The sequence below is a fragment of the Cucumis sativus genome, unplaced genomic scaffold (assembly GCF_000004075.3).
Source record: "Cucumis sativus cultivar 9930 unplaced genomic scaffold, Cucumber_9930_V3 scaffold52, whole genome shotgun sequence".
Lineage (NCBI taxonomy): Eukaryota > Viridiplantae > Streptophyta > Magnoliopsida > Cucurbitales > Cucurbitaceae > Cucumis > Cucumis sativus.
The window spans coordinates 1-65,919 of record NW_022279552.1 but is presented as its reverse complement, the minus strand read 5'-3'; the positions used below and the strand labels follow the sequence as shown (position 1 = coordinate 65,919).

Sequence of the window (65,919 nt, the reverse complement as noted above, 5' to 3'; positions counted from 1 at the left end):
CTCTACTTCAAAAATCTCCTAAATTGAGTGTAGTATCAGGAGAAAGGCTACCAGGAAGAAAGGCATTGAAGTGAAGAAAGACTCAAAGGTCATTTTCAGAAAAAAAAAAAAAAAAAAACTTGAACAATGTAGAGTATTTTGGAGCTACATAACTCAATACTTGGAATTTGTAGTGACACTTTGTGGTAAGCTAGTGAAGACATTCTAAGTAAGTTTGTAGAAGGAATCTTATTGATTTAAGCTTCAAAGTCGAGTTAAGTTTCTGGTAGAAAAATCATATTTCTAGGCAAGGCCAAGGGTGGGTTGATTGCCAGAATGACAAGGTGAGATGAGCGTGTGTTTTGAGCGAAAGAGGTTATTTAGGCTTGGGACATGCAAGAAGCATGTCCTGGCATGATCAAGCAGCCTGAGCCACGCATCATTACACACTCTATTATGAAAGTTGAGTATATTGCTACTTGTGAAGCAGCAAAAGAAGCAGTTTTGCTAAGGAAGTTCTTGCATAATTTGGAAGTTGTTCCAAACATGAACATGCCCCATCACTTTATATTGTGATAATAGTGGGGCATATTACTAATCCATTTACAAAGACTCTCATGGCTAAAGTGTTCGAGGGTCTTCTAGAAAGTCTAGATCTGCGAGTTATGTACATTAGGTAATCTAGGAAAAGTGGCAGATGTGTAATGGGTATGAGGATGCGCTAGTTTATTGTATTTGTATATACACATTTTATGTAATACACTTGTACATTTTACCATTTTCAATGTTAGATGATTACTTTATTATGAACATCCCAAAGAGACTAGAGTTTTAGTCCAAGTGGGAGTTTGTTGGAATTTATGTCCTAAAACTCGTAGATTGTAAATATAATCCATTGACCATTGTTAATAAAGTGTTATTATTGTAATATTGTTATTGATTATATTATTAGTTTTGTCTTAATAACTCAAATCCAATAAACTAACATCTAAACTGTTTAATAAGTATTGAATAGTATGTAGAGACATACAGGGATCAATGTTCGAGATCAGCTTAAAGGGTCTATAGTATAGGGATAAGACTGGGTACCTTTATCATGGTAACATTATGAATACGACTCACTTTGTATTTGATACAAATACAATGATCCAATGTGTTCATGTAGTTGACATGCGAGTGAAGGTATCCTATGCAATGAGATTGCAATAGACCAGATCGTGAAATAGTAACCACTTGGTGTTACTACATTAACTAGTTAGGTTTCTATTTCACTAGGATGACCTAGATAACTTAGTCTTAATCTTGAGTGTATTATGAACTCTTGTTACGAGAGATTGTCCTTTGATTTGTACGAGTGAGAGTGGCTAGATCGCCGACTCAATAAGCTTATCATTCACTACTACAAAAACAGATTCTCTTGACGTTTTTAAACTGTCAAGAATCACTATTCTTGACGGTTTTAAAACCGTCGTTGAAGCCAGCGTCAAGAAAGTCAAAGTTCTTGACGGTTAATAAAACGTCAAGAATAGCGATTCTTAATAGTTTATAAACGTCAAGTATACAAATATTCATGACAGTTAAAAATCGTCAAGTGAATGAGTATTCATGACATTTAAAAACTATCAAGAATGTAATTTATGACATTTAAAAACGGTCAAGAACACAATTGTTTATGACGTTTAAAAAACATCAAGAATTTACTTGTTAATGACATTGAAAAACCGTCAAGAATGTATTTGTTTATGACATTTAAAAAACGTCAAGCTTGTTTCATTTTTTTTCTAAATTATAATTTATTTATATTTTTGTTCCTGTATTGTCTCTATAATTCCTGTAGTGTGGCCAACAATCTCATAAATATGCACGAGTACAATTCCAAAACTTTAACATATATTAACATTTAATCATATATGTATGAACATTTCGAAAACTTTACATGTTTGTTCGATATTGTCATATACAAAACACTACTTCAGTGATCTTGGATGAATCTACAAAACCAAAATTACAAAACCAATCCAACTATGCTATTCCAAAAATCACAAGACTACAATTCTAGTTCAAGAAACAAAATCTTAATTAAAGAAGCTTTGAAACTCAATGATCTTGGATGAATTTGACTTCAAATACAAACTTGGATTCCACAACCTAAACCAAAATAAAATAATATATCAAGTTAAGATGGATTCACATAGCAACATTTTATCAAATGGTTGCAATGTTTCAAATAAGCAACAATTAAAATTCACATATCGATTTGGCATCTATAAATATACAAACTAAAAAGTACCTAAATGTCAATTATTTACCCAATAAGGCTAACTAAGTAACCAACCTCTAATATGTTTTGCAATGAAAAAGGTTGCCATATTGTTAATTGGCCATATTGTGAAGGCAACCTCTTAGATTTGTTTGTGAGAAAGGAAAGAAATACCAAAATAAGTATGGACTAAGATAGTATCAAATAAAGTTAAAGTTGAATTTTAAAGCTCTATTTTTTTCAAGATAGAAAATTTCAGCTAAAGAGGAAAACACTAAGGACAACCAAGCAAAAAAGTCTAACAAATATCAAAAGAGAACATGCAGGAAAGAAAGAATGTAAATAAGGTTTTATCCGCACCAAGCAAAAAATTCTAACAAGTATCAAAAGCTTTATAAGTTGTACTAGAATTCAAAGCTCTAAACTCTAAAGAATGTAAATTTCTTTGAAGAAATTTGTGTATAAAGGTCACACAGTTGAAAATTCAATACCTTTTCAAGAATGTTGTTGAGAAGATTATTGTGATGAATCTTTGAATCCAAATTATGGAGACAAGATAAATAAATGAGTTCTGATTCTAACTGACTGAATGGGAGTTAAGAAAATAAGAACATTGGAGTTGAATTATCAGCATTTATTTTAATGAAACTTACGATAGCAAACCAAATTATAGAGAGAGATCAAATGCTAGGATAAAGGAATAGTCTTACATTTGGTGAGTTCCCAAATGTTGTGGTAGTCACAAGAGTTATTCCACTCGAATTGTCTTAGACAAGAGGCTTCCATTCAGCAAGTACTGGTGAGAATTAAAGTGGAATGACAAACTTAAAAACACCTAATCTTTAACAAACTTTTCCGACTTTTTGCAATTATTTTTTAACACAAGATATCAAAACACACTTAAAAACCATAACAACCAATTACCATAAAACGGTGTCCAATAACAATAATTGGGTCAACCCAAACATCATTAAATTCTTGGGAAAGGTTGTGGACTAGACCTTCACCATCTTGCCCCTAAAACAAGTTAAAGCTTAAGGAAAGAACACAATAGAAACAAAAATCATAAACTCATCAGTTAGATAGTATTGGTGGTCAAAACCTCAAGGTCTCACTTCTTCCATTTTATATTACCAAATTTGAAAATGATTTTTAATATATGATCATTACTTGAAACATGTTGGTGTACAAGTGTGAATGAAACTAAATCAAGTTTGTGTTTTATGTTATTGTTTTTGACAGTATATTTATGTGCTATGCAATCCATGAGAGTATATTTATGTGCTATGCAATCCAGAAGGGGGAATGCAACTATACCCAATTCATAATTGTATTTGGAACACTAATGATTTTAGCACAAATTCCATCTTTCCATTCTCTAAGACATATAAACCTTATCTCCCTCACTCTATACCTTGGCTATAGTGCTCTTGCAACATATTAAAATTCTCGTAATTAAAAATTCATACACAATTTAAATTAAATTAAACATCAAGACCCATGACGAAGATGAATCTCTGTTCATTTTTCTTTTTATTAACAAACAAAAGTTTTTAGGTCCACTTCTTTCAACAACCTCCTCAAGGATCCTTAATTATCTCTTTCCAAGTTCATAACCACTCTAGTCATGCAAAGATTAAGGTTCATGGCCAATCAACAATTAATCTGTGATTAAGATATTATGAACGTTATTCACATAAAAACATGAAAAGATGAAGAGCAAATAATCAGATGCATTACAAAGAATAATTCATAAACTTTGTCTACATCTATCCCTAGGATTAAGAGTTTAGCTACCCCATACTTCACAATCTAAAACACAAAACGGAATACAATACCCATAACAAAAATTCAAGGAGAAGAAAAAGAAAACGAAGAAGAAAAGCTAGTGATTCGTATTATTATAATACTGTGTATAACAGTATGTGTTTTTTAATATTCTCTGTTTCCAGCTCCAGTGTACCAAAAATTATCACAAACTCCACAATCCTTCTCTTTCCAATCCCTAAACTAACCAATGAATCATATTTGCACGCTTGGTAGCCTTGTTCAAATATTATATATTACAATTATAATAACTTGTATCCCCCCTTTTCAAGCCTAAAATGCAAAACTTCTTTCCATTCTCTAAGGCACATTTCCTCTTCTTTAATTTTGCATTCCAATTTAAATAACAAATTACAAATTTTAATCACAAAGGAAAAAAAGGAAAATTATTACCTTTAGAAAGGGAAGAAAATGAATGAGTAACCATGAAGGATTTGGAAACGAATAGAGTTTAGCGAAAGTGGAATCAACAGAAGGACGGTGAATGTGTTTACTCATTTTCAAACAAGAGAATGTGTTTACACATTTCGAACGTGAACAGACAGACGCGAAATCAACGAAGGTGAAGGGAACGCAAAGCAGACGAACGGTGACGGACGATGAACGCAAATGAATGAAGGTGAACGCTGATGAACGCAAAGGGAAGTCTTTTTCGGCGATGAACGCAGATGAATGCACAGATGAACGCGAAGGGAAGGTTCGGCGATTAATAGTTTAGTTTAATATTATTTAATTAAATTCGATTTCATTAATTATTAACTAATTGATTAATGTTTAATTAATAAGTAGATTTGAAAATATATATTAATTTTAATTATTGTAAATTAATAGAATCTCATGGTTCTCTTCTACTTCATTTTCTATTCTAGAGAGGAAAGAGAGTTATAAATATCTAGAAGAAAACAATTTCTTAAAAAATGAATTAATAAAAAGAAAAAAATAAGGCTAACGCTATTGCTCTTTGCAAAAGAAAAGAGTTTCTCTCAAATATCTCTAAACTTTTTCCCATCCAATTGGTTCCACAAACCAATCTCATCACAGAGGTACTCTTTGCAATTTTAAGCTCTCTTTGCAATGGACAATCTTCAAAGTTTTTTTTAACGATGTTTTCCAATGCTTTCCTTTCTCTCTCATGTTTAATAAAAACCAATTTCTCTTAAAACCTGTAGGGAGGCTACATCGTATCGAATTTCATACAACTGACGGTGTTCATCGAGTTACAACAAGTGCCGCACAATTGTCTGTTCCGTGTTTGAAAAGTTGTGATTGTGACACGCTGCACTTGAGGTTAGAATGAGACATGGCAAGGCAAGCCCTACGCGCGCTGCCAACTTCTGCCACAATATTTTGTACGCAAGCTAATGTCTTTGGGCTGTTTTTGTGGTTTTGGAAATTTTAAGCAAAGTTTTGATATTTAGATCTGAAGGAGATAGAACAGTTTATAAGCCAAGGGTCCAAGCTACTCTCGATAAGTGACAAAAATGAGTTTAAAGTTGATTTCTAAACATGAATTTACTATCAATGTTTCAAGCATGCTTTGATGTTTGAATATTTGAGGATACTGACTTATAATGTATTTCCAAAGCATGATTTAGAAACATTTTGGTAAAACATGTTTTTATTGATGAATTTACTAATGAAAATTATAAGCAATCATGATTGTGCTAAGTTTTCAAAATGTTTAAGCTTGAAAATAATATTAGCATGTTTTAGTCTATACCTAAAATATTCTAAATATATAGCAACCCTTTCGGGAGAGATTTTTGTGCATAGAGGTCATTTGATTTGATATTCAGTAAATACCTAGCTTTCCATCATTGGTATTAGATAAGAGATGAAGACTTCTAAAGATGCTTAGTTTCCCATCTCAAGAGACGAGAGCCTGTACGAATGCCTAGTTTTCCATCTCATTGTAGTTAAACGAGATAGGGCACAATTGACATGCCTAGAGTTTCATCTCGTAAGTATCGTATCACGGGATAGGGCTTCTATGCCTAGTTTATTGTTTTTCGTCTCGACGATTCAGGTATAGCAACTGAGAGGGAAAGTTTGAGATAAGTTGTTTGAGTTTGATTTCATTTATGTTAAGAGTTAATTGTTAAATACTTGTTATTTCAAAACGATGTTTTATAAAACAATCACTCATTGGGCTAGTTAGCTCACTCTTTGGATAAATATCCCCATATGGATTACGTTGTTTGGAAAATTAAATTGTGCTTTAGTACTTCAAAGAAAACTTCCCTCCCATGTCCTCTCACCTCATGTCTGCCCCATTTGTTTGATAACATGAAAAATATTTAGCACCTTTTAATTGACTATGTCTTTGTATCGAAATGTTGGTTCCGCTTCTCCAAACATTCAATATTTGTTGGGATTTTTTGCTCAATCAAGGCTTATTCTTCTTTGTTCTCGACCTGCTACCTATGATTTATGATTTTGTTTTGGACATATTATTTTATCATTTTGTTTGGTTTTATATTTGTGGCTTTTGTTTTGTTTTTTGTTTTTGTTTTGTTTTTTTTTTTTTTTTTTTTTGAAAAGGAGACAACGTCTTTATTAATATTAAAATAATAATAATAATTAGACAAAGCTCATAGTACAAGAGAGTTATACAAGGAACATGTAACCATGGATCAGGGGTGCACCTTGGCATCTCAACTAGGTTGACACCCCCCATAGCACCCTCATCATATCCAACCAAGCTAAAACCCATAACAAAGGAGTAATGTCCAAAGGCAAAACAAACACAAAAAAAGCCTTCTATTTGTGGCTTTTAGTTTTGATCTTGTGTTGTCGCTTTTTGGATGTGATGAGGGCGCTAAGGGGGTGTCAACCTAGTTGAGATGTCCAGGTGCGTCTGTTGATCCTCCATCCTATTGCTCTTTGTATAATCCTCATGACATTGAACTTTGTCTCTTCATTTTCAATATTAATAATAGTGAGACTCATATCCTTTTTTTAAAAAAAAACAATATGGGTTAATTTGATAAAAGTGTTGCTAGCAGAGATTTGGTTTGAGCACAACAACACATTTCCATGATAACAAAAGGGATTTGCGTGGTGAAAATAGATCTCTTGGAGCCAATAAAAAAGAAATAAGATCTTTATGTGAAAGTCGAACTTTTTTTTATGGAGCCTTGTGAAGAAAGGCCTTTACTTTTGGGCAACATTGGAATTGGGGCATGGTTGTGCACTTATTATCAAAAGGATTCCCCTAACGATCAAACTTGTTCACTGTTGTGAAATGGTGGGTTAGTTTAGGACATGTAATGCCCCAAAGGTATGTATATATATATTTTGTTTTTAATTTTATATATATATATATTTTTATACTTAATTTAAATAAAAAGAAAAGAAAAAGAAATTTACCTCTCTCTCTCTCGCGCGCACACAACCCCTCTCTCATTTTTTTTTCTTCCTTCCGGTACCCTAGCAGCCGCCCACCCATTTTCCCTATTCTTCTTCCCGTCCTGCCGCAGCCAACCGCAGTCAGCCGCCCCATCCGTTCGCACAGCAACTGCCGTCGGCCATCTCCATCTTCTCTTTTCCTCTCCGTTCCGTCCAAACCCAGCCGGACGTCGCTGCAACCGTCGGCCGCCATCTCTGTTCGCGAAGCAAGGCCGCCGCGTGAACCTGTAACCGCCGGCTGTCTCCCCTCTCCTTTCTCCTCTGTTTTCAGCCCAGCCGCCGCCGATTTCTTCTCCTCCGTCGTCTGCACTGCCGCGCGACTCTCCGGCCATCTGTATACGGTCTCTCCGTCGCACGTCATCTCTTCGCAAAGCCACTGCTCGATTTCTTTCGCGAAGATTTGGGTAAGTTGCAAAAAGATTCACATTGGGTTGAATTTAAATGACTGATGCGTTGAAGGGAATTATTGAGAAATTGTCTTAATGTTTAGGTTCGTTCTTCATAGACTTCAACGTGGTTAAGGAGCTTAACAAATTTGAAGGTAAGGGATTTTCTACTGGACTCACTTATGATTGTGAATTGCATGTCTGAATGATTATCTTTGACTGAGTAAAGATGTTGAGATGATACTTATGTTTATACACGTATGGGTGTAGATTCGGTGCTGAATGTACACTGTGGATTGACTGAAAATATATATACATATGCATAGGAATTGAAGTAGACTTAATGTGGAATGCATATTGTGATTGTCATGGAATATATATATATGTGTGTGGATGTGGACAGGACGAAAATTGTAGATTATGCTTGTATGAGATGCAGATGCGATCTTGTGATTGTCGTTTAGATTGGGTGTCGTTACGCTAAAGTATGACTGTGTGCTGGTGATCTGAGGGGTGTATTGACTGTATAGTTTGATTGACTGATGTATTAGTATGTTATTGACAGACATATGACCTAAGTGAGATAAGTTGACTGTTAGGACGTTGAGAGAAAGAACTCTATGTTTTGAAGTATCTGAAGATGGGTTGAATGGAATGAGGGGATAATTGTTAGGTTGTATTGGGATGATTACCTTGTAGGTGTCCCACGGGATCACCAATTTATTTTGCACCTTCGGGAGCATTTGACTGATATGTGTTCTGCAGAACACTTGACTGATATGTACGTCCCTCGGGGCGTCAGACTGATATGTACGTCCTTCGGGGCGTTAGACTGAATGTGTATCCTACGGGATCACAAGACTGCGACTGTACAGGGTGTCCCAATAGAACTTTAACAATTTATTTTCCCCTGACGAGACCAGTAGAGGGTCTCTTACTGAGTATTTAAAATACTCACCCTTCTTATGTTTAATTTTCAGGCAAAGGTAATAAAGGCGGCAAACCGGCGAGGGGCAGGAAGGAAGCGTGATGCCATAGGAAACGTGTAATTGCTTCCGCTTATTTAAGATTGATTTGAAATTTAGTTTACAAACGTTTGTTGTAAACAGTATTATTTTATACTTTCTTGAATGTTTAAAAATCAGGCCTGACTTGAAGATGTTTTTTTTTTAAATTGCTTACGTTTTGTTTTATATTAATCAAGTCTTTATTTGTTAAAAATAACGATCTCGACTTACTTAGAAAAGTTGGGTCGTTACAGTTGGTATCAGAGCCTAAGTTTTAGGTTCTGTAGACTGACTTACGATGTAAGTCTATGTTTTTGTGTTCCTATGGCAAACGCGACCCTTCGTCTCTCGTCAGGTATGCTTTATGCTTATATGTATGGTTTATTTGCATGACCTTGCCTAAATTAAACTAGATTGCATGACGATAAAGACTTGCTTATGTTTATGATTAAGATTTTGTTAAAGAGTGTTGTTGGTGGATAATAGGAATTATGCCGCCAAGGGAAGAAGTACGTAGAGGAGGTCGTAGAGGCCGAGGTAGAGGAGCAGGAGGCCGAGGTAGAGGAGCAGGTCGTAATCAGCCTACTGAGGGTCAAGCTGAACAGCGAATTCCTGCTGCACCCGTGACTCACGTTGAGTTTGATGCACTGTCTGCTCACATGGAGCAGAGGTTTACAGAACTTATGACAGCCATAGCTCAAAACCAGCAGGCACCTGCAGTCCACCTGCACCTGTAGTTCCCCTGCACCAGCAGCCCCTCCTGCACAAGAATTACCTAACCAACTTTCTGCTGAGGCGAAACATTTGAGGGACTTTCGGAAGTATGACCCTCAGACGTTTGATGGGTCACTGGAGGATCCTACTAAAGCTGAAATGTGGTTGTCCTCTGTGGAAACCATATTTAATTACATGAGATGTCCTGAGGAGCACAGAGTTCAGTGTGCTGCTTTTCTACTGAGGGACAGAGGCATTATCTGGTGGAGGACTACATGCGCATGCTAGGTGGAGATGTGAGGCAGATTACCTGGGATCAGTTTAAGGACTGCTTCTATACCAAGTTTTTCTCGGCTAACCTTAGAGACGCCAAAAGCCAGGAATTCTTGGAGTTGAAGCAAGGATATATGACAGTCGAGGAGTACGACCAGGAGTTTGATATGCTGTCACGTTTTGCCCCTGAGCTTGTTAGTAATGAGCAGGCTAGAGCTGATAGGTTCGTCAAGGGATTGAGAGATGAAATTAGGGGTTTTGTGCGAGCACTAAAGCCCACTACCCAAGCTGAAGCACTGCGTCTGGCAGTGGATATGAGTATTGGGAAGGATGAAAGACAGCCAAGGAGCTTTAATAAGGGATCGTCGTCGGGTCAAAAGAGAAAAGTAGAGCAGAGAACTGTAGGAGTTCCTCAGAGGAACATGAGACCAGGTGATTCTTTTCGCAGTTTCCAGCAGAGTTCTGGCGGTGCAGGAGACACTACTCAAGAGAGGCCAGTATGTGATACGTGTGGGAAACGCCACCTGGGTCGTTGTTTGATGGGAACGAGAGTCTGTTATAAGTGCAAGCAAGAGGGACACATGGCTGATAGGTGTCCCTTGAGATCTACTGGGGCTGGATCGAGCAGTCAGGGAGAGAGACCTCCACAGCGGGGTACAATCTTTGCCACTAATAGATCAGAGGCAGAGAAGGCCGGCACAGTAGTGACAGGTACGTTACCAGTATTGGGGCATTTTGCCTTGACCTTGTTTGACTCGGGATCTTCTCATTCATTTATTTCATCGCTTTTTGTGACGCATGCATGCTTAGAAGTGGAACCCTTAGACTATGTTTTGTCAGTGTCTACACCGTCTGGAGAAATTATGTTGTCTAAGGAAAAGATTAAAGCATGTGAAATTGAAATAGCTGGTCGTGTACTGGACGTAACCTTGTTGGTATTAGATATGCGTGACTTTGATGTAATTTTAGGTATGGATTGGCTAGCTACTAATCATGCTAGTATTGATTGTTCTCGTAAGGAAGTTGTGTTTAGTCCCCCTACTGCATCTAGCTTTAAATTCAAGGGAGTAGGAACAGTAGTACTGCCTAAAGTAATCTCAGCTATGAAAGCTAGTAAACTACTCAGCCAGGGTACTTGGAGTATTTTGGCAAGTGTGGTGGATACTAGGGAAGGTGAGACTTCTTTAACTTCAGAACCTGTGGTAAGAGAATACCCAGATGTATTTCCAAAAGATCTTCCAGGACTGCCGCCACATAGAGAGGTTGATTTTGTCATTGAGTTGGAGCCAAACACTACTCCTATTTCTAGAGCCCCTTATAGGATGGCTCCTGCTGAGTTGAAAGAACTGAAGGTACAGTTACAGGAATTGCTTGACAAAGGCTTTATTCGACCTAGTGTGTCACCTTGGGGTGCACCAGTATTGTTTGTGAAGAAGAAGGATGGGTCGATGCGTCTTTGCATTGACTATAGAGAGTTGAATAAAGTAACAGTCAAGAACAGGTATCCTTTACCCAGAATCGATGATTTGTTCGATCAGTTACAGGGAGCCACGGTGTTCTCTAAGATTGACTTACGGTCAGGTTATCACCAGTTGAGGATTAGAGACCGTGATATTCCTAAGACTGCCTTTCGTTCGAGGTATGGACATTATGAATTCATAGTGATGTCTTTTGGTTTGACTAATGCACCTGCTGTATTTATGGATTTGATGAACAGGGTGTTTAAGGATTTCTTGGACACTTTTGTGATAGTCTTCATTGATGATATCTTGGTTTATTCCAAGACTGAAGTCGAACATGAGGAACATTTACATAAGGTATTAGAGACTCTTCGAGCCAATAAACTGTATGCTAAGTTCTCGAAGTGCGAATTTTGGTTGAAGCAGGTGGCTTTTCTTGGTCATGTGGTTTCCAGTGAGGGAGTTTCAGTAGACCCTGCAAAGATAGAAGCGTTACCAGTTGGTCTCGACCCTCCACAGTTGGTGAGGTTCGTAGTTTTCTGGGTTTAGCAGGGTACTACCGGAGGTTTGTGGAGGATTTTTCACGTTTGGCTACTCCTTTGACTCAGTTGACAAGGAAGGGAACTCCGTTTGTTTGGAGTCCAGCTTGTGAGGATAGTTTTCAGAACCTTAAGCAAAGGTTAGTTACTGCACCGGTCCTTACTGTACCAGATGGATCTGGAAGTTTTGTGATTTACAGTGATGCTTCCAAGAAAGGACTGGGTTGTGTTTTGATGCAGAAAGGTAAGGTGGTTGCTTATGCCTCTCGTCAGTTGAAGAGTCACGAGCAGAACTACCCCACACATGATTTGGAGTTGGCAGCAGTGGTTTTTGCATTGAAGATATGGAGACATTACTTGTACGGTGAAAAGATACAAATCTTTACTGACCATAAGAGCCTAAAGTACTTCTTCACTCAGAAGGAGTTGAATATGAGACAGCGAAGGTGGCTCGAGTTGGTAAAAGATTATGACTGTGAGATATTATACCATCCTGGTAAGGCGAATGTGGTGGCTGATGCTCTTAGTAGAAAAGCATCACATTCGGCAGCACTCATTACTAGACAGGTACCATTGCATCGAGACTTGGAGAGAGCTGAGATTGCAGTGTCTGTGGGGAGAGTCACCTCACAGCTAGCTCAATTAACGGTGCAACCGACTCTGAGGCACAAGATTGTTGATGCTCAGAGTAATGATCCTTATTTGATGGAGAGACGTCGCCTTGTTGAAACAGGGCAGACTGATGAGTTCTCCATATCCTCTGATGGTGGGTTGATGTTTGAGAGACGTTTATGTGTGCCAGCGAACAGTACAGTTAAGATTGACTTACTAGATGAAGCCCATAATTCCCCATTTTCCATGCATCCTGGTAGCACGAAAATGTATCAGGATCTAAAACGATTTTATTGGTGGCGGAATATGAAAGAGAAGTGGCGGAATTTGTTAGTAAGTGTCTAGTATGTCAGCAAGTTAAGGCACCTAGACAGAAACCAGCAGGTTTATACAACCTTTAAGTGTGCCAGAGTGGAAGTGGGAGAATGTGTCGATGGATTTTATTTCAGGGCTGCCTAAGACCCTGAAGGGTTTCACAGTGATTCTGGTTGTCATAGACAGGCTTACAAAATCGGCACATTTTGTACCAGGAAAATCCACTTATACTGCTAGTAAGTGGGCAGAGTTGTATTTAACTGAGATTGTGAGACTGCATGGAGTGCCTGTATCGATTGTTTCTGATAGGGATGCACGGTTTACTTCCAAGTTTTGGAAGGGACTTCAGACTGCTATGGGTACGAGATTGGATTTCAGTACAGCCTTTCATCCACAGACTGATGGTCAAACTGAACGTTTGAACCAAGTTTTAGAGGATATGCTACGAGCTTGTGTTATAGAGTTTCCAGGTAGTTGGGACTCTCATCTACATTTGATGGAGTTTGCTTATAACAACAGTTTCCAGGCTACCATCGGTATGGCACCATTTGAGGCTTTATATGGCAAATGTTGTAGAACCCCTGTTTGTTGGAGTGAGGTTGGTGAACATAGATTGATGGGACCTGAATTAGTTCGGTCTACTAATGAGGCTATTCAAAAGATTAGAGCACGTATGCAAACAGCGCAGAGTAGACAGAAGAGTTATGCGGATGTACGACGAAAAGACCTTAAGTTCGATGTGGGAGAAAAGGTATTCTTGAAGGTAGCACCTATGAAGGGTGTTATGCGTTTTGAGAAGAAAGGAAAGTTAAGTCCTCGTTTTGTTGGACCATTTGAGATCTTAGAGAGGGTTGGTGTTGTGGCGTATCGCTTGGCATTACCACCATCTCTCTCTGCAGTTCATAATGTTTTTCATGTTTCGATGTTGAGGAAGTATGTGGCCGATACGTCTCATGTAGTGGACTATGAACCCTTGGAGATTGATGAGCATTTGAGCTATGTAGAACAACCTGTGGAGATTCTGGCTAGAGAGGTAAAGATGCTTCGTAATAGAAGCATTCCATTAGTAAAGGTTTTGTGGCGGAATCATCGAATTGAAGAGGCGACATGGGAGCGAGAGGAAGAAATGAGGACTCGTTATCCAGAGTTATTTCAGGATTAGAACTTTCGAGGACGAAAGTTTCTTAAGGAGGGAAGAATGTAATGCCCAAAGGTATGTATATATATATTTTGTTTTTAATTTTATATATATATATATTTTTATACTTAATTTAAATAAAAAGAAAAGAAAAAGAAATTTATCTCTCTCTCGCGCGCACACAACCCTCTCTCATTTTTCTTTTCTTCTCCTTCCGGTACCCTAGCAGCCGCCCACCCATTTTCCCTATTCTTCTTCCCGTCCTGCCGCAGCCAACCGCAGTCAGCCGCCCCATCCGTTCGCACAGCAACTGCCGTCGGCCATCTCCATCTTCTCTTTTCCTCTCCGTTCCGTCCAAACCCAGCCGGACGTCGCTGCAACCGTCGGCCGCCATCTCTGTTCGCGAAGCAAGGCCGCCGCGTGAACCTGTAACCGCCGGCTGTCTCCCCTCTCCTTTCTCCTCTGTTTTCAGCCCAGCCGCCGCCGATTCTTCTCCTCCGTCGTCTGCACTGCCGCGCGACTCTCCGGCCATCTGTATACGGTCTCTCCGCGCACGTCATCTCTTCGCAAAGCCACTGCTCGATTTCTTTCGCGAAGATTTGGGTAAGTTGCAAAAAGATTCACATTGGGTTGAATTTAAATGACTGATGCGTTGAAGGGAATTATGAGAAATTGTCTTAATGTTTAGGTTCGTTCTTCATAGACTTCAACGTGGTTAAGGAGCTTAACAAATTTGAAGGTAAGGGATTTTCTACTGGACTTACTTATGATTGTGAATTGTATGTCTGAATGATTATCTTTGACTGAGTAAAGATGTTGAGATGATACTTATGTTTATACACGTATGGGTGTAGATTCGGTGCTGAATGTACACTGTGGATTGACTGAAAATATATATACATATGCATAGGAATTGAAGTAGACTTAATGTGGAATGCATATTGTGATTGTCATGGAATATATATATATGTGTGTGGATGTGGACAGGACGAAAATTGTAGATTATGCTTGTATGAGATGCAGATGCGATCTTGTGATTGTCGTTTAGATTGGGTGTCGTTACGCTAAAGTATGACTGTGTGCTGGTGATCTGAGGGGTGTATTGACTGTATAGTTTGATTGACTGATGTATTAGTATGTTATTGACAGACATATGACCTAAGTGAGATAAGTTGACTGTTGAGAGAAGGAACTCTATGTTTTGAAGTATCTGAAAGATGGGTTGAATGGAATGAGGGGATAAATTGTTAAGTTGTATTGGGATGATTACCTTGTAGGTGTCCCACGGGATCACCAATTTATTTTTGCACCTTCGGGAGCATTTGACTGATATGTGTTCTGCAGAACACTTGACTGATATGTACGTCCCTCGGGCGTCAGACTGATATGTACGTCCTTCGGGGCGTTAGACTGATATGTGTATCCTACGGGATCACAAGACTGCGACTGTACAGGGTGTCCCAATAGAACTTTAACAATTTATTTTCCCCTGACGAGACCAGTAGAGGGTCTCTTACTGAGTATTTAAAATACTCACCCTTCTTATGTTTAATTTTCAGGCAAAGGTAATAAAGGCGGCAAACCGGCGGGGCAGGAAGGAAGCGTGATGCCATAGGAAACGTGTAGTTGCTTCCGCTTATTTAAGATTGATTTGAAATTTAGTTTACAAACGTTTGTTGTAAACAGTATTATTTTATACTTTCTTGAATGTTTAAAAATCAGGCCTGACTTGAAGATGTTTTTTTTTTAAAATTTCTTACGTTTTGTTTTATATTAATCAAAGTCGTTTATTTTGTTAAAAATTAACGATCTCGACTTACTTAGAAAAGTTGGGTCGTTACAGGACATGTCATTATTCTCGAACCTTCAGATAAATCTCCTTATCTTAGGGAATTAAAAGTTGTTCAACACAGGCTTGAAACAGACATGTATAGGGCTTCTGTATTTTCCCATAAGGAGCCAATGATTGATTATATATTGGTATGTTTTGCAAAGGGAAAGATTTCCCTAACACGTATTGTAAAAAAATATGTAGTTGGCTAGTAGTGAAAAGTTAGCAAGGCTATTCATGTTTCTCTTGGTGTTCCCTCTCACTCATCTTGAAGCTTATTGTGGGCATTTTGTCAACTTACTTGGGTTTCTTTTGTATTTTGTTTTAATTAATTACTTCGTACTTATTTTACATTTTAGTTTTCATTAGCGTCCTGGATAGAGGATTTTGTTTAGCTCGTTGTTATTGTTGATAAAATTAAAATGCCAACGATTACAATTCTTGAGAACGGACTCATCTGTTTCCAATTCAGATGCCCAAAACTTGTTGAATGGATCCTATCTCGTTGATCGCGACATCTTGCTGGCAAAAGTATGCTCCTCCGTAAATGGACTCCAGGTATTGTCCCTAAATCCTTTGTTTTTTATTATGTTCCTATATGGATTAAACTAGGTAGGATTCCAATGGAGTTATGGACAGATGTCAGATTGACTGTTGTGGCTAGTGTTATAGGCAAACCTCTATCTTTAGATCTAGCTACTAAGGAAAGACGAAGGTTGTCACATGCTTGAGTATGTGTTGAATCAAATGTGGACTCTCCTATGCTGCTGAATTTACAATTCACCTTAGGGGAGAGGATTTCGTTATGGCTGTGAATTATGAGTGGAAGCCTCGAAGGTGTAATTTGTGCCGGTCTTTTGGGCATTCTAGTGGTAAGTGTCCTAAGATTGTGGAAAACAAAGTTCATCGAGAGGAGGATGTGAGCAAGGTGGTTTCAAACAAAGAGGAGGAACGGACAATTGTGTCTTGTTGATGTGGTGTTAGACTTTAAATAGTTGGAGGAAAGTAAGACTAATAGCTCCACCATTAGGCATATTAAGGAAAAGGAGGTAGGTAATCGAGATGAAATTACTCGTTATTAGGAAGAAAAGAGAGTTGGTTTATGTTCGAGAGAAGGGTAAACGTGTGGATGTGATTATGCCTAACTCTTTTGGCAGCCTTATGAAGTTGGGTGAGGGAGACAAGTGGACCTTATCTATAGTGGATGACTCCCCTCCCCCTTACAAGTGGATGATACCGCTATTGTTCTTAGGCGTATGTTATTAATCACCTTAAGATAATTTCAAAATATAAATATATTTTTAGTATAAGTCCTCACTTTGACTCTAGACTCACCAAGAAACCTTATTTGGATATTAAGAATATGACAAAATTAGTGATATTAGATGACTATCAAACGATAATCATAGGTTATCAACTTTTAAATTTACTACTTTTAAAATTTAGAAAATGTAGTGACATGAGTCATGTGATTATAAATGTTTTTGTTATTTTTGCAGGGTTCCAAAGAAAAAAGAAAAAAGTAAGATGTGATTGATAATATGTGAAAAAAGGAAAAAAATTAAAGAAACATAACTCGATATATCTAATTTGTTTAAAAACGACCCCATTTGTAATTTTTCTTTTCAAAAGTCACACAACATCTTTTTGGAAAGTTTTTTTAGAGAAGCATGCCAATACCTTCATCCTACGTATGTAGATGTATTTATGAATAATTTTTAAAAGTTCAAAACAATTTTTTTTAACATTTCAAAGTTTAAGGTTATTTTTTTACACAAACTACAAAATTCAAAAGAATTTTTTTTTGTAATTTAACTAAATACTGTTGTATGTATATATATATATATATAATTAGTTATCTTTTTTAGTCCTATATTGTAAAAAATATGATTATCGATTTATCGAAATCTAATTTGTAAATGGCTTAAAACATTTAGTTTGTTGAAAAAAAATGACAAAACAATGGACCAATGGACAGCTAATACAAGTCGATGAAGCGAATACCAAAATTCTCTCAATCCAATTAAGCAAGATTTAAAAAAAAAAAAAATCTAATAAAAACCCTACATGTACAGTCTCTCTCATTTAAAATTTCTTTCTCCTCTTCTCTAATGGCCAAGTCTCCCTCTCCTCCCTCTCCTCCCCCCTTCTCTCTTGCTCTTTCTGTAAGGAAGAAACCCTATCATACCCATTTCGCGGATCCATCTGAATCTTCTTCTCTTAGTCGCGGATCCAATCTCCATCTTCTTCTCTTAGTGCGTCCTTTCCATTTCTTCGTACACTCCATTTTTCCTTTCTCTTCTCAAAACCCTAAGGCCTATCTCTCAATTTCCGTTTCTTTAAGGAAGAAACCCTATCATACCCATTTCACCGATCCATCTCCATCTTCTTCTCTTAGCGCGTCCTTTCCATTTCTTCTTCTTCTTCTTTGTTCGTACACTCCATTTTCCCTTTCTCTTCTCAAACCCTAATTCTCTTTAATTAATTAATTCCCTCTCCTTTCTCTCTCACTTCCTCCCTCTTCCATTAATGGCAGGTTCTCCTCATCTTTCTCCTTTCTCCAGTGTTGATTCCTCCTCTACTTCGACCTGTGATGCTCTTTTCTTCTTCCCTCGCAATTTCGATTCCACCATCGTCACCGATATTGGTTGCAATTTCTACTCTCTTCAACCTCAACCTTCTGATTCCCTCACTCTCACCGGATTGACTTCAATGTCCTTGGAACCTCCACTACTACTACTAGTACTCCACTCATCAAAGAATCCGCTGGATTATCAGACGCTCCTCTTCCTTTCCTTTCTAATCCTTGTCTCTCTTCCAACTCCAGTGGTGAGCCCCCGAACAAATCGCATTACTCCGTGAGTTCCCAATTAATTCCATCTTTATTTAATATTCAATTGTCCTCTTTCCATTTGTTTCAATTATTGAATAGAAAGTTAATTGAATGAACTATGTTCCAATAATTTCATGTGGTTCTGGTAAAGCACAGTGCATCCGGTCGAACTTCCCCCATTATGTAATTTTATGGAGGTAGTTTTGTAAATTGGATTGAAACAGGGGCTATTCAATGTATATGCATTAAAATATAGGGATTGTTTTTCAATTAAATTTAAATCGATTGAGCCTCTGATATGCTAGTAAGCATCAGATCTCCTCTGTGTATATATAGTTAGGTACTCTTCTTTTTTTTTATAGGTTTCGTCATATATATCACGGTCTGAAGTTGTAGCTAAACTTGCTTTCATCTTCAGTTTCTATCACTATTTAAAGGTCAGATTTTGTTCGATTAGAAGAATGTAAATTTGTCAAGGACAATAGCATGCTTAGTTTAATTGTACTCAAATATTGTTACTAAAACAATTGCTTTATTTGTGTTGATACCATTATTTGTGTGGTAGATCTCTTGATTCATTTTGATGTTTGTATTTTGAAGACATACAAAGGTCATAATACTAGTTGCTATTCTTTTTATCTTGATACGTTTCATTTTTGTTTTAATATTTCACTGTCTCTATAATTGATTGTACAAACATATCTCATCATTCGATCACTTTTCAAGTTTTAGATTCTGAAATTTGTATATATTGGGGTTTTCCTTTTTCTTTATTTTGGATTATTTCAAATCTCCAAAGATCTTTCTTGTAACATTTGCATATTTTAGTTTGTTAAAATCTTCGAAAGTAGAGGAGAAGGCTCCAAAAGCATTCTGTCTCTCATTGCCTGGCCCTAACATTATCATCTGTGTAGGATGTGCCAATGAGTAGACCATTTTCTTTTACTTTTTTTTCCATAGCTTTTGAACCACTTTCCCTTTCTCTCTTCTCTTTCATTCTTCTTTTATGTTAATTGGAAGAAGCTTTGAGGCCTCTCTTGAAAATAATGAGGTTTTGAAGGGGATAGAAAGAGAGTGATGGTGGGATCCATCAAAGGTTTGGGATTTCACACAATGTTTGCATCACTCTTTTAAATGTAATTAGATGTTGAGGAGTTGATCGCCGATCATAGATAAGGAGGGGCTGGTTAGTGGCTTGGAAAAGAATTCAGACAACATTAATTTTTTCTAAAAAATAAAACCAACCTTCCGACGGTTGGTTAACACTCCTCGACAGTCGAGATAGGGTAAGACTTGTATTCTGGTTCTGTTGATACCTATATTTGTGCTTCATCACTTTATAATTGTACTTTTATTTATCCCCTTTGTATATTTCCATGTGTTTCATGTTTGTCTTTTATGTTTCTTCTATTTATATATTTCTTCATGTTCTTCTCCATTCGGGTTTGCTCTTGTGGAGGTTACACATTCATTGTTGTGTTGGTACTTTAGTTAATGATGTCTAGTAATTTTTGTTTTGCAAATTTTCTTGTTAGTGCTCAAGTTTGATTTCATATGCCTTTAGCATAGCTTTACGACTGCAGAATTCAATTGCACATTGCCCTTTTTTATTTTGTTATTACTGATGGACTTATTTGTGATACCTTTAAAGAAGAAAATTTATGGCTATTTGTGTTGAAGTTTATTTGTTGATTATTGGTTGGTTTTTTCCCTCCACTTTTCTTAATATTTTGAAGTGTGTAATAAGGTAAGCAATTTTTTAGTCCCCTAAATTTGTTTTGTTGATGAATTGTTTCCTTTTTTTTCTCGGTTTTGTTTTCAGGTTTTCATCGTTATTCATTTGGTGGCTAAATATTACTCATGGGTATTTGTTCGATCTTATTTTGTTGTGATCAATTGATATACATAATATGCACTATAAATTTGTTAAATTTTTGGATTATTTGCTTTTTTAATGAGGTTGGAGGAACCTCAAGGTACGTTTTGTTAAAGCATATTTTATATTGATAAATTTGAAGTTGTCAAGTCTATAACAATGATAATGTTAATACGAGTAAATTTATAGCAAATTTAGTTGACTTAACTTATTTACATGCTAGTTGCTCGGACTCTTGGAAAAACCTTACGTGCATTTTAACCCACGATAAGAGGACTTAAGGTTGTTATGACTTACATATCAGTTTTTGAGATTTTCCTTTGTAACTTTTTCATAGACCTTATTGTAGTTTTTTGTTCTTCATTTTTGTTTGTAGGACGTTTCTAGAGAATGCAAGACCATGTTTGAGTGAGAAATTAGTCTCGATGAAATTGAGAGTTCAATGAACAGAAGGGCTTTCGGTGGCTGAAACAAGTGAGTGATTAAGTTTTTTATCACCCGTGTTATTTGTTATCACTAGGGAAAGAAAGCTAAGTAGAAAAAGTAGAATGCCAAATGAAAAAAAAAAAAGATTAGTAAGCAGCGTTATTATTTTAAAATAGAAAACAAAAATTAACATTATTGTTAAACCGAGCCATTCTCGAGAACATGAAATAGAATTGGATAGCTGCCATGCATCGTGTCTATGAATGTTAAGAATGAAACTATCGGTAGGGTTATAGAATAATCATTCTATCAGCCTCAATTATGATACAGGGTTTATGAAATAGAATTTTCTTATGTATTGTAATAGTAGAAGATTCTTCGTCAGGAAGCAAAGCTTATAGCTTTGAAGAGTATCTAAAGGTTATAGAAGAGCAACCGAAAGCTTACGATCAGCTCCAAACCAATTTTCCAGCACAAAGCCAGAGTGGATCCCAAGTACAACGGGAAGGTTGTTAAAATCAAATCTCTTATGTCTTATTTCATAACTATTTAGTTTTGATCTTAACTACAACAATTTTCATTTTTTCTAGGTGAACATTGTATGTGCTTAGAAATTAAGTGTTTTGAAAATTAGAGGTGAGCAATCACACTTAGAAACTAAGTGTAGAACATAGAAATGTTACCCCATCGGTTCTAGCAATGCCTAGTTACCGCAGTTCATAACAAAGAAAGAAAAGAGGCTCGTAAATGCATACCATACAAAAGTGAGACAATCAACAATTATAAAAAAAACATATGCAATATGCATTAAAAAAAGCTCATAACAAATGCAGAGTCAAGTCGGTTAGGTCAAGTAGAACATGTTGAGTTCCCTAGCTATTAGAGCTTTTGGGGGAAAACATCGCTTTTGGCCTAACCAAAACTAGACCATCTATTTTTAGTGTTTTAAACATAACGTCAAGTTTGATTGAGGGCTTTGAAAAGAGGAGGAATCCTCCTCGATCCACAGTAGGGCGAAAACGAGGCTTGTTGTCACTTCGAAGGGAGCAGTCAAACTTAGCATTGAGTTTGATTTTTTTTTTTTGAAAAGGTAATGATAATATTATACAACAATGTGGACCCCACAGCCTGAGGTCAAGACAAAAGAGCGAACAACACTCACAGAACAAGTAGTTAGACAAAACAACCCATAAGTACCCAAAACAATCCCACATCTCGGGAACAATAACTAAAACCAAAAGAAACCAACTAGTGTTCCAAACATTAAAAGGACAAGAAGAAGAGAGAAAGACAACAAAGTTAATAAAGAGAAGAGAAACCCCACAGCCCGGGGACAAGCAAACGAAAAGAACATTAAATAAGACCATGAACACCATCCGACAAGAAGCAGCACGCGCTTTAATACACGACCGAATGAGCTGGAATACAACCAGAGGCTCCCGAATAGCACCTCCATGAAGACGATGATTTCGCTCCTGCCAAATGAAATAAATTGTAGCACTAGAGAAGGCGCCACAGTTTTCTCCTCACACTCTTCCCAATACCTGATTATAAATCCAAGATAACTCAACCCCCTAATAACCGGTTCTATGAGAAGATGACATAAGCAAAAGGATCCTCGACCAAATCTCCCACCCAAAATGACAGAAAAAAAAATGATCACGAGACTCATAGTTCCCTCCACAAAGCAAACACGATAAAGGAATCGACCTATCCCACCGACTTAACCTACCTCTAGTACCCAACCTATCCCTGATGGCCAACCAAGCAAAAAGGAGTGCTTAGGAATATTTCCCCCACCCATAGTAAACCCGACCAGCCAACTCTACTACTATGAGGACGAATAGTCTCCCACGCACTGGTGATCGAAAAACTATCATGACTCCCGACACCCAAACCCACCTATCCTCAACACTCGGACTCGGCCTCACTCCCTGAACCCTATCCCAAATGTCCATCAAATCCAAATAAACAAGTGGCCACCTCCAATCACCATCCCGACCCATGAAATCCACCAGCCTCGCATCCCACCGACTACCCGCATCATAGATCACCCTCTCCCAAACTGCTGGATAATCGGCCCACCCTGAATCCATGGAACCAACCACACTCTATACTTCCTTCCATTGCCCACCTCCATCTTAACATGAGCTTTAAGGATATCCTGCTTACGCAAGATTCTCTAAAGCACCAAGATCGACCCCCCAGCATCGATCTCCCACAGCGATCTCCCTTTAAGGATATAAGATTCCACCCAAGCAACCCACAAACTACCAGATTTAACAAGTAGCAACCATAATATCTTCAACGTGCTTGCAATATTCCAAGAAGATCCATCGCGAATATCAAGACCTCCTTCATCAAAAGGAAGACAAACCTCATCCCAGGCAACTTTAGCAACACCTCTTCCCTCCTTCTTACCTCTCCACAGATAAGCCCTCAAGATCTTATCAACGTCTCTGTGGAATTTCATAGGAAGCATGAACACACTAGCCCAATAAACCTAAAGGCTCCTAAGGACTGAGCGAACAAGCACTACTACAAAAATTGAATTACTTGACATTAATACAGTGTCATGTAAATCTATACTTGACGTTTTAAAAAGCGTCAAGTAATCGACTGTCAAGTATAGTTCTATTACTTGACACTAAAAAAACGTCAAGTACTCTATTGCTTTACATCATTTTTGTGTCAAGTAAGATAGTATACTTGACAATATTTACACGTCGAGTAAATTATATACTTGACTCTATTTACCTGTCAAGTAAGATAGTATACTTGACACTATTTACAAGTCGAGTAAGATATATATTTGACTCTATTTACCTGTCAAGTGAGATAGTATATTTGACATTATGTATATGTCAAGTAAAATTTTATAGTTGACACTATATATCCATCAAGTAAAATGGTATATTTGACTCAAATAAGATAGTATATGTGACATGTATTTAATGTCATGTATACCATTTATTAATATATTAAATATACTAAATTTTTCTTTTTTCATTTTTTATTTCCTGCATTATATACATTTGCTTCAATAAGACATATCCATAAACAAAACAAATTCTCCAACGAACAATTACACAAAAAAAAAAGGACAAAAAGTTTAGTATAATATGTAAACCAACAATAATTTCATTATTCTCAACAATGTCATCAACAACTACACAATTCCAATCCAATATAGCCAACTAAAATTTCCTATATGTGTCCTATTCCAAAATATTAAATGATAATAGTTGTCTTATATAATCAAAATTGAAGTCTATCCCCATATATCTTTTGCCCTCATAATGGCTATGAACAAAACGTTTCCACAAAAAAGGTTATGAGCATTCCCATATCTTAGCCATTTACAAAATTAACATGATCATATCTAGATGTGTCTATCATATGTACCGAGCTAAAAATCCAGCCCACTCCCCTCGTCTATCCAATTCAAGCTGTGTGTATGGGCTTCTTGTATCAATCTATAAAACATAAAAAGTAGAATACACTTTATAAAATATTTGAGTTAGTCATAATATTATCTATAACTTTACAATGTAAATAGTTTAAAAACATACCGCACCAGTGATAATGTTTGTGTCCTTAGTCACAATTTCTTGCATGTATCTCATGACATAATATCCACATTCAACCGTACCTACTTGTAAAGAACACTATAACACAACCAATTAACAATGCATATATATTATATTATGTGCTAGATTAAAATAAAAATTATTTTATAAATATATTTACATTTACCAATATATTCATGATTGGCTACCATAGCAGGATAGCCACACATAATACAACTTAAAATATACAATAACTGTGTAATATATACATGATTGGCAACCAATGCTACGGGGCTACTAAGGCTACAGGATAGCCACAAGACCAAGGCTACGGGGCTACCAAGGCTACAGGATAGCCACAAGATAGTATGACTCAAAATATACAATAAGTGTGTAGTATTTGCATGATTTCCAAATGAGAAGGATGATTACATACCTTAATCATATTGTATATTTTTTCTTTCAACTCAGTCGCCACCACCTTCCAAGATGCATGTGTAATTGGGATATGATGATGCACAAGATCCAATTTGAGGGTCTAATTTAATTTATGAATCCTAATTCAAGACAATAATCATTAAAAACCCATTAATTTACATATTAAGAAATATTTGAATTGCCTCATACACCCATTCTTCTTAGTGTATAATTAAATTTGACGGTCTAATTTAAAAATTTAGATAAGTTGGATCACTTAAATATTAATTTTGAAAGTTAAGGAAGTAAATTTAACATTGTCATTATACTTTAGAGACAATATTTGTCATTTGCCATAAAAAAAAGTACAAATTGTAATTGAATTGCATTTGATGGCATTCATCTAAAGTATGAATCTTACCAATAATAGTAAATATATCAATTCATTACTCATTACTATAAAAAAAAATGGCATTCAAAAGTATGAATCTTACAAATAAGAGTAAATATATCAATACTCATTATATATTATAAATACAAATCATATGATAATTATAATCATAACGACAACAAATTAATTACGGTCTAAAACATCCAAGAGTCACCCTTAATTTTTCATTACTCATTCCTGTAAAAAAACAACAATAAAGAAAAATGATGGTCTTCTCTATTTGTCAATTAGATTATACCATTTGTTTACGAATTTGAACATAAACAACATAAACATATAACACAAATAAATATAAATATACGAGAGTCATTCTCAATTTTCTTCTCTTTGTGTTTTTCTCACTTTGGGTTTACAATATCATCCTTAATTACAAGATATAAATCAAATTCAAGGGAGCATTATTCATAGAAAAATGTTAAATACAATAAGAATGAGGAGCATAAAAACCTTTGAACGCGGAAGCAGTTGGCCGTGCGGAAGATGTTCGCAGTCGTGGAAGCCGTTCACTGTGGAAGTTGTTCGCTGCGTGGAAGCCGTTCGTCGGGTTGAAGCTGTTCGCAACGGGTTGAAGCTGTTCGCCAGGTGGAAGCGTTCGTCGTGTGGAAGCCATTCGCCGTTTGCCACTCTGTGTTGTGTGGAAGTCGTCCGTCGATTCGAAGAAGTGGTCGTTCGCTTGTGTTGTGTGGAAGCGTGGAGATGAGAATAGGGTTTCATCGTGGAGACGTGAGGGATTACTAAAAATAGGGAAATAAAAGATTTTAATATATTTATTTGATATTTTTAATTAAATGAATTTAATAAATTTAATTAAAATATTTCAATAAATATATTTGATAAACTTTTCAAAAAATTATTATTTTCATATATAAATATAAAATAAAACAAGCTTGGGAAGCAAGAATTTTTTCCATATATATTGTTTTAAGGTTAAAACTTCGAAAGCAATAAATTTTTCATCTTTTCATTGGATACCTTTTTTAACAATATATAAAAGGAAAGAAGTGTTATTGAGGAAGTTGAAAAAAAAGTCCACTAATCATTTTTAATAATCAACGTGAAAATTTCTATAGAAAAAAATGAAAGAGACATTAAAAAGGAAAGAAAATTACATGAGTTTTTATTAACTTTTGAGAAAGATCCATGGATTGATCATGAGAATATAAAGATTTGAGATGATGAATATTTTTTGAATTAGGAAAGAAGGTTTTTATAGGAGAAATTAAGAATTGATAATAGAAAATAAGTTGAAAGGGTGAAAATTAGAAAGCAATGGATTTGTACCTTGTTTTCAATTTGTTATTATTATTAGTTTTCTTTATTTCTTAGTTTTTGATAATATTTTTTTTAATTATATCATTTTAAAAAAAATTAAATAGAGCGGTTTGTGAGTTTTTGTTTCAATTTATTTGTTTTTATTAATTTATTCTTAATTTTCGCTATCATTAAACAATTTTCTTAAATTATGTTTTAGGTTTCCAAGATCTTCGATCTTTCCATAAAAAGAAACAAAAAAAGAAAAAAGAAACCCTAAATTATTTTGATTTTAATTTTTTTTGGTAAATAACTGAATTGAGTTATATATGCTCACTTTAATAAAATGTTTTTTTTATTAAACAAAACTTCATAAAATCAAGTTGATGTGCGAGAACTTAATATTATATCACTTACCAATACAATATTTAGATATGCATCTCTTGGATATCACCTATTTTTGTCTATCAAATTGTCTAATCATGTCACAAAATTTGTAATTTTTTTATGTGAGTAGTGATAAATGATGTGAAAAAGTAAATAATTATGGATATATACCAATAAATTAGATCTATTATTAATCTACACTACAAAGTAAAAACTAAACAATGGAAAAAGTTGATCCATTTAAAATTTATTAAAATGTTTCAATAAATTTCATTAATAATCATTTCAATAAAATTTTTAATGAATTTCTTTGATGAATAAAATAAATAATTTATTTAGTGAAACAGTTCAACAAATCTGTTTTGGTAAAATATTTCAATAAATTTATTTTAACAAAAATAAATTTATTTTAACAAAATATTTCAATAAATTATTTTAGTGAAAGTTTTCTAAAATTTTCTTTAATAATCTTTTCATTACAATATTTTAATCAATTTATTTAGTAATCTTTTCATTAAAATATTTTATAAAATTTATTTTTAAAAATATTATCAATAAATTTATTTAAAGGAAAGTTTTAAATAAATTTATTTTAATGAAAGATTTCAATAAATTTATTTAATTATTTTTTATTAATTTTTTTAATAATTTATTTCATAATATTTTCGTTAAAGTTTTTAACAAATACATTTAATAATGTTTTCATTAAAATATTTTAATATTTATTAAATAAGCATTTCATCAAAATACTTTGATAAATTTATTTAATGAAAGATTTCATTAAAATATATAAATTTATTTATAAATTTTGTATAAAATGTTTTAATAAATTTATTTAATGAAATATTTTCAATAAAATTATTTAAAGGAAAGATTCAATAAACTTATTTTAATGAATTCAAAAAATTATTTTAGTGATAAATTTCAAAAAATTTATTTAACAATTTTTTATTAAAGTATTTTAATAAATTTATTTAATAAACTTTTCATTAAAATGTTTTAACAAATTTATTTAAAGAAATGGTTTCAATAAATTTATTTAAATAAAATATTTTCAATAGGTTTATTTAAAAGAAAGATTTTAATAAATTTAATTTAAGTAAAGATTTCAACAAATTTATTTTAGTCAAAGATTTGTAAAAGTTTGTTTTAGTGAAAGATTTCAAAAAAATTATTTAATAATATTTTATTAAAATATTTTAATAAATTTATTTAATGAGTTTTTCATTAAAATATTTTAATAAATCTATTTAAGGAAATATTTTCAATAATTTTATTTAAAGGAAAATTTTCAACAAATTTATTTTAACCAGAGATTTTAATAAATTTAATTTAATGAGAGATTTATTTAAGTGAAAATTTTCAAAAGATTTATTTTCATAAGTTGATTTTAAAAAAATTATTTTAATAAGTTGATTTTTATACTTTTTATTTTCATATTTTTAAACGTTTTATATTTGACATTTTGGCAATTGACATTTTAAAGTGTTAAATAAAAAATGTTAACTATACTTGACGTTGTTTTCGCGTCAAGTAAATGTCCACTATACGTGACACGAAAAAAACGTCAAGTAAAATCTCCACTATATTTGACGCGAATAAACTGTCAAATAAATCTCCACTATATTTGACGCGAAAATCATGTCATATAAAAGTTAACGTAAAAATTTTCTTTTTTAAAACCATACCTGACATGTTTTTTGTGTCAAGTAAATGTTCACTACTTTTAACCCGAATAAAATGTCAAGTAAAATCTACTTTATACTTGACGCAAAAAAAAAAAAAACGTCAAATAAAGCTAACATAAAATAATTAAAAAAACCTTGTTTAAGTCCTTTCCTCCCATGGAAAAAACCTTCCAACGATCCATTAATCATAATGGAGAACATTGGAGAGGTCACACACGCTCGAACCCAACTCACAAATCTTAAAGGCGTACCTATGGCAATCAGCAGGCCAAAGAGGAAATCCCAATTAATAGAATCATAAGCTTTGTGGAGGTCAACCTTCATAGTGCACCGAGGTTTACCTCTGTACAAATGGTATGCCCTACAAGCTCCTGACAAAGAAGAATATTGTCAATAATACTCCTCCCAGGGATGAAAGCTGGCTGATTTCCACTAACAAAAGAAGGAAGCCACACACGAAGCCTATCTACCAATATTCTTGAAATGCACTTATAAATAACGCTGCAACAAGATATAGGGCTGAAATCCTCCAATCGATCAGCACCATTCCTTTTAGGAATAAGTGTAATAGCAGTCGTATTCACCCCTTGAGGGAAGTGATTGGTCTCAAAGAAGTGTAAGACGACATCACAGAAACCTTCTTCAACCACCGTCCAAGCTCCTTTGAAGAATCCAACTGAATACCCATCGGGGCCTGGAGCCTTTCCACCATCCATGAAGAACAGAACAAGTCTCACTTCCTCCCTACCAATAGGCGACTGGAGGGCCTGACAACACTTCTCAGTCCATCTAAACTGAACAATCTCCTCAATACTAGTAGAGAGCTCTCTATAGCTAATATTCTGAGAACCCATATATCTTTGAAATAATTCACTACACCCGAGTCACCTAATCATAGTTAGTCAACCGATTTCCATCTGGGTCAATAACTGATCTCAAAGCATTGCTGGTCTGCCTTGATCGAACAGATCGATGAAAAAGGCAGTATTCTGGTCATCTAGCTTCAACCATCTGATTTGCGACTTCTGGCGCATAGCGGCTTCCTCCACTCTAATCGCTTTCCAAAAGTTTATTGTGGCTAAGCTCGCGTGATTACTCGCCTCCTCCGACAGAGAGTTCGTCTCCATCTCTCTTTGAGCTCGGTCCATGGTATCATTGGCAAGACGAACATCCTCACTGATGGTCCGGATATGCCTACCAAAATGTCTACGAAGAATCGACTTGAGATTTCTTAAGTTCCTCACAATATTCACGATTGGAGAAACTCTAGTATCTTTGGTCCAAGTAAAGGACACAACATCCATAAAGGACGCTTCTTCAACCCAATGGTTAAAGAAACGAAAAGAGACCACTTGTTGGCTTCGCTGATTACTAGGATCGACAAGTATGGGAGAATGATCAGAAATACCCCACGAGGACGTTAACCCTCATGTTAGGCCATGTACTAAGCCCCTCATCATTCACTAGGATACGATCAAGTCTCTTCATCAAACCCGACCCATGTATCTTACTAGTCCAAGTAAACCAGTTCCCCTGGACCGCGGGTTCAACAAGGTTCGCCTCTTTAATAGCCATGTCAAACTCCTCCATATCCACCACGTTCAGAGCACCCCGAAAGGCTTCAGAGTGGAGTCTGATGGTGTTAAAATCACCCAAGACCATACTCGGTCCTTCACCGCTCTACACTTTACAGGGCTCTTAAGGCCCCGCACGTTCCACGTACACCAACTAACCATGAGGTCATATGGGAGCCGCCTCTCCCATAGGAATTACATCACCTGTAGTACTCAAAAGGACCATAGAAGAGTCATCTACTCGTAAGGGAGGAGGGGAGCCATCCACTATAGATAAAAGCCATTTATCTCCTTTATCCACCTCCATGAGGTTCTTAAAGGAGTTAGTGATACTCACTTCTGCCCTTTTCCCTCTGTCCCGAATTGAGATCATTCCCCTATTTTTCCTGTCAACTGGGGTAAATTCCTCCTGATTCACCTCCACCTTTTTTCGGTTTGCACTCATAAGTGACAGTTACAATAAATTCCTCTCCTCTAAGGTTGACTGTTACTTCGGCAGGCATAATATTGTCCACATTCAATTCCACACATATACGGGCATAAGAAAGACGACGCCTCTCTTTAGTAGCAAGATCAACTAAAAGAGGTTTTCCTATTGCACTCGCTACCACAGCCAAACCAGCATCCGTTATAGCTCCAACGGAATCCTCCCTAACTTTATCCAAACAGGAACTGAATCAAAGACGAAGGATTCAGGAACTATACCTGGAGTCCATTTGCGGAGGAGCATAGGTTTGCCTCCAAGGTGCCATGGGCCACGGGATAAGATCCACTGTATTGACTTCAGATGTTTGAATTGAAAGCAGATGAGCCCATTCTCCATCAGAGTAATTGTTGGCATTTCAATTCTACCCCAAATCTTCTCTATAAGACGATAGATGACTAGATACAGCAATTTTGCATCAATTAATTGGCTGACGAGGGAGTTCTCCCACACTCTAACTCCTTAACTAATAACTTCTTCAAACGGGGTCACCACAATTTTCTCTCCCACGGTAGTCAGAGGTGTATAGGTCATAGAGAAACCTCTTGTTGAGCCAAATAAGGAAGCCCATGAATTTTTGCCTGCACCTCTAGAATTATTAGATTTCTGCACCTCATGCCCACGAATCGAAACAGGCGGCCTACCATTGGAATTAGTACCAAACGGTTCTCTAATGGCTGGCCCATCATTCAAATGCCCATCACCGGCCCAATCTTTGGGGCACTTGCAATAGCATCCAGTCGAGGTCCATATCCTTCGGCCGCTGCAATTTGCCCAACATGCTGAACACATGAAGCACCAGCAGGTAAGCACTCCTTCTGTGAGATCCCAATTTCGTGTGAGATGGACGGCCCATCATTCAACGATGGCCCATCAACCAGAGATCCATGACCAATTCCATTCGTAAATGTGAACACACCATTCGGCTTCACCCCTTTACCGGCTCACTGGGCTTCATCAAGTTTTCATTCGAAACAATCGGTCCACACGCCTTTGGGCCAACAATCTTCATGGGACCATCTCCGCTCGGTCCATTTCCTGTATTTCGATTTCTATATGTTTCATGGTTCACGTAAACCGGTTCGGGTCCACTCATGTCCGACCATTTCTTCCTCACAGAAATTAGGTCAGCCTTTGCAGTCGCCGCCCTTCGGTCGTTCGCCGCCATATCATGTACGCGTTGAAGGCTTGACATCACGCGTTTCTTCACCTCCTCAATGTCACTGGATAATTTCTTCATTGTTTCATGCTTAAGACATCAACCCAACACCCGTGATGATCTTTTCGGCCCAATTTGGGAACATGAATGAACTAAAAAAGAATTGAAATTCAACCGAGGAGATTCATGCGAGATCCCTCCAGCGAGTGAATTAAATCACAGTCTCCAAACCCAGAACTGATAGCCAATAAATCGATTTTGTACCACACGCAATACTTTCAAGATAGTTCAAATCAATTCAGCTTGGAAACCGATTTAAACAATTTCTGGACAGACGTTAATTCTCCCGAATCAAAACGAATATCATTCGTAATGGTTCAATTGATCAATTGTAATCAATTTCGAAATGGATACCAAATGACATTAGTTTTCACATTCAATCTGCCAAAATTGAACGAATTACCTTCGAATTTGATCCCTTGCTGGCCGCAGCACTCACCAACCGTTCGCCTCCTTCACCAGCCGAGTGAGAGAACTTGGAAATCCTAGAGAGATGCGTGTGAGGTACACGCGCCGAGATGAAAATTTTTCCTTTTTACTCTAATTGAGTTTGATTGTGGGCTTTGAAAAGAGGAGGAATCCTCTCTGATCCACAATAGGGGAAAACGAGGCTTGTTGTCACTTCGAAGGGAGTAATCAAACTTTGAAACTAAGTGTAGAACCATAGAGAGATTACCCACCGGTTCTAGCAAGGCCTATTACCATATTTCATACCAAAGAAAGAAAAAAGGGGCTTGTAAATGCAAACCATAAAAATGTGAGACAATCAACAACTATAAAAAAAACATATGCAATATGCAAAAAAGCTCATAAAAATTAGAGAGTCAAGTCGATTAAGTCAAGTAGAATGTGTTGAGTTCCCTAACTATTAGTGCTTGTGGGGGAAAATTTCACTTTTGGCCTAACCAAAACTAAACCACCTATTCTTAGCGTTCTAAACATAGCATCAAGTTTGATTGAGGGCTTTAAAAAGAGGAGGAATCCTCCCCAAACCACGGAAGGGGGAAAATGAGGGTCGTCACTCTGAAGGGAGCAGTCAAACTTAGCATTGAGTTTGATTGGAGGCTTTGAAAAGAGGAGGAATCTGATAGACCCCCTATATTACATCTGTACAGCAGAAGAGGGATAAAGAAATTAAAAAAAAATATCACGTGCACATGAATAGCATGTGAGGGTTAGTAAAGGGAAGGGTTAGTTACCTTATTGTTAGTATAAATAAAAAGTAATCGTGGGCGGGAAAGTTAGGTTTTGTTTGAGAAAGTGAATTTCTATTCTTCCTTGAGAGAGAGGATAACAGGAGAGGGATTTCATATTGTAATTAGGATTTCATTCCTATTCTATCATTAATAATATAGTAGCAATTTTATTCCAAGACTGGTTTCCATCAAATTGGTATTAGAGCATTGATCTTGGGCAAGAAGAATGCAAATGGTTCAGACTCGGATCGAAGAGATGGAGACGTTTGACCAGGAAATACAGGACATTAAGAAAGAGATTAGTAAGATACTGGTGATCGAAAAGACGTTGGCCAAATATCCAAAAATATGGAGAGGTAGAATCAGATGATGTTACGAATTATGGAATCGACAACAATGCACAATTCATCGACGAAGAATGTGGACGAAGGCGAAGGGTGACCAAGATGAGAACGAAACAAGGAAGGAAGGAAAGAAAATAGATGATGAAAGTAATAGTGACTGCAATAAGTTTAAGAAGGTGGAGATGTCGATATTCAATGGAGATGATCCTGATTCTTGGCTGTTTCGCGTAGAGAGGTATTTGCACATTCATAAACTTACTGAATTTGAGAAAATGACTGTATCCACTATTAGTTTTAAGGGACTAGCATTGAACTTTTACCGTTCTCAAGAAGAACGAGAGAACTTTGTAGATTGGGTGAATATGAAGGAAAGATTATTGGTGCGATTTCGATCCGTTAGGGAGGAATCGCTGTATGTAAGGTTCTTGCAAATTCAACAAAAGACAACGATAGAGGAATATCAAAATTTATTCGATAAGTGGGTAGCTCCTTTGTCGGACCTATTAGAGAAGGTGGTAAAAGAGACATTTATGTCGGGATTGAAACTATGGATCTAGCGGAGATGGATTTATGTGAGTCGAAGGGATTAGCACAAATGATACGAATCGCGCAAAAGGTAGAGAACAAGGAAGATATACGTCAGGAAGCAAATCTTTCTGGATATTCTGGAGAAAAGGTGATAAACTCCCATAATAGCACCAAGGCTAATACCATTGCGAATACAGAAGAAAGTAAAGGAGGAATGAATTGGCCGATGAGAACTATTACTCTACGAGGAACAACAAAAGAGGAAGTACGGAAAAAGGGACAGACGAAGCGCTTATTTGATGCTGAATTTCAATCTAGAAAGAAGGGATTGTGCTTTCGTTGTAATGAGAAATATTCTCATGACCACAAATGCAAGATGAAAGAGCAAAGGGAATTGCGAATGATTGTTGTCAAGGAAGAAGGCGAGGAGTATGAAATTATTGAAGAAGGAGGAATTGATCAGAAAGAATTGAATGCCCCTGAGATCGTAGAGGAGAGTCAAGTGATGGTGGAATTATCCATTAATTATGTGGTGGGATTATCCAACCTAGGGAAAATGAAGGTAAAAGAGATGATACAAGGGAAGGTGGCTATAGTACTAATTGATTGTGGAGTCACACGCAATTTCATTTAAAAAAATAGTGAAAGAGTTGCAACTGAGTACAAGAGAAACGTCGAATTATGGAGTCATTTTGGGCTCGGGCACTGTAGTCAAAGGGAAGGTAATTTGTGAAGATGTTGAGTTAATGCTGGGAGACTAGAAGGTAGTGAATGAGTTTTTACCCTTGAAGTTGGGAGGGGTAGTTGCCATACTTGGAATGCAGTGATTGTATTCCTTGGGAACGACTGGAGTGGATTGGAAGAATATGATGTTAACATTGATATATTAGGGGAAGAAGGTGATAATCCAAGGAGATCCGAGCCTAACCAAGGTCAGGGTCTGTCTTAAGAAGTTTATGAAAACATTGGGGGGAAGAAGATCAAGGCTTTTTAGTAGAGTGCAGAGCCTTAAAGAAAAGTGAATCCTTAGAAGAAGAGAATTCGTGGGAGGTCGAATTAACAGTAGAAAAATCAATAGCGATGATCCACTGTAGGAGGAAAACTTCGAACTTCGAAACTAAGTGTAGAACCATAGAAAGGTTACCCCACTCGTTCTAGCAAGGCCTAGTTGCCACCTTTCATACCAAAGAAAGAAAAAAGAGGCTTGTAAATTCAAAATACAAAAAAGTGAGAATTGAAATTTAGATTCTAGTAATTGAAATAGTGAAAGAAAAGTTCTGTCCCCTTGTATTTTCTTGAAATGAAAATTCGAATCATGTTTTTATCTAAAGTTGAATTGCATTATCTTTCTTTTTTTTTGAAAAGTTAATATCATAATACAACAAGGATGACCTCACAAGAGCGGACAATGCTCACAAAAATAGGAAGAATCCAAAGTATCAAAAGAAAGAACAATAATAAACCCAACAAAATTAAGAGCAACAAAAACATAAAAAGTCCAAACAACCCCACAGCCCGAGAACAAGCAGATAAAACAAAAATCAAAAGAAAACAAGCTAAATAATACCATGAGCATCCTCACGCAAATAAACAACACGAGCACTGATACAAGATGGAATAAGCTGAAACAGAACAATGAGCTCACGAGCTTGACCACCATGGAGACAATGATTATGCTCCTTTCACATAAAATAAATCGTAGCACACCAGAGAACATACCACAACTTCCTTCTCACACCCTTACCAATACTCTAATGACAAACCCCAAACAACTCAACCCTCCAATACCCAATCCTGTGAGAGGAAGCCATAACCTGAAGGACCCGAGACTAAATATCACACCCAAAAGGACATGAAAAAACAAATGATAACGAGACTCTCAATCCCACCCCACAAGAAACCTGTCCAACGAACCTTAACACTACGAGGATGAATAGTATCCCATGCACTAGCAATCAAAAAACCACTATGACGACCAAGAACCCAAACCCACCTATCACCAACATTAGGACACGAACTTACAACTTGAACCCTATCCCATAAATTAATCAAATCCAAAGACACCCTCGACCACCTCCACTCCCCTTTCGAACCAATAAACTTAGAGAGCCTAGCCTCCTATCTACTCGTTACATTATAAAGCGCTCTCTCACCAACTTGTTGAAGGATAGGACCACCCTGCAACCACGGATCCAGGCACAGTTTACAATGCCTACCATCCCCAACCTCCATCTGAACATGCTCTTTTAGACTATCTCGTTTCCACATGATAACACAAAGACACCAAGACCGACCAACACAAGAATCGACCTCCCACAATGACCTTCCTTTATGAATATAAGCCTCCACCCAAGGAACCCATAGAAAACTCGAACTAGTCAACAACCAAAGATTCTTCATAGTACTCACAACATTCTAAGAAGACCCATCAAGAATAGCAAGACCACCCTCCTCAAAAGGAACACACCTCAGCCCACGCCACCTTAACACCTCCTCTACCTTCCTCCTTACCCCTCCAAAGATAAGACCTCAAGATTTTATCAACCTCATGATGCACACTCACAGGCAGCACAAACACGTTAGCCTAGTAAACCTGAAGATTATCAAGCACATATTGAACCAGTTGCAATCTACCTGCAAATGATAAAACTCTAGCAAACCAAGAATGAATCTGACTAGTAATACGTTGAATAAGAGAGCACAATCAGTAGGTCGTAACCTTCCAGAAAGTAAAGGAAGCCCAAGATAACGAACAGGGAGATGCCTGAGGACAAAACCCAAACTGGTAGTCAAACGATAAACATCATCACTATTAACCCCTACAACAAACATAGAAATTTTACTAAGATTAGTAAATAGCCCCGAGAGATCACCAAACTTTCGAATAGTCTCGTTAATAAAACTCAAAGAGGAATCATCAGCAGCACAAAAAATCATAAGATCATTAGCAAAGGTCAGATGAGTTAAGCTAACCTTCTCACAATGCCTGTGAAACTGATAGCTCGGAGGAGGCCGATTTAACATACGAGAGAGGACCTCCATCACCATGATAAAAAGGAAAGGAGATAAAGGATCACCTACCGCAAACCTTTCTTCCCATTAAAAAACCCTTGAAAGAGCCATTAATCATAATGGAGAACATCGAGGAGGTAACACAAGTTCTAAGGAAACTCACAAACCTCTTGGACTTCTAACACATGAAGGCTTCCTCCAATTTAACAGCCGTCCAAAAGGCCTCAATGGCAAGACCTGCTTGGCGACTCAAAACATCAGACATACGAACCTCCTCACTTAGGCTCTGAATGTGCTTACCAAACTGTATATGGAGGGTAGGCTTGTGGTTATGTAATTTCTTACGAAACTCACAATCAAAGAAACTCCTACATGGCGACTCCAAATCAAAGAGACAACATCAATAAACATCTTTCAACATTATTATTAGAGGCAAAAATACATATGTTGGGATTTTATGTCCTAAAACTCGTAGTTTGTTATCATATTCAGTTCAATAAAATCATTATTGAAAAATTAAAAATTATAATCTTAAATCCAATAAACTAAGTCTTGATGCTATTTTTTAATACATTTGAACTTTATGTCGAGACATAAATGTGGATCAAGTTCGAGTATATAGCCTCAATAGTCTATAGTGCCTTATTTAGAGAAACTACAGATGTGACCCGCTTTGTAATTAGTACAAACGAGGTGATCCTAAATTGTTCATGTAGAGACATGAAAGTGGGGGCATCCTATGTAAAGTACTTACATAAGACTGATCCATGAAATAGTCACTTTTACGTTAAACACCGTTTACTATTTAGAACTGACTATTTCGTTTATTGATGACTTAGGTAGCTTAATCTTAGTCCTAAGCTAACTATGAACTCCTGTTCACATGAGATTATCCTTACATTTGCATAGGTGAGGGTATCTCATCAACGTTCTCCCAATAAGCCTCTCATTTCAAGGGTAAGATCGGATGAATGGCTGGGAACATAGGATGCAAGACATAATTCACTTCTACCTGTTTTAGGGTTAGTAGATAGGTTGTTCTCTTAAACACTACAAAGTACTTACATAAGACTGAATTCACTTCTACTTGTTTTAGGGCTACATCTGCATAGGTGAGGGTATCTCATCAACGTTCTCCCAATAAGCCTCCTATTTCAAGGTAAGATCAGATGAATGGCTGGGAACATAGGATGCAAGAAAAAATTCACTTCTACCTGTTTTAGGGTTAGTAGATAGGTTGTTCTCTTAAGCACTAAATCCATGTCTTGAACAAGGGGCCCCACCCTCATATTAGCCGAGGGATTAAGTTTATAGGTTGGACCTTAAACCAATTGTTCAATAGTGGATCAATGAGACTTAAGAAATAAGATGTAGTCTCAAGGATAAAACAGTAATTTGATCCATTCGAGGTTACGAATAACATGTGAAGGATTAACTTATTGATCATGGTTAATCTTGAATCGTTTGAGCCCATGATATATAAGTCCATTAGGTTTCCCTGCTAGTTCATATGGAATAAACTTAGAACACTGTGATGGAATAAGTCGAATTGTCCGAATTGAGAGAAGAGAGAGAAATCGACAAGTATACCGACAAGGTGCACCTTGAGGACATGAAAGTCATGTTAAGAAAGACTGAAAAGAATTAAAACTTAATACCTATACCAACAATGTGAACCTTTTTTTTTCGGTGGCTCGATTATAGGGACTTCAGAGTTAAGCGTGCTTAGCTTGAAGAAATTCTATGTTGGGTGACCTCTTGGAAATTTTCCTAGGATGCATGTGAGTGAGGAAAAGCATGCTGAAAGATTTCGTGGTTTTTTGTGAAGAGGAATTTCATTCTAATAAGTTTTTAAGAATAGTAAGGATGATGCTGCCAGGTGGTAGGGGATGCAGAGAATGCTGGAGATACGAATTCCAAATCCTAAGTTTAAGGTGTTACATTTTGGTTTCAAAAACTTTTGGAATTTTGTGAGAGGTATAAACATTCATATTCGAATAGATACAAAGGTATAATATTTCCTAATTCTTTTAATTTAGGGTTGCAAGTTAAATAGGTGCAATTAGGGGAATTTTGTATTCCATTTTTCCACTGCGCATGTCTCTTTCTAACATAGTCTATGAAGAAACTTTCTCTATCGTTGCCATGCTAAAGTCAATTAGAATAGTCTTATGCATCGCCACGTTTATGATTATGAAATTTGGCAGATGGATGTCAAGACAACTTTTTTTGAATGACAATCTTGAAGAGAGTATCTATATTACTCAATTATAGGGGTTTATAGATCAAGATCAAGAACAAAAGGTTTGTAAGATTCAAAAATCCATTTATGGATTAAAACAAACATCTAGATCCTGGAATATAAGATTTGATACTATGATCAAATCTTATGGCTTTGATACAAAAGGTTGACGAACCTTATGTTTACAAAAAAGGTCATCAATTCCATTGTAGTATTCTTAGTCTTGTATGTAGATGATATTCTACTTATTGGAAAAGGACATAGGATTTCATACTAATATCAAGAAATGGCTAGCTATGCAATTTCAAATGAAAGTTCTGGGAAATGCACAATACGTTCTTAAGATCCAAATTGTACAGAACTGCAAGAACAAAACACTAGCTATGTCTCAAGCATCTTATATAGACAAAATGTTGTCTAGATATAAAATGTAGAATTCCAAAAATTTCCTATGCTTCCGCTGTTGGAAGTTTGATATATGCAATGTTGTGTACTAGATCTGACATTTGCTACTTAGTAGGGATGGTCAGTAGGTATCAGTCCAATCTTTGACGTGATCACTAGACAACCGTTAAGAATGTTCTAAAATATCTTTGAAGAACAAAACACTACATTCTCGTGTATGGTACAAAAGATTTGATCCTTACTGGATACACTCATTATGATTTTCAAACTGATAAAGATGCTAGAAAGTCTACATCAGGATTAGTATTCACTCTAAATAGAAGAGTAGTAGTTTGGAGAAGCATAAAACAAACTTGTATAGTTGATTCCACAATGGAGGGAGAATACGTAGCAACTTTTGAAGCAACAACAGAAGCATTATGGCTAAGAAAATTCTTGACAGATCTGAAAGTCGTTCCAAATATGCATCTATCAATCACTTTATACTGTCACAACAGTGGTGCAGTTGCAAATTCAAGAGAACCTAAAAGTCGTAAACGGGGAAAACATATCGAACGTAAGTACCATCTTATCAGGAAAATTGTACATCGTGGTGACGTTGTAGTAACCCAGATTTTTTCAGAGAAATTGTGGATGCCGCCCGCTTTGTAGTTAGTACAAACGAGGTGATTCTGAATCGTTCCAGTACATACATGAATGACCCGTTAGTTAACGAATGTTGATTAACTCAGTCTATAAGAATTTTGTCAATTAATCTTGAATCATTGGAGTCCATGATATATAGGTCCATTAGGTTCCCTTGCTAGCTCATATGGAATAAACTTAAAACAGTGTGATGGAATAAGTCGAATTGTTCGAATTGGGAGAAGAGAGAGAAACTGACAAGTATATGTGTTATAGCCATCGAATTTCATATTAGAAATAGAGCTTTGAGTTGTTGGGCTTTAGTATTCCATGGACATGCAATTTTGCATGGAAAATCCTTATAAATAGGGTCGTTGACCTCATTTGATGGGCTGGCTATTGAATTTGGGCTCTTGTACCAAATTGGATTTCTTTTTCTTATTTACATAGAAAAAAATTACCAAGCCCATTTCTTTTTCCATCTATTTCTTTCTCCCGGTACTGAGTCTAGAGGATAGTAGGTGAACCCTATTTTAGAATATATTGAAGGATGAAACGTAACTCTTTCACGGAAGTGGGGGCTCTCCACTCCTTAATAGCTTACAACTTATGTTCGTCCATTCAAATCTTTCTACATTCGATGATGTGACCTAGAAAATTGATACGCTATTTAGCAAAAACACTTTTCTCTTTCTTGAAATATAACTGATTATGTTGGAGCTTGTCAAAAGTCAAAATCTTCGACACGCTCTTCCATTTGTGCAATAGAACTTGAAGAGCTACTTCCACGTTCAAAACTACCTACTTTGGTGGTTTTATGTTCTAACGAAACAACCCTCAGCACCAATTCATTTATGGGTAGTTTGTCTATTTAGGCATTCAATGCGTCTATTTCTCTGACTTTTTCTTTAAACATCTCAAGTTGGGTCTAGAGAAATCTTACTTCGTTTGGCAATTCTTTCATATCCAAGAATTCCTCTTCAATCTCAGTCAGTCGCTCCGGTTGCAACTTTGATAGTTGTTTCATTGTTGACATAATTGCATCTCGCTTAGCCAAGGAGCTAACAAAGCTTTAATACCACTTGTCACAAAATGCAACTTTTCGAATACGGGACGGGCGATTGTGCAACACTTGTTCTAAATTGATGAACAAGGCAACCTTGTGAAATTTGAAAGTTGCGGACAAACTTGTGGTACGATGTAGCCTCGCTTCATCTTTTGAGAGAAATTGGTTTTATAAAACGTGAGAGATAAAGAAAAACATTGATAACATCCTTAAAGAAAAAATTGAATATTGTCAATTACAAAGAAAGCTTAGATTTGCAAAAATCACAATAGGGCTTAGTTGGGGATTCAACTACCATGCCTCCCCTACAATACATCTTAAACTTTTTTAGCATTGACAACATTGCATATGAAAATTGCGAAACGACGCACCTTAGGTCGGTGACAACAAAAGGAAAGCAGTTGACTAAACTAAGTACAAAGCATAAAGATAAAGTGGTTTGAGGATATACGAGCATACGACCATAGGCAAATAATGCCTTGGACAAGCACACTTGTGACACTCTGCGTACCACAATCGCAATCTTTCAAACATGGAACGGACAATTGTAGAACACTTGTTTTGCTCAGTCAATAAGTCAGGCATGTAAAATCCGAAAATCACAAACAAACTCACGATATGATATAACCTCCCTTCTCGTTCTTGAAAAAATTGTTTTATAAAATGTGAGAGAGAATATCATTAAAAACATCATTAAAGAATGCGTTGAAGACTTTCAATTGCAAATAAAAATTTAATTATAAAGAATACGATAAGACATGGTTGGGGATTCAACTATTGGGTCTCTCCTATAGTATAGTTTAGACTTTTTGAGCTTTGACAGGTTTGCAAATGAAAATGTGTGACACCTCACACCCTAGGTCTATGACATAAAAAGGAAAGCAATAGACTAAACTAAATACAAGACATAAAGAAAAGGTGATTTGGGGGTATTTGGGCATGTGGCCATAGATAAACAACGCCTTAAACAAGCATGCTGGTGAGAACAAAAGCTTATAGTTAGCCCAGTATTAAGATTAAGTTATATTTGATATCTATCAATGAAATAGTAAGTTTTTCAAAGTTAACGGTGTTATAACTTAAAAGTGACTATTTCATGGTTCTATTCTTTTGTAAACTCTTTACATAGGATGTCCATACTTTCATGTCTCTAGGATTTAGGATCACATCGTTTATACTAAATACAAAGCAGACTGCATTCATTGTGTCCTGGAATAAGGTGCCTAACTGTATTCGTACAATCTATACTATTTAGGCTCTATACTTAAACTTGATCAACTTTTATGTCTCTACATAAAGTTCAAGTTTACTTAATAATAACCTCGGGTCCTTAGTTTATTGGCTTTAAGATTATAGTATCAATAACGACTTAATTGAATAGATTATGATTACAACGAGTTTTAGGACATAAATTACAACATCTAGTTCTTACAACTTTTGATTCTAGAGTGTCAACTCTTGTCAACAACTCTTAAATGGGTAATCCATCGAGATGATCGATCATTGCAGCAATAGTGTTAGTGATATATATTAAACAACCAATTGTGCCTCTACAAACACAATGCTTTTCTTTCGATTCTTGCGTTTTCACGTAAGCTTTGGTTTCGTATATATTGCTTTCAATATGGTATTAGAGCTCATTAAGCCTAAACGGATATTTGGTTCAAGATAGGTGAAACCAAAGAGGCACCATCTTGAAGGGGCATGTTCCCACAATTGAAAAACCAAGGAAACTTAGACTCCTTATAAAATAGATGAGCTACTCCTCTCATTGCCAATTGGTATTGTGATGAAACCTCATACTTTGGTAATATATAATTAAATTTACCTTCAACCACTAGCTTAAGCTTTTGGGTGAATTTGGGGTTTAATATGGTATCAGAGCAGGTGGTCCAAAAGGTCCTATGTTCAAGTCCTTGTGTAACGCCCCAAACTCGAAGGTAATTTATTTTAAGAAAATTTTTCGATTTGTACAAGATTTATTTTTTTAAGAAATATGTTGAAGGGGGAGAAAGAAGATTTGAAAATGTGATAATATAATTATATATATATTTATTTATATTTTAGTTTTTATTATTTAAAATAAATAAAAGAAAAGAAAAAGAATTTTTCCCTTCCTTCTTCCTCCGTGCGTCCTCCATCTCTTTCTTCTTCTCCGTTCACCCTAGCAGCCGCCCACCTCTTTCCTTTTTCTTCTTCTATTTGTCGCAGCCGCCGATCATCTCCCTCTCTTCCCTTCCGTCCGTCGAAGCCAAGGCCGCCGCGTGAACCTGTAACCGCCGGCTGTCTCCCCTCTCCTTTCTCCTCTGTTTTCTGCCCAGCGCGTCGTGACCCTCTGCCCAGCACCGCGTGACCCTCCGCCCAGTGCCGTGTGACCCTCTGCCCAGCACCGCGCAACCTTTGTCTCCGCGCCGTTGTCCAGATCTGCAACGCCGTGTCCCCACCGGTAGCCGATCTCTTCCTAAATTGCGTGTCCCCTATCAAGTCGTCGTTCTTCTGCTCGTTGGAAGACGGAGTTACGATTTGAAGCCGATTTTCTTTTCCGGTTGAGTCGCATTCAGTGTTGCTCTATTTACAGCCGTTTGATTCGTTCTTGATTGTCATTTTTGCCTTGCCGTGAACCATTGGGCTCATATTTGGGTAAGAACAAGTTATGGTTTTTGTTGGTTTCTTGGTTTTTGTTGAATGCTACCATTGGATTTAATTGTTGGCGAATTGCTTAATTCTTGAAGGTACATCTTAATTCAGTGAGCGAATCCTTGATTTTCCAAAAGGTTGAAGTGGAATTGATTTTCCACTTCTTGGGTAAGTTGTGGAATTTACATATGGGGTAATTTGAATGGTTGAAACTATTTAGAAAGATGTTGATTTTATGTTTGATTATGTTTAGGATTTGATTTATTGGATCACTTAAATTCACAACCAAATTGTGAATTTTGATTTCAGTTTGCCCTTATTTGGATTGTTTCGTGGACGATAGTTGATTAAGGAGCTTCCCTAACTTTGAGGTAAGGGATTTTCTACTGGACTCAACAACAAAATTAAGATATATTGACTAATTAAGATGTATTGACTGTATGGACCGAAATATTATATGTGAACTGAGTAGGGACGACAGTTATGATGTATGTTTGGGTATTGACTTAAAGTTTAATGTTTGCTGTGTTTGACTGGGAGAAATTAATATATATATGTGCATGGGTTGATGTGGACTGTGGTTGAGTATATGTTGTGACTGTCTGGTTATGTATATGTACAAAGATAAGGATGTGGAAACGACTGAATCTCGTAGATGTTGCTTATATAAAGTGTGGATTTGATTAGTAGATTGATTGTTGTCTAGACTGAATGTATAATCTACTGTTATGTTGTGTGCTTGTGAACGGAGGAAACGTCATGGTTGTGCCCTTGGTGGCTGAGGAGGAGATTATGATTGTTTAGCTTGTTAACTGATGTAATGATATACTTTTTATTGACCTTGGGCTAAATTAGAGTAAGACGACTGTTTGGGGTTAAATAAGGAGTTTATATGATGAGAATGTTTAACTGATCTGTGAATGACTGTTAAGATGTTTAGAATGGACTGAGGGGAAAAATTGTTAGCTTTTATTGGGATGTGTGCCTTGTAGGTGTCCCACGGGATCACCAATTATTCTGCACCTTCGGGAGCATTAGACTGATATGTGTTTCTGCAGAACACTAGACTGAAATGTACGTCCCTCGGGGCGTTAGACTGAAATATGCATCCTACGGGATCACAAGACTGCGACTGTACAGGGTGTCCCAATAGAATGTTAACAATTTATTTTCCCCTGATGGGACCAGTAGAGGGTTTCTTACTGGGTATTTTATACTCACCCTCCTTATGTTTAATTTTTTCAGGCAAAGGTAATAAAGGCGACAAACCGGCGAGGGGCAGGAAGGAAGCGTGATTGCCATAGGGGATATTTTAATTTGCTTCCGCTTAATGTTTTGTTTCTCATGTTTTGTTTTAGTACTTGAGATTGTTTAGAAAATTTTATAGTTGAACTGTATTCACGAATTAGTAAACTTTTCTTGAAAGTGTTGGCTATTTTAAACAGGGCCCAAATATAAATTTTTGTTTTCTTTGAGACTTTGAAATTATTTGAGATTGAGATTTTGCGTAAACTCAGGTCTTTATTTGAAATTAATGACTTCGACTTATTTGGAAAAGTTGGGTCGTTACACCTTGTATTGGTGTTTCCTTCCCAATTAAAATTGATTTTCACTTGTTGGACCTTTTAGATATTTTGAACCCATAAGTGGGGGATTGTTAGTGATATATAATTAAATTTACTTTTAATCACTAGCTTAAGATTTTGGGTGGTGGTTTAATTAATAGCATCAGCTTTCTAAAAAATTTCTTCAAGGCGGGTTTCCAAGAAGCGAATTGAGTTAGGAACTTTCATTAGGTAGAGCATTTGCTCTTCAACCTTTACCAGTCGGTCCACATGGGCCTCGCCCGACTATTTTGTTATGGACATGTTTACATTTTAACCGTTAATAAGCCAACTTAGGCTATCACACCCCACCACGAGAACCTACTTGCGTGGCTCGAGATATGGCGTGAAGCCAATCGATAGCACCCACGTCAAGAACGACACCATTTAACCCTTAGCCTGAACCTTTAAACTCTAAACAACAGCGGAAACATAACACATAAATTTTACTAAAACCAATTGGGCTAAACCTTTTTCATTTAACAACCTTAGACAAGTTTTACATAGAAAAAACGTAATCTTATTTATCTAGAACAAAACCTTATTAAACCTTCCCAAAAGCCTAAGTCTGATAGCACAAAAGACTAATTTATCATTAGTACAAAATAACAGGACACATATGATAACAAAATGAAATCCTTTAGTAGACAGGTAGTAGCAAGTTAGGCTTAGAGGACACGATCTCTACCTAGAAAGTGGGAAAACATTTTGAATATTATGCATTTTGAAGAGTAAACAATATGCTTGAATAAATACCTTTAAACAATAACACCCTTGAAAGACTTTTCATAACATAACTTAAACATTTTATCATAAATCCGTCATAAATCATGACTTAAGAACATGCTTGAAATCACTTTAAATAAAACATTTTCCACTCATAGATACAAGCTCAAATCCTTGGTTTATAAATTTGTATGATCTTCTCATGTCCTGAAATAATGGTAAAATAGTACAATTAATTATCTTTTGCCAATAAAATATCAAAAGTATACTTAAAAAACACAAAAAATTACCAAAAATAGCTCAACACGCAATATGACACTGCCTGGCACGAATGGGTGGGTAGTAGGGCCTTGGTTGGGCGCTGGCTACTGTGTGTGAATCTCACAAGAGGCTTTTCACGCGTGTTGGGCATGCCCGCGTGCTAACCTCACACACAAGCACATTGTGAACCTCACATGGTTGCGTGCTTGGCATTTCGTGTAGCCCTCCTCGTGTGCATTCTTGGCTAGTGCATTTCTTGTGTCACAATCGCGAGCTTTCAAACACGAGAGGAGCGATTATGTTGCACTTGTTTTACGTAGACAACAAGTTAGCTGATCAAAATCCAGAAACCACGGACAAACACATGATACGATGTAGCCTCTCTTCACGTTCTTAAGAAAATGTTTTATAAAACGTGAGGAGAAAGAAATTCAATGAAAATATCGTTAAAGCAAGCATTGAAGACTGTCAATTGCAAAGAAAAACTTTGATTGCGAAGAGTGCAACAAGGCTTGGGCAGGAATTCAACTACTATGTCCCATCTATAGTACATTTTAGACTTTTTTAGTTCTGGTAGGCTTGCATAAGAAAAAGCCAAGTCACACCCAAGGTTTATGACATAAAAAGGAAAGCAAAAAGTAAAACTAAATACAAAACATAAAAACAATGTAAATTGGGGGTGTTTGGGCATGCGGCCATAAGTAAACAGCGCCTTGGACAAGCATGCTTGTTACATTCTCCCCCACTTAAACAATTGACGTCCCTGTCGACTGGCGAAGCTAGAATTCCTCGATCTTCTTCTTTCACGCTCCAAGGTCTTCAGCACATTCCTAACGTGTTTCTTCCACATGGAGGTTCTTTCACTTCAGTAGGAATTCATGTATCTTCTTCATGGGTATACCCTTCCTCACTCTCTTAGGAAGGATTTCTTCCATTTCTTTATCGTCTTTCTGCTTTAGGTCACTAGATGACCATACACCATTGTCGCACTACTGGTCATCGGATCTTGATGGTAAGGTTTCAAGTTGCTCACATGAGCTACTAGATGATTTTTATCCATGCAGGCAACGATACCTATAGGATGCATTTCCAATTTTCTTCAGAACTTCAACAGGCCCTTCGATTTTCTGGTGAGATGTGATGTTGATGTCCTCTAAATCAAATTTGCTTTGCTTTAAACTCTATGAAGAGTTGGTCTTCCGCTCAAAACTTGAGAGGATGATGCTTCTTATCATACGCTTCGCAGACTTTCTCTTAGTATGCTCGAGCCGATGTTCATAGTCTTCTCCCACTTTTTCGTAAAGTTATGAGCTTGAGGTTTTTCCGGCATAAGGATGATCAACAATATGGGCAGTATAGGTTGTCTTCCACTCAAGATTTCGAAAGGGACTCGTCTTGTGATAGACTGAGTTTGTGCATTAAAACAAAACTGAGCCACATCCATCAACTAGGCCCAATTCTTTTGTCCAGAATCAACAAAATGTCGTAGATATTCCTTAGCATACAATTGAATCCTTCAGTATGGCCATTCGTCTGAGGATGGCAGCTAAGGATATATTTAGGCGTGTCCCCAAGAAGGCGAATAGTTCGGTCCAGAGAGTACCAATGAATCTACCATCCCTGTCACTCACAATGCTTGATGGAACTCTCCATAACTTCAAGACGTTCTTAAAGAACAAGTGTGCTATCAGCTCGACAGAACATAGTTTTGTAGTGGGATGAAGGTGGCGTACTTCGAGAACCAATTGATTATAACAAGATGCTCAAAGTCGTTCACCTTTGGGATGTGTAATAAAATCCATGGATTTCACAAATTCAGGGAATTTCAATGTGTTCGACTAACTTTCCAAAGTTACTTTCTCTATTAAAGCCTGAAGGCCCCGTATGCTGCAAGAATCAGTGTTGCCAATCGAGGTTGCAACGTTTCAAATGCAACTGATCAGCATACCATTCAAAATTTGAATTTTCAACATGACGAGTTGTAACTTTAGTGCCCCTTGGAGAAGAAAATGAAATTCAGGGTATGTGTAATTCAAGTTTTTTCCACAGATAGTACAATTTAAATTATTCTCCATATGTTGCTTAATTATCTCATAACGGTTTATTTAAACCAGGATGCAGTGCATGACAACAACGGTCTGGTTTCTTTTGCAGAAATAGAGAACAACACGACAGCTAGTATTGAAAAATTATCCAATACTCTTGGTAATTTGGATGAGACACATTGTTCTTGCTCTAAACATAGCACAAAGAGAGTTTGGGAAGCATCACTTTCTTCCCTAAAGTCAAAGAAAGTAAAAGGAGTCAATCTGGACCATTTCCATTCCCACTCTAACAAAAATCTGATCCTAAAAGTGATGTATACGATACCTGCTCTCCAGGATGCTCTTTAGCCAATTCAAAGCATGAGATTTTATCAAGTATTTATCCTAAAAATCCAACCAATCAGTGTACACAAAATTCCTGTCAAGAATTTGGAAGTGTAAATGTGGCATCAGAGGACCTCAATTTTGAAGAGAACACATTAGGAAAATCATTTAAAATTATGCTGATGAACATTGCAGACGAAACTAAGAAAACTCAGCTCATGAAGGTACGGTACCAATTTATAGTCTTCTAAAATATTCATCATTCATGTTTCTTTTATGAGATTTTCTATTGGCCAAACAAAGAGCGGAAAACTCCACACTTCCCTAATCCTACTCTTCCAGCTCCTTGGTAGTGAAGGTGTACACCTGTAGGCACAAGAAAGGATTCAGGAGAGGAGGATGGGAAGCTGTATTTGTTGGTCTGAATGTTGCTAGTTAAGGGGGCCATGAGTCTTTTATGCTTTCATATAAATGCTATTATGATTGTTTGGTTAAGGCTTATCATATACATACCCAGTCATTGAACTTCTCCATATTCCTTAAGAGGCTTGGCTTATTTGGCTGGCTCTACTCATGTAGGATTTCGAAAGGCGAATCTGACATCCTGCCAAAAATGATTAATCAGTTTCTTTAACTGTTGAACTTTTAGGTTGTATACTAGCAAGCACATGAAGTTTAGGGATTCAATCTTTATATTATTTTAAGAGTTATTCAATATCCTACCTAGAATAGACAAATGAAGCTTGAAACTACCCATAATATTAATGATGTTGTTTAATTATGACATTTTGTTATCGTCTTTCTAACTTACGAATATCCATCTTCTGATATGTGTTCACATGCATATTTTATGGATGTAGATTTTATAGTATTTCTTTATTTATTTTATATGGCATTAGCTGTATACTTTTTTATAAAATATTAATATAAATATTAAACCACCGATTCACCAAAAAGTTTAAGCTGGTGGTTGAAAGAAAATTCAATTATAGCCTTAAGCTTAAGCTACTTTGGTGGACTAGAAGGTATAATCTTAGAAACACTCAATCTGATCAAGTTCTCTGAAGCAAGAATTAAAGTTTGGAAAAATCTTTGCGGATTTTTACCAGCAACTATAGAATTAAAGAGTGAGAACTGAGGAAAATTTTCCCTTAATTTTGGGGATTTTGAACCCTTATAAATCCGTAATAATACAATCTGATCTATTTCAAAGTGATTTTTCCAATCCTATTGATTTATGTAGAATAAATTCAGTGATTTTAGATGAAGGGCTCCAAAGTGATGGTCTCCCAGATACCTGAATTTCTCAAACAGAATGCCCCATCCATCTCAAGAAATCCTTTCGAAGCACTTAGGAAGTTGGATGATGAAGAAGAAAAACCTTGTTCGACCGAAAGAGTTTCAGACCTTGAATCCTCACCGGAAAAAATAATTTTCAGAAGGCAAAATTCAAATTTGGGTATAGCTGGCATCTCCACGTACTTAGAAGGGGAAAAGACTTCAACAGAAAAGAGAGAAACAGACCTTGAAAGTAGAAAAGGCAGCCAGCCGGTATTTTATTATCTCAAAAAATAGCTCACCTAGCCCTCCCTAACCAGATTTTTTCAAACTTAATGTATCTGCAGACACTTTAAAATCTGACACACAGATGGTAGGCCCCAAGAATTTTATTAATCAGAATACCAATGGCTTTTGGTATTCTGACGAATTGGAGGACGAATCAGAGTCCTCTCCTCCATCAAGGAACTTCACTTGCTGGCCATCTCCTATTTTCAGTTCTCAACCAAAATTACCAACCTCTCCCAAGACTAAAATATCCTCTGCAATGAAAGCTATTCCAATACATGCCAAAAAAATTTATGAGCACCTCAAGACCTATACCAAAGGGAGAACTCTTTTCGCAACATTTGGATGAGCTTGGCTAATTCTGATTTATTAGAGGAAAGTTGTGTGAAGATACAAATTCCAAATTCAGTTGGCAAAAGGTCAGTACTGCCTTCCTCCTTAAGTAATAAATTTCTCAATCCTCCTCCAAACTTTTTGGTTCATTCTTTAATTTTGTGCAAGATACTTCTTGTCTCAAAAAAGTTGAGAACCTAGAAGATGAATTCATGGAAGTTGAATCAGTCACCAGTTTAAGTAGTGCAAAATTTGAACCAGTTGAGGAAGAAATAATTCAATCAGAGACAGAGAAACAAGAGGACATTGACTCTCTTGGTCCAGATTTTATTAAATTGTTTTCCTCCCCATAAAAAGAAATTTTGTGCAGGTCAGCAAGTATCCTTCCCCCTCAAGAGTTGGTTCCTTTCTTGCAGCATGTGAAATTGAATTGATATAAGGCAGAGGTAGCAAAGATGGAGATTATATCATGGAACACTAGAGGATTCATGGCCATTCGAAACAATTGGCTATTAAAAATCTTTTGAAGAAAGCTAATCTAGATAGAGCATTGATTCCGAAGACCAAAAGAGAAGAGATTGCCAGTTGTATTATAAAGGCACTATGGAGTTTAAAAGGAATTGGCTGGGTCTTTGTTTGAAGCTAGTGGCAGATTAAGAGTTTTGCTAATTATGTGGATAAATATAAGTTGTCGATTATTGAAGTTCGGTCAAGAGAAGGAATGTCATTACAGTGTGGCTTATAAGTTGTTTCAACATTAATTTATAAGTTGTTTGGAAAGGTTCTCGCAGAAAGATTAAAGAAAGTCAGGCCAGGTATTACTTTGTAAGACCTCCTATTATCTATACTTATAAAAGGAACGGTAGAAAGGGAAATTCCTTAGCAACCAATGATGAGAGAATAATGGGAGAGGATCGTGCAGGTGGGGCCCGCCATGAGGGATGAGAGAGAGAGGTATAAATATGTAATGTTGGGGTAGGGGAGGCTAGGTCTTTTTTGGTTATTTCAAGGAGAGTAAAGGCTGTTGTAGCCTGAGGGTATCCAGCCCCGTATAAAGGAGCTGGGTAAGTTTTCTATGTTGTTCATTCTTTATTTTTCATATCTACTACAGTTGAATGTGTTTTGGCTTTTACATAAATAAAGAATTACAGAGTGATGCCTCTGTTTAGCCATTTGGTTAGGATATTTTGTGTTTTATTGTTAGAATCCTAACATACTTCTCCATTACAATGTGGCTTTTTGGAAGAGTGCCAAATATTGGATCCTATTTTAATAGCAAAAGAAACTGTGGAGGTCTATAGTATCCGAAAAAAGAAAAGATGGATCATTAAATTAGACCTTGAAAAGGCCTTTAACAGAGTGGATTGGAAATTTTAGAAAATGTAATGCAAAAGAAGATCTTCGACGTAGGATATTGTGATGATCAGAACTTTCGGATCAACCCTCTGCTTCAAACAGTTTTTCTCAACCAATCAAGGCTTATTCTTCTTTGTTCTCAGCATGCTGCCTTGGATTATGATTTTGCTTTGGAAAGATTCTTTTTATCATTTTGTTTGTCTTTGTTTTTGTGGCTTTTTGTTTTGATCTTGTGTTGTCGCTTTTTGGATGTTTTGAGGGCACTAAGGGGTGTCAACCTAGTTTGAGATGCCCGGATGCGCCTGTTGATCTTCCCTCTCCCCTTTTGCTCTTTGTATAATCCTCATGTACATTGAGCTTTGTCTCTTTCTTTATATTAATAATAGTGAGACTCGTATCCTTTTTTAAAAAAGAAAGAAAAATCAATTATATATCACCAACACTCTCCTCACTTGTGGGCTTGAAATATATGAAAGGCCCAACAACTGGAAACGGATTTTAATTGGGGAGGAAACGACAATGCGAGGCTTGAACACAAGACCTTCTTGGACCACCTGCTCAGATACCACATTGAAAGGGAGACAAATAAACACAGAACTTTATGTGGAAACCTGTGTACCAGGAGAAAAACCACTATATTTTTCTTCTTATTATTTTTTGATGAAAAATACAATAGGTACAAGGGAGAATAAATAGAATATACAGAGGAATAAAAAAGGAAAATATTTAGGAATTAAGAAAAATATGACCATAAACTTTTCATAAATATTCTAAGATTCTAACAATAAAAAGTTCTATTTATTCCAAATTGTGATTGCTCTAATGTGCAGTTGTTTTCTGATTCAGATGATTGAGGAGCTTGGTGGTTCTCTCACTGCTGATGGGAGTACAAGCACTCATGTCATTACAGGAAATTTGCGGAAAACTCTAAATTTTTGTATTGCTCTCTTTTCAGGGTTAGTCTTGCAACCTTAGACGAACACTCTTCTATGTATCCTTTTGGCCTTTGAATACCGATAATCATCTCATTTGCACAAAAGTTAGCGATTCCATGCACACAAGGCCTTTGTCGTTATTCTTCCATTGCCTCGTAGTTGTGCTTAGGCTGGAAATTGTTGTGAACCTTCTAGATCTAAAAGGGCATAGTTTCTTATTGTACTGCCTGTTTACTTTTAATTAAACATCAAAATCAATTCTTATGTTTGAGTTGGATTGTATCATGCTCTTCCTTCTCAGTTGTTTCTATCGTGATGGTGGGTAGTGGTCGTTAAGACAACCATTAGGCTAATTTGGGTTTCAGGCTTACTTTTCCCATTTTACGTGTAAAATGGCTCAAGCTCACTAATGAAAGATATTTGTTGGCTAGCTAGTGTTTTTATCCTCGATTTCCTTCTTCCCCTAATACATTATGTTATGGAATTTGTTAGATACCTAGATTAGTATAGGGTTGGGGTATAAGGGTAATTAGATATTTAGGAAGTTACTAGTAGTTATTGTGTAAGTGTGGTTACTAGTAGTTATTATGTAAGTGTGGTAACTAGGGTTGTTACATGTTATTATAAATGGAGGGAGGGTAAGTTGGGAGAATTTTGGGGAGTGATATAAGGCTTGGGTGAGAGTACTCAAGAGGGAGGGTTCCAAGTGCTTTATACTTGGTTTTATCTTGTATTTTCTTATAGTTACATTATAATAAATTTAGATCTTGTTCTTGTTAGGAAGTATATGTCTCCAATATTATTTAAATACAGTAGAAGAATTAAAAAGGGTAATATTGACCCACACGAGAATATAGGAGAGATTATAGGAGGAGATCTTTCCCATTAGTTTGTTAGTAAAGCAAAATAAAAGGGAGGAAAGAGGAGGGAGAAAGGGGACAAAATATTCCAAAGAAGTAGAGGCTGCCGTCTTTCGTGCTCGGGAGAAGTAGAGGGTCCAAGTCAAGTTCTTTTTATTGTTTGTTTTGGTCATTTTCATGGTTGCGGTTTGTTCTTAGTTTTTCTTGTTCTTTGTTGTGATCCTCACTGGAGTGTGCCTTTAGGAAGTAGATGTGAGTGATTTTTTATTCTCTATACTGTAATTCGTTGAGGTAATTCAATAAAGTAAGATACACTTGCCGTATATTTACAGTATCTTAACAAATTGGTATCAGAGCGTTTTAACTTGGGAGAACGATAGAGCAGCACAAAAACGGATCGAAGAGAAGTTGGAGACCTCTGATAAGGAAATCTTGGGGATACAAGTGGAGTTACACAAGTTGCTGGTAATTGAATAAAACTTGTTATCCTTGCCAGAAAGCATCGAAAGACTGGTCATCTAGTTGGAAAAACAAGAACGGTTGCTAAATGCATCGAAGGAATAGCAGAAGGATAATTCAAAAATCTCCGGAAGAATGGAAGGATCGTTGAGCAAAGGACCAACTTTAAAAGGGATGAAAACTCGAACGATCATAGCAACTTCAAGAAGGTTGAAATGCCTGTGTTCAGTGGCACTGATCTGGATTGTGTTTATTTAGAACGGATTGGAATCTTCAGGTCCATAAATCGATGGATTCCAAGAAGTTGCTAAATCCATAGAAGAATCGAGGAAAACGCGATTGCAACGGTTATACAGCGAAGGTGAAGAGGATGGCAAAGAGTGACCAAGAAGAAACTATAGAGGAAGGTCGACGAGGATTACCTGTGAGGCTCGAAATGAAGACGCGAGTGGAGAAAAATTTGTTGCTCAAAGAAACACAAAATGGCTGGTTGCAATGGAGAAAGAAGAAGCCGACAGTTACCGGTCTACAGAGGCTCGAGAAGGTGGTCTGGAATAGGGGTGAATCACGTGACGAGGAAGAAGTTGCACACATGATGGTGACAATGACGTGGTAGAAATTGGTAGGAAAGAGGATTAGGACAAAAGTAACAATCTTGGGTTTTACTATTTCAAGTGGGCTTCAACTTACTCTAAATGAGCTTCAACTTATTCTAAATAAAACATTGGGGCACATCATTTTGTAGATGAAGTGGGTGGAGAGTTCCAAAAATAGGAGGGAAGAAAAACGTGTATGTAGGTGGGTCCTAGGAATGAAACCGGCGGCAATATGATTTTGGTCTTGACGCAACACTTTGATTATGGCCGAGCCCACTAGAGATGAAGAGTTTGAAAATTAAACACTTGTTGGTGATATGCAAAGGGTTAACTAAGACAATGTGTTTTGGAAAAGGAAAATTCAAGTACATTGGGCTGCTTTGTGGGCTGAAGTCAATGGACCTTATTGGAATCAAGAGTTTTTCAAAGCCGAAGGGGAGGATTTCTTTTTCAACATTGAAGAGCAGAATGCTGGGGATTGTTTGCAATTAAAAAGAAAAAAAAGAGAAAGGGGCCTTGATCATGTTTGTAAGCACACCTTGAGGACAAGGTGTTTTGAAGGATCGGGTAATGTTAGATACTTAGATTATTATAAGGTTAGAGGTATAAGGGTAATTAGATATTTAGAAAGTTACTAGTAGTTATTATGTAAGTGTGGTTACATCTTATTATAAATGGAGGGAGGGTAAGTGAGGGGAGAATTCTGGGGAGTGATCTAGGGCTTGGGTGAGAGTACTCAAGAGGGAGGTTCCAAGTGCCTTATACTTGGTTTTATCTTGTATTTTCTTATAGTTCATTATAATAAATTAAGATCTTGTTCTTGTTTGGAAGTATCCTAACAGAATTCCTCTAGAAGGTCTCATGTTAGCGAATGATAATCTGCGTTAAGTGTGTATTTGTAGGAGTTCTTCTCCCGGGCATCTATGGTTGATATTCTTTACCTTTCAATATATCAAAGCCAAGGATTCTTTTGCATTTCTCTATGCTTTTTCTTTACCCTTTTATGCTTTTTTCAGTTATATTTGAGAGTAGTATTTCATTTCTTTCATGTGAAATGTTGAACTTCAGTAGTGTGGAGAGTGGAACGTAATATCTTACCTTTTATATTAGTAAACTTGATTTTAAGCAATGTGTTTTTGAAGATTTTATGTTGTAGAATGTTTTTTGTTCTTCAAGCTACTGTTCTTAACTTTATTTTCTCCTGTTAATGTTCTCAATGATTATCGAGCATATATGCATTACCATGTGGCTTCAAGTGTGTCAGTGTGCTCTTGCTCATAATTTTTACTATATCTTGTTACTAAAATTGCAAATTACTCAGAGCTTGGATTTTCTCCTCCAGTTGGTTAAAGGAAACCTAACGGGAAGGCAGATTTGTTGGTAAGTTCGAATGGCTTGCTAGTATCAAAGCGTAATGTATTTTCTTCCACTTATGTTTTTCATCCTACCTAATTTTTGTGATTGATTAATTCCTTATTGATCTGCAGACGAGTTGCCTTACATACTAAATGATGATGACTACATATCGAAGTATCGAGCCAGCCTAAAAGCTGCAGTTCTCAGGGCAAAAGCATGTTCTTGAGCTTTATTTGAAGGGTATGATGTTTGCATATCAGCTCACGCTCAACCACCACCTAAAACTCTATCCCTGATAGTCAAGTCAACCGGTGGAAATGTAAGTTCTCTGTTATTGTACAAATCTCGAGTACTAGGTTTGGTTCTCTATATTACATATACAACCACTATAATATGGCTATCCTCCCATCTAATGAAGACGTGAAGTTCTCAACAAACAAGCACGTATACGAATTCTAGACATGGGTCAATAAATCATAGACATGGTGACGTGTCATTTTTTTCTAAAAAATATAGGATAGTGCTAGAACACAGTTTTAATATATATAATTTAAAAAGTGTGTATCATATTTATATAGAAATTCAAAGTCAATAAGTTTATGTATTTATATGCTTAAAAATAAGCTTGTCCTTCACTCAAAACTTATTCAAAGCCAAGAGTTTAATATGTGTGTGTGACCAATCTTGACCTTTATTGCATTGGAATACTTGTTGTCTAACACATCTACTGTACTAACTAGTGTTCAACACGTGTTCTCCGAGTGTTCCATACATATTGTTTATTGATACACTAGCCAAACTAGAGTGTATGTGCTTCTTAAGTCTTTAATATTTATGTTTGTTTTGATCCTAGGAATTGAGCATGTAATGTAAAAAGTCTATGCACAAGGGGTCATATGGCCATCTCCGTGTTTCTTTAATTATCAAATTTGTTCAAGTTTTTAATTGTCTCTAGATCGAAATTTGGAGTTATTTTTTGTGATTTGGTTTACAAATACATACATTCATGTTTCTAATTATGATTAGATTGTTTTCTGCTTGCAACATTTTATTGTTTAGCTTGTCTTTGATCTTGAACTTACTATTATGTTGATTTAAATTCCATTTTAGCCTTAGAACTTTCAAAACATCCATTTTAATCATCGAGCTTCCAAAACGTAGCCAACTAACGATTTTAGTATTTTGTAAATTATTTTATCAACTAATATTCATTTATCCAATACTCATCGGTCATTTCTGCTATATGTGATTGGAATATATCTCATAGGAATCATTTTGAAAGTTGGGAAAAGATGGAAAATTTTAGGGACTAGAACAAGAATTTGTTTAATATTTTTTGATAGGGTGAATTCTTGCAATTTCCTTGTAGTATATACATAATTTTTTCTCTCATTTGGCAAATTCATTATGCTTGAAAATTTAGGTGATTCATGAGCTAGATAAAGTAAACAACGTATGGAAGACGATCTTTGTGGCTTGTGAGGAAGACGTGGAGGAAGCCTTGGTGGCCGTACAAAAAGGGATATGGACTTTCAACGTTGAATGGCTAATGGCATGTATAATGAGACCAGAAGTTGACCTGGAGGCCCCTCAATTTGCTGAGTCCCTATGAGAAACAAGGTCACCCTAACTTTCAGTTTTGAACAAGCAGCAGCCAGCCATTTCGTCCTTGTGTAAATCCACTCTTTTCTCAACTCACTCTAATTTGGTACATAAACAAACTCTGATCGCTCCATCTCTATATTCATCAGTACATAAAAGACGATAAGTTTATTCATGGAGAAAGTTGGATGTAAGTATGTTTTAGGAATGGTCCTTCATTTAGTAACTTTGGGAATTGTAAAAATGAGGTAATGAAGTTCTATCAAGTTGAATGTTCTTGTTTATGTTGGATGAGACTGATTCTTGGATACCAGAATTAACTTGAAGTACGTGTTTGAGTTCCATTGGAGTGATTAGAGAAAAAATGTTCCTTTAAAAAGGGTAATTTTTTTATGTAGACTTTCTTTTTATTAAAATTGCTTAAAATACAATTTGAGAGTATTTCAATAGCTTTCAAAGAGTTGTCAAACACTTGTAGTTTTTTAAAATAACATATTTTCAAAATTAATTACTGTAATAGTTAAACAAAAGATTCTTTCCCTTAGAACTTTTAAAGTTTGTCTAGTTACCTCTTAAACCTTTCAATTGTTTAATAGGTCTTTCAATTTTATGTTTTAAGTGTCTATAAATTTTGTTTTTTTTTATTTGTTAGATATAAATCTGAAGAAATGAATAAAGTAGATTTGTAAGTTTAAAATAGTTTAAAAGTTGAGAAATTAAATTTGTAGTTTAAAAAGTTGGAGTAAATAGTTTGTGTTAAGTCGGGTTGTGATATTTTATTTATTTATTTTAATAATAGAAGAGAGGGAGACGAAAACTGCAAACTGAAGGGAGAAGAAGCGGTGGCTGACTTTGTATATTTCTCCTTTCTTTTCAATTTGAGAAAATTTCTTTGCAATTCACTTTGAAAAGGAAATGAATATTTCTCCCTCAGACTTATCTCTCTCTTCTTTTCAATTTATTTTCAATTTTTTTGTGTGCTTCTCACAGTGTATGCATAATCTCTCTTTTCTTCCTTCTCTTTTCCTTCTCCAATCAACTTCACCACCGTCTTCCACCTACACCGAACGTCAAGCAAATTTTTTCCTATCGTCGCATAACCGTTAGCCCGAGTCACTCCAGTTCTGTCACGCCATGTATGTTTAGATCTGAATTGTTCGGTTATTTGTTGCGATCCGTCTCCGTTAGAATTTGATTCTCCACAATTTGGGTAAGTTATGGAATTTACATATAGAGTGAATTGAATGGATTAAATTGTTTGTGGAAGTGATTGATTTCTCTTCAATTATGTTTAGGTCGGTTCGTTGCACTTTAGTTTGAAAAAGAAGCTTAAGTAAGGTTATAAGGTAAGGGATTCTCTACTACTGGACTCACCTATAGTTTTGAATTGTGCTGTCTGTATAGTTACCTCTGATTGAGTAAAGATGTCAAAACGATATATATACATATGGATGTAGACTTGGTGTTGAATGTATACTGTGAATGACTGAAAAAAAATATATATACATGGATTGATGTAGACTTGATGTTGAATGCATATTGTGATTGTCTGGAATATATATATATGTATGGATGTAGACAGGACGACAATTGTAGATTGTGTTTGTATGGAATGTGGATGTGAACTTGTGATTGTCGTTTAGATTGGGTGTAGGTTATACTAAAGTAGGGCTGTGTACTGGTGAATTGAGGGGTGTTATAACTATATAGTTTGATTGACTGATGTATTGATATGTTACTGGCGGACATTGGGCTCAAGTGAGATAGGTTGACTATTAGGGTGTTAAGTGAAAGGATTATATGTTGAAGTAGCTGGACTGTACTATGAATGAGTGTTAAGATGTTTAGAATGGATTGAGGGGAAAATTGTTAGATTTCTATTGGGTAGTTACCTTGCGGGTGTCCTACGGGATCACCACCTGATATGTGCATCCTTCGATAGCACTAGACTGATATGTGCATCCTTCGAGAGCATTAGACTGATATGTGTTTCTGCAGAACAGTAGACTGATTTATGCGTCCTTTGAGGTGTTAGACTGATTATGTGTATCCTACGGGATCACAAGACTGTGACTGTGCAGGGTACCCCAATAGGAAGTTAACAGTTTCTTTTTCCCCTAATGGGACCAATAGCGGGTCTCTTATTGGGTATGTTTATACTCATCCTTTCATGTTTAACTATTTCAGGCAAAGGTAACAAAGGAGGTAGACCGACGAGGGACAAGAAGGAGACGTGATTGCCATAAGGGAATGTTCTTCAAATGCTTTCGCTTTATGTTTCTTGTTTTTCCTTTGTACATGAGGTTGTTTAAAAATTTTGTGATGGAACTGAGTTTACGAACTGTTGTTTTGTAAATAGTACTTTTAAAGTTTTGGTTATTTGAAATAGGGCCCGAACTTAAGTTTGTTTTCTTTGATCGTATGATTTCAAGTGAATTTTACTATAATTTGTGTCAATCAAGGTCTCTTTGTCCAAATTAATGACTTCAACTTAGTTAGAAAAGTTGGATCGTTACAACAAATTTTAAGTATTAATGTAAGAATTATGTACTTCATTATAAAGATCGATAGTTTAAAGTTTTTTACGATAATTTACATGGAATTACACGATCAGTTACCACTATCAATAGAATCACTTACAAATATTAACACGATCGTGTACCGATAACAAGACGATTGTTTACACTATTCAATACGATCACCAATATCATATGATCGTGTACCCATGTCAACACGATAATTTATTTTAATCAATATTATCATTTACCGTTGTTAAATGGTCGTTTATCACGGTTAATAGGATCGTTTAATGTATATTATTTCATTGCACGATCGTTTACTTATTCTTGCATTGTGTTTAGTATTATCATTTTGTACATTTTATTCTTTTATTCAGTAATAAATGTATATCTATGTCTATCTATTTCTTTCTATCCCAATTAAATACTTAATTTTTTTTTTTTTTTACAGATTATAATGTCTTTTCCTATTGTTGTTTTTTATGGAGGTCAATGGAATGGATGTAATATTTATGAGAATTACTTAGTTGCTGAAATTTTGGTAGATGTCCGAGTCAGCTTTAATTCTCTAGTTGATTTAATATGTGAACAGATTCAATTGGATGGATAAGTAGAATTATGAACATGACCGTTCATTGAATACTAGTTGTCATATGCAAGCTTCTTCAACAGTAATTGACAGTTGCTTGATAGATGAGTTCAGGTTCATGTCTACTGATCGTTTCATTCCGAAAGCAATTGTGCATAAGGCATGTACAAATCTTGGAGTTAATATAAGTTAGCAGAAAGCTTGGAGGGCAAAAGAACACATAGTAAAGATATTAAAAGGTGACACAGTTAAATCATACATGTTGATTCCAAGGTTCTTTGATAAATTGGTTGAATCTATCTCAGGTATAATGAGTTTCATATATAGAATGATGACATCAAATTGTGTAGACAGTGTAAATTTAGTTTTTAAAGATCTTAGAGAACTACCTGTAGCTACCATGCTTAGTTCAATTAGAGATGTATTGCAAAAGTGGTTTGATGAAAGAAGTAAAGCTACTTTTACAATGAAGAGTTGTTTGACTTCTTGGGCTGAGAACGTGTTGCATTTAGAATAAAGTCAAGAATTTTATTGGTAATTTTTTTTTTTTAATGTTTGTATCTCAGGTAGATATAAATAGACTGCTATTTTTGTCTATCGATAGAGAAATATAACAATTTATGTGTGCTTGTTTCAGATAGATAGAGATAGATAGCTATCAATGTCTATTTGTCTCTATTTGTGCATTTTTTTTTTTTTAATTTTTCTATATTTGTTTTATGTATTAGGTTGATCCAATTAGTATGACTAAATACAAAGTAATGGATGATACAAAATGATAATGTGATTTATTTATATTGGTTCTAATTTGAAATATTCAAATTTATTTTGGAAATTAGTATAATTAGTATAATATACAGTGATACATTATAATATAAAGTTTATATGTTAATGAAACTTTATTATATAAATTTAATTTAGTTATGAGATAAAGTTATATTAGAATATGATTCAAATTTAACTTAAGTTAAATATAAAATATTTAATTTAGTTATTAATTAATTAATAGTTTAGTTTAATATTATTTAATTAAATTTGATTTAATTAAATTAATATAAAACTATAAGGTATTGGAGAGATATTCATTCAATAAGATTTAAATGAAATATTAATTAAATATGATTTAATTAATTATTAACTAATTGATTAATGGTTAATTAGTTAGTTGATTTGAAACTTCTATTAATTTAATATTTTTTAAGTTAATAGAATCCTATGATTTTCTCCTACCCGTCTCCTACTCAATGAAAGAAAGAGAGTTATAAATATGTAGAAGAAAAACAGCTTTTCTTAACCAAAATTTCTTTTATGCAAAATAGATTGTAACGACCTAATTTTTCGAATTAAGCTGAAGTTATTACTTTAAGACTAGATTCGTCCTTTAACCATAAGACTTTATAATTTAAAAAAATATATTTTTTAACAACATTAAAGAGTTTTTATTCGGGCTCTATTTCAAATAAAATTTTGAAAGTGTAAAAGTATCGATAATAAAGAAAGTTCAAGAACATAAAAGTCGTTCAATCATGAAACCCAAAACAGTCTCAATTACTAAAGAAAACCAAAATAAAAAAAATATAAAGTATAAGCAATTTGAAGGACATTTCCCTATGGCAGTTTCGCGGAAAAAGATTAAACATAAAAGGGTGAGTATAAACATACCCAGTAAGAGACCCACTACTGATCCTGTTAGAAGAAAAATAAAATTGTTAACTTCCTATTGGAGGTGCCCTGCACTTTAAAAGTCTTGTGATCATGTAGAAATACACATAATCAGTCCAATGCCCTAAAGGACACAAATATTAGTCTAGTGCTCTTCAGAAAGCACATGTAAGTCTAGTGCTTTCGAAGAATGCACATGTCAGTCTATTGCTCTCGAAGAATGCACATGTCATTCTAGTGCTCTCGAAGAATGCACAACAGGTGGTGATCCCGTAGGACACCTGCAAGGCACACTACCCAATCGACAAAGCTAACAATTTTCCCTTAGTCCGTTATAAACATTTAATCAATCCATTCCTAGTATAGTCAAACTACTTCATCATTGTAAAGCCCCAAAGGTAAAAATATATATATATATACATTTTTTTATTTTTTATATATTTTTATTTAATTTAAATAAAAAGAAAGAAAAAGAAAATTCTTTATTATATATATTCTTTTCTTTTCTTTTTTCTTTTTCTTTTCTTTTTCTTTTCTTTTCTCTCTTCTCCTTCCTCCCCGTGCGCCCTTCCCCTTCTCTCCGTTCGCAGCCCAGCAACCGCCGCCGCAGCCCAGCAACCGCCACCCCGAGACTTCTCTTCTTCCGTTTCTCTTTCTCTTTTCTTCTTCCGCCCAGCGCCGCGACCGACCCCCATCCGTTCGCAGCAACCGCCGACCTCCATTCCTCTTCTCCTTCCGTTCGCAGCAAGCCGCCGACCATCTCCCGCCGGCCATCTCCTTCTTCTCTTCTCCTCTCCGCTCCGTCCAAACCCAGCCTCACCGCCGCGTCTCCCCTACTGAAGCCGAACGCCCGATCTGCCGTCTCCATCTCCGGTTCGCGAAGCAACCTTGCAGCAGTCGTCCCGCGCGCCGATCTGCCGTCTCCATCTCCGGTTCGCGAAGCAACCTTGCAGCAGTCGTCCGCGCGATCTGCCGTCTCCATCGCCGGTTCTGTCTCCGTCGAAGCCACGGTTCTGCAACCGTCTCCGCCGGTTCTGTCTCCGTCGACCACGCTCCCCGCTCACAACCGCCGCTCCACCTGCTATCAACGTCGGCCGACTAGTTGCTGTAACCGTTCAGATTTACTGTAACCGTTCAGATTTGCTGTAACCGTTCAGATTTGCTGTAACCGTTCAGATTCGCGGTCTGTTCGCGACGGTCTCCATCCGTGAAGCCCAGCCGCCACGTTCCCTTTGGCCGACCGCTGACCGACCCACACTTAGGATTTTTGCTGCGAGTTCGACATTCGTGCGTTGAGGTGTTGGGAGTAACGTTAGGCTCCCTTACATTCACAACCCGTTTGTGAATTGTTGAAGGTTCAGTTCGCCAATATATCGGTGAGTTGGAACTTACGTTGAGGAAAGTAAGTGACATATGTATCGTGAAAGTAATTGAATTTTGTATTGTTATGCTTAGGATTGTTTCGAGGACGTTAGTTGATTAAGGAGCTTCCCTAACTTTGAGGTAAGGATTTTCTACTGGACTCACTTATGACTGTGAATTGTATGTGTTAAATGTATACTGTGGATTGACTGAAAATATATATGAATGCATATGAATTGAAGTAGACTTGACGTCGAATGTATATCGTGATTGTCATGGAATATATATATAAGTGTGTGTATGTGGACAGGACGAAGATTGTAGATTGTGTTTGTATGAGATGCAGATGTGAACTTGTGATTTTCGTTTAGATTGGGTGTACGTTACGTTAAAGTATGACTGTGTGCTGATGAACTGAGGGGTGTGTTGACTGTATAGTTTGATTGACTGATGTATTAGCATATTATTGACAGACATATGACTGAAGTAAAATAAGTTGACTGTTAGGACGTTGAAAGAAAGAACTTTGTGTTTTGAAGTAATTGAAAGATGATTGAATGGAATGAGGGAAAATTGTTAGATTGTTTGGGATGTGTACCTTGTAGGTGTCCCACGGGATCACCAATTTATTGTGCACCTTCGGGAGCATTAGACTGATATGTGTTTCTGCAGAACACTAGACTGATATGTACGTCCCTCGGGCGTTAGACTGAGATGTGTATCCTACGGGATCACAAGACTGCGACTGTACAGGGTGTCCCAATAGAACGTTAACAATTTATTTTCCCCTGACGGACCAGTAGAGGGTCTCTTACTGAGTATTTAAATACTCACCCTTCTTATGTTTAATTTTCAGGCAAAGGTAATAAAAGCGGCAAACCGGCAAGGGCAGGAAGGAAGCGTGACTGCCATAGGAAATATGTTGTTTGCTTCCGCTTATGGGTTCTTGTGAGGTTTAAGATGAATTGAAAGTTTGCTTACAAACGTTTATTGTAAATAGTATTGTTTTTATGTTTTCTTAAATGTTTGAAATTCAGGCCTGACTTAAAGAGTTTTTAAATTAGCTTACGTTTTGTTTTATATTAATCAAAGTCTTTTATTTGTAAAAAAAATTAATGACCTCGACTTACTTAGAAAAGTTGGGTCGTTACAATCATATCATCAATCCAACTTAACACACTTACGTTCAATCTATTCAATCTATCACAAAATCAGTTGATACTATAACAACACACCAGACAGTCAAGATATATATATATACATAACACCTTTCTCAGTTTACAAAATACATTATCCATCGTATCTACTTCTATACTAGTCTGGCATAATATACATTTGTCATCATATCTACTTCTACATATTTGGTAAACCATACTAAGTCCAGAGATCCAAACAGTCAACACATTTCAAAACTTTCAAAGAGTCCAGTAATAGAAACCCCTTACTTTAATGTTACTTAAATTTCTCGCGAACGAAGAAGAAACCTAATACTAAGAATATGGAACTCAATTACTTTCACAATACTTTCTTTCATTTAATTTCCTCAATGTAAATTCTAGCTTATCAAAGTATTGGCGAATCGAACTCCAACAAATCTACAATTTAGTTGTGAATCAAAGAACTCAAACGCTAACTTCAAGAATCAATTAACAATTTAACTAATTATCCAAACTACAACCCAAGGATAATTACAATGTAAAACCACCACACTCACCAATACAAACTTACCACAAAAATCCCAAAAATTAGAGTAAAATGGGGCAACAACTTCGAATAACTGGAAATC

The 65,919-nt window shown here is 36.1% G+C and overlaps 1 protein-coding gene and 4 long non-coding RNA genes across 9 annotated transcripts; 4 read left to right on the top strand and 1 right to left on the bottom strand.

Annotated features, from left to right (window-relative positions):
• Positions 1 to 7,330: 7,330 nt before the first annotated feature.
• Positions 7,331 to 8,903, top strand: LOC116405960. 3 transcript variants are annotated; one of them, XR_004219045.1, is made up of 3 exons: positions 7,331 to 7,346; positions 7,503 to 7,878; positions 7,965 to 8,204. It is a non-coding gene; the product is annotated as an uncharacterized LOC116405960 (long non-coding RNA). The 3 variants fall into 3 exon arrangements; XR_004219044.1 differs by lacking the exon at positions 7,331 to 7,346 and adding an exon at positions 8,841 to 8,903 and having other exon boundaries at positions 7,487 to 7,878; positions 7,965 to 8,015; XR_004219043.1 differs by lacking the exon at positions 7,331 to 7,346 and having other exon boundaries at positions 7,487 to 7,878.
• A 5,553-nt stretch (positions 8,904 to 14,456) lies between these two features.
• LOC116405961 lies at positions 14,457 to 14,846 on the top strand. The gene is made up of 2 exons (XR_004219046.1): positions 14,457 to 14,521; positions 14,607 to 14,846. It is a non-coding gene; the product is annotated as an uncharacterized LOC116405961 (long non-coding RNA).
• Positions 14,847 to 35,548: 20,702 nt separating this feature from the next.
• Positions 35,549 to 37,040, bottom strand: LOC116405970. The gene is made up of 6 exons (XM_031889691.1): positions 36,627 to 37,040; positions 36,460 to 36,576; positions 36,193 to 36,407; positions 35,907 to 35,985; positions 35,756 to 35,821; positions 35,549 to 35,671 (listed from the first exon to the last, which is right to left on the bottom strand). The coding sequence occupies exons 1-6, from the start codon at positions 37,038 to 37,040 to the stop codon at positions 35,549 to 35,551; spliced, it is 1,014 nt and encodes a 337-aa protein (XP_031745551.1).
• A 6,426-nt stretch (positions 37,041 to 43,466) lies between these two features.
• Positions 43,467 to 58,342, top strand: LOC116405958. Of its 3 annotated transcripts, XR_004219041.1 has the most exons (7): positions 43,467 to 43,981; positions 44,074 to 44,146; positions 44,288 to 44,349; positions 53,040 to 53,149; positions 56,365 to 56,423; positions 56,531 to 56,718; positions 57,823 to 58,342. It is a non-coding gene; the product is annotated as an uncharacterized LOC116405958 (long non-coding RNA). The 3 variants fall into 3 exon arrangements; XR_004219040.1 differs by lacking the exon at positions 53,040 to 53,149; XR_004219039.1 differs by lacking the exons at positions 53,040 to 53,149; positions 56,365 to 56,423; positions 56,531 to 56,718; positions 57,823 to 58,342 and adding an exon at positions 45,224 to 45,466.
• Positions 58,343 to 59,180: 838 nt separating this feature from the next.
• Positions 59,181 to 60,416, top strand: LOC116405963. Its single transcript, XR_004219048.1, has 3 exons — positions 59,181 to 59,211; positions 59,297 to 59,347; positions 60,189 to 60,416. It is a non-coding gene; the product is annotated as an uncharacterized LOC116405963 (long non-coding RNA).
• The last annotated feature ends 5,503 nt before the right edge of the window (positions 60,417 to 65,919 follow it).

Excerpts from the sequence above, each read along its gene's own strand:
- LOC116405970 (XM_031889691.1), bottom strand. The coding sequence starts at position 37,040 with ATGGTGATGGAGGTCCTCTCTCGTATGTTAAATCGGCCTCCTCCGAGC. Across the intron at positions 36,408-36,459 it reads TTAAGGTGGCGTGGGCTGAG|AATGTTGTGAGTACTATGAA; the intron begins GTGTGTTCCTTT and ends GGGTCTTCTTAG. Across the intron at positions 35,986-36,192 it reads GATGGTAGGCATTGTAAACT|GTGGGTTTGGGTTCTTGGTC; the intron begins GTGCCTGGATCC and ends TGTTGGTGATAG.